The sequence below is a fragment of the Choristoneura fumiferana genome, chromosome 6 (genome assembly GCF_025370935.1).
Source record: "Choristoneura fumiferana chromosome 6, NRCan_CFum_1, whole genome shotgun sequence".
Taxonomy (NCBI): Eukaryota; Metazoa; Arthropoda; class Insecta; order Lepidoptera; family Tortricidae; genus Choristoneura; species Choristoneura fumiferana.
In genome coordinates this window covers 8,310,107-8,369,996 of record NC_133477.1, presented here as the reverse complement: position 1 = coordinate 8,369,996, position 59,890 = coordinate 8,310,107, and the positions used below count along the sequence as shown (strand labels likewise).

At 37.9% G+C, this 59,890-nt stretch overlaps 3 protein-coding genes and 1 long non-coding RNA gene across 6 annotated transcripts; 2 read left to right on the top strand and 2 right to left on the bottom strand.

The window, feature by feature from the left end:
- Window positions 1–4,120: 4,120 nt before the first annotated feature.
- LOC141428968 (uncharacterized) lies at window positions 4,121–23,774 on the bottom strand. 3 transcript variants are annotated; one of them, XM_074089055.1, is made up of 4 exons: window positions 23,759–23,774; window positions 17,048–17,250; window positions 9,028–9,182; window positions 4,121–5,169 (listed from the first exon to the last, which is right to left on the bottom strand). In XM_074089055.1, exons 2-4 carry the CDS (start codon window positions 17,126–17,128, stop codon window positions 4,944–4,946), a joined length of 462 nt encoding a protein of 153 aa, XP_073945156.1. In that variant the 5' UTR covers window positions 17,129–17,250; window positions 23,759–23,774; the 3' UTR covers window positions 4,121–4,943. The 3 variants fall into 3 exon arrangements, with proteins under 3 accessions (XP_073945156.1, XP_073945157.1, XP_073945158.1); XM_074089056.1 differs by lacking the exon at window positions 23,759–23,774 and having other exon boundaries at window positions 9,032–9,182; window positions 17,048–17,237; XM_074089057.1 differs by lacking the exons at window positions 17,048–17,250; window positions 23,759–23,774 and adding an exon at window positions 9,748–10,097.
- Window positions 17,319–20,039, top strand: LOC141428636 (uncharacterized). The gene is made up of 2 exons (XM_074088641.1): window positions 17,319–18,274; window positions 19,357–20,039. The coding sequence occupies exons 1-2, from the start codon at window positions 17,669–17,671 to the stop codon at window positions 19,702–19,704; spliced, it is 954 nt and encodes a 317-aa protein (XP_073944742.1). The 5' UTR covers window positions 17,319–17,668; the 3' UTR covers window positions 19,705–20,039.
- A 5,252-nt stretch (window positions 23,775–29,026) lies between the features above and the next one.
- LOC141428597 (ecdysone oxidase-like) lies at window positions 29,027–56,329 on the top strand. Its single transcript, XM_074088599.1, has 4 exons — window positions 29,027–29,181; window positions 38,525–38,658; window positions 46,917–47,080; window positions 53,372–56,329. The coding sequence occupies exons 1-4, from the start codon at window positions 29,037–29,039 to the stop codon at window positions 54,768–54,770; spliced, it is 1,842 nt and encodes a 613-aa protein (XP_073944700.1). The 5' UTR covers window positions 29,027–29,036; the 3' UTR covers window positions 54,771–56,329.
- On the bottom strand, window positions 49,492–50,954 carry LOC141428596 (uncharacterized). The gene is made up of 2 exons (XR_012451448.1): window positions 50,499–50,954; window positions 49,492–49,976 (listed from the first exon to the last, which is right to left on the bottom strand). It is a non-coding gene; the product is annotated as an uncharacterized lncRNA (long non-coding RNA).
- Window positions 56,330–59,890: the final 3,561 nt, after the last annotated feature.

The window sequence follows — 59,890 nt, the reverse complement described above, 5'->3', positions numbered from 1 at the left end:
CCACATGAAAAAACATAAAAACGTGATCGATCAAACAACACCAACCATATGGCCACCATGGCAAAGAGCCATTTTCTCAAAGCAATAATAAAACTAGGACCGAGTTAATCCCAAAAGTTACCCTTCAGTGCCAAAGTACCTCGACCTTACGGTCTATGGGCGAAATTTGTGTGGTAATCAATATCTGCTTCGCTTAGTTTAACAATGGGTTCAAGTTAAAACCCCAATAAAAAGCATGATAGCTATCTCAGTTGCTCTAAGAAAAATTCATTACAAATGAGAGTTTACCAGTCAAATATGGAAATGGCGGCAATTGATTGAAATCTTCAGATAATGTTGCTATATAAATACTTACTTAACTTACAAACATTTTTTCTCAAACATGACATGAAATATTGACGTTGTGTTATAAAATAATAGGCCTAGAAGTATCGCGCTGCAGGCGCTGTGGCTCAGCTGCGTGCCCGCGGTCACTCTAGCGGCCTGCAAAGAGATTTCATACAACCTTGCAGGCCGCTGGCCGGCAATGCGACAGTCTTTTGTTTCAACGCGCGCGCGCGACACGCACAGCAACACCACAGCACGCACAGCAGCACCGCCAGCAGCCAGCGCGACACGCGCGTACACAACAGGGCGACCAGACTAGCGTCCCGCCAGCTTCATTTCTTGTTTTTTTTATTTTATTTCATGTAATGTTTTTGAAAAGCACTATACAAGCCTCGGCCGGAACCTGGGGTTGCCGGCCCTCGCATCCCTATCCTGTCTATGTCTATCCCTATCCCCCTACTTCCCGGCCTCTACAGTAATGTACTATTGTTTTATGGTTTGCGACCCTTTGCGACAGTTGCGCCGTGTTTTATTTTTAATGGAAGGAAAGTGAAAATTGCCAAGCATGTTGATTGTGTTGATGAAATGAATTATGAAAGGGAGGCAAACGAGCAAGAGGGGTCATCTGATGGGAAATGATCACCACCTACCAACTTATTTGTATTAGACATGGGTAATCTCAACTCCGAGAAGTGATCTGACTCACTACATCCAGCTCCGGTGTCGGTACCGGAATCCGCTTATTGAATCCGACTCCTTTATTGACTCCGGTTCTTTCGAGCGATTATTAATTTATCTATGGCCGATCCGCCCGGCTCGGTTCGGTCGGTCGGTGTCGGTACGGTACTGCGGTGCCCCACCCGCTGACTGAACTGAAGTACAGATTCGTGAGAGAGAGAAAGATTCGTTCGTAAGTCCAAGTCCGAGTACCGAACCGAACCGACCAACCAAACATAGATAATAAGATCCAAGTCCAAGATCCGATCCGCAGGGCTACTACGAACCGAACCGAACCGAACCGACCAAACCAAACATAGATAATAAGATCCAAGTCCAAGATCCGATCCGCAGGGCTACTACGAAACTCCGAAATCGAAGTTCGTGTCGTGCGGTCCCTCTGACACTTATATATTTAATACGAGAGCGAGAGGGACGGTACGATACGAACTTCGAGTTTCGTAGTAGCCCTGCCGATCCGATCCGAGCCGAGCGAGAGCGAAAGCAGGCGGACGGAGCGAGTCAGTGTGAGTGAGCGTGACGGCGATCACGAGTGAGGCGAGCCGCTCGATCCAGTCGGAGTTAGTAACTCCGGAGTCAATAAGATTTGAAAGGAGTCATTAAGGGATTCGGATCCGCTTGAGGATCTGGACTGCTACCACGAAACTCGAAGTTGGAAACTTCGCCCGCAACGAAAGTTGAACGAAGTTCGTCTGTGAGTGCTACCACGAAGTAATTTCGTTTACGTGTCGTTTGTGTCGAAACCATAGACAACTTTCGAGTTGATCTTCGGGAGGCTTCGTGAATGGAAAGAACGAACGGATTAATAAAGCGCGTTTCACATTTTCATTTAAAAACCGGTAAAACACCGGTAAATGGATTATTAACTGAAAAAGGACCTAAAATTCCAATAAATAATTCAAATTATACATTTCCAACATTCTGCTTGCTCAAGATATGGTTTAAAGCAAGTTTTTATGCTGATTTCAAGAAAATTTTGTACTTTTCGTGTTCTCACACATTCGTCATACCTAAATGATACAAACCAAATGTCAAACTGCGTAGTTTTCTGAGGAAGTTTTGAAAACTTTTTAGCAAGAGAATTAAGTAATTTTTGTCCATATATAATAACAAGTAATGAATCGTGTGCGACGAGTATTGTTAGATGTAATGAGTTGATATGAGATTTCTCTTAAATATGTTTTATATATGGCGATTATTTATACGAAGTTTGAGGTCGATACCCAGGCGGGGCAGATATTTGTATGAAAAATATGAATGTTTACTCATAACATAAGCTTAGGTTACTTTCGGACTTGGTTAATTGGTGTGATCATCATCATCATCAGCCAGAAGACTTCCACTGCTGAACAAAGGCCTCCCTCTAGAACGCCAGAATATAAATCACAACTCGCCACAATCCACAGTTTTTTTCCCATACTATCTCACCTGATGTTAGGTACAGATGTCGCCCAAGGTATCTGTGTACTGGTTCAGTAACAGCCTATTCACTCTAGCCTGCAATTCTCACAATCTCCTCAGTCAACCTAGTGGGAGGCCTGCCAACACTTGTCTTGCGGTTTATGATTGCCACTCGAGAACTTTTCTCCCCCAGCGGCTATCTGTTCTTCTGAGTGATGTGAGCCGCCCATTGCCACTTCAACTTGGATATTTTTGACCTATGTTGGTTGGTATATTAGTAAATTTATTATTATACATGGTCGGCTGTATCATTGCCTTTGCTTAGGTAGGTACTTTATTGATGGTAATGAGCAGAGAGCGGAATTTTTCATGGCATTTTTTGACCTCTCATAGTGATTTCTCACTTATTGACTCTACCTAAATGATGTTGATATATTAGTTTAAATTAGATTGTTTTAAACTTACTTGTATCATGTTATGTAGTTCAGTTGCATTATTTTACTGCATACAAATACAAATTGATATTTGGCTGTAAAAGAAGTAGTTTAAAACTGGAAAATATGAAAAAAAAAAAACATCTATTCCTTTATAGAGACATTAATGGAACAGTTGTTAACATTACAACAGAAGAATTTCAACATAAAATTGGAAAAAAAACTGAACCTAAATTAGAAATTGTTATCCATTCATTGTTCATTGCATATGTCTATTTCACATTTTCAATTGCTCAAGAGTTAATTGGAAGAGATTGCTCTTTAACTTAAGGCTGCCTATTGGCCTATTGTTTATAGGTGTACTTTTAATCTTCTTTAGTAGGTACCTGTGTTGTGTATCGATAGATATGTATATCAGAAAACGATAAGTGAGAAGTCACTATGACAGAACCAAAAGATGCCATGAAAATTCGACTCTTTGGTAATGAGTTTATTTTACTTCACATCTTTTTATGTGGCACAGCACATTCTAGCGTCATCAGCTTCCACCAAGCAAATGGAGGTGCTAATTGTTGGCTTACCGAGTCTGTGTTGGTAGATATCTTTAAATTCATACCATCTTTTGAATGGAATCTCCAATTTGAATAATTCAAAAAGTAATCTATAGGTATTGAAACACTCTTGAATATGAAATGATTTATTTGGCTAAGGATTAATACAGAGGTATCTATTAATAACATGGTCTGATATTGGGGCATTTCTATCAACTTTTAAGAAGTAGTTATATGGACATAATTATAATTACAATGGTTGGACATTAGATATTCCTAAGTTTTTTGTAGATATTGATATATACTTTAATATTATAGAACATTTTTTTGATTTATTATTAATAGTTAGCAAATGCAATGAAAGATATTTTGTCTTGAGTTATTGCAAATTTTTTACAAGCTTTTATTTAGTTTCACCTGTCCTGTTGTCTGTAGTCAAATCTTACAAGTTAAATTTGACCAACTTCCAGTAGTTCCCGCGGGATAGCGATAAACGAATTGTACGCGGGCGGGGAGACGATCCTGGCCGGAACACCAGGATGTCACTACCAGATTATTGTATTGTCAGATTGCCAGATTATTGTTGTATCCGGATTGACTTGAATTTGAAATTTGTAAATTGCGTGACAATACAATAATCGGGCAGTGACATCCTGGTGGTCCGTGGTCCGGCCAGGATCGTCTCCCCGCCCACGTAGAATTCGTTTATCGGTATTCCGCGGGAACTATGCACTTTTGCGGGATAAAACTATCCTATGTTCTTTCCCGGGACGCCAAGACCCAACAAGGAATTTCGTCTAAATCAGTTCAGCGGTTAAAGCGTGAAAAGGTAACAGACAGACAGAGTTACTTTCACATTTAGGTATAATAATATATTTCACATTTAATGTGAAAATAACTCTGTCTGTCTGTAGATTGACTTGAAATTTGGAATACTTATGTAAATTGCGTGACAATACAATAATCTGGTAGTGACATCCTGGTGGTCCGGCCAGGGTCGTCTCCCCGCCCGCGTATAATTCGTTTATCGCTATTCCGCGGGAACTATGCAATTTTCCGGGATAAAAACTATCCTACGTTCTTTCCCGGGACCCCAAGACCCAACAAGGAATTTCGTCTTAATCAGTTCAGCGGTTGAAGCGTGAAAAGGTAACAGACAGACAGAGTTACTTTCACATTTAGGTATAATAATATCATCATCATCATCCCAGCCTATATACGTCCCACGCGGGCCCAGTGCGGATTGGATGTTTCCCCACGATGTTTTCCTTCACCGTAAACCTCGTGGTATAATAATATATTTCACATTTAATGTGAAATTAACTCTGTCTGCCTGTTACCTATTAGTAGGAATATTATAGTATATACATATTTCAGTGGTTTAAGCGTGAAGAGGTAACAGATATGCAGACAGAGCTAAGGGTAGTATGGAATACAATTAATCAATCGATCAAAACAATCAATAATTTTAATGAACACATCCGGTCATTGGCTAACGGCGCTTTAAATCGCGTATGAGTCGGTCACGGTCCTCCCTTGCGCGCTGCATAGCGTCGGCGGCGGCGGTGATGGCGGGGCCGGCGGGGGCTGATGGCGCGGCGTCGCTCTTCGGCAGCGCCTTGCCCGTGAGCGGCTCGGCCCGTGAGCCCAACACTCGCCCGGCGCCGTCTCGAGCTCGCGGAGCAGCTGCCGCGCGCCCAGCAGACACCTCCAGCGCCCTGATAGACATAAAACGATACATTATGTACACGTACGTGTATATCAGGTGGCGTGCTCACGTCGACACGCCGATCTCGTGCAGTGCTCTTATAGTTTACCTGTGTCTGTCTGTCCGTCCATTCGTTCACGGCTTAAGTATCTTAGCGACTATAAGAGCTAGAAAGTTGTAATTTTGCATGGATTAACCCAAAAAAACTTTCTTCTTATTCTTTCCTTTTGTACCCAAATAAACATTAAAACGTTTCCGACCATTCGGCCTTATGTGGACACCCATACGCGTTTCATCTCCACTTATGGTGGAGGGTGACAGCCTTTATAATAGTACATTGTGTCTTAAGGGCGGTAAATAACGAATTACGAACGACTCGAATCTTTCGGATACAGTGGCCCTTTACTGGTGTGGAGAAACAGTCGTCGCCGCTCGTCGCCCTCTCCCTCGACGCTCGCACGCCTCACCGGCGCTGCTCTGACCGACTGTTGAGTCACTAGTGCTCTCTACAGGCGGTGCCTTCTCTCTTACCCTTAACTCAACGGAGACTCCATATCCATCGGACAAGCTAAAGAATTCCGCGTTTTCCGTCTTAGTTGGTCTAAGTATATGACGATGTATTTCGTTACCACTAGCACCTGTTTTATTACAAGCCGTGCTACCTAATGTTGTTGATACTCAGTATTCAGTATTCATTTAATTGGCAAAAACATAAGACTTATAAATACTAGTACTTACAGAAATTATGCACCCTGGTAGGGTATAGCCACAATTGTTATGTATGTAATTATAATCTAATTCTATTACACAAGTATGGCACGATAATAATTTGTTTCTACCTAAATGTGTATTAATTTAATATAATATCACAACAAATTTATTTCTAAACAAACAAATAAAATATCTATATTTTTATTCATTTAAAAAGTCTGTGATAGAATAATAAAGTTTTTGTAAAAGGTCTGTTTTTAACTTAGCTATAAATAAGGTATTATTTTTGATATTTTTTGTATTTAAAGGCAATTTATTGTACACTTTTTTGTATACCTTTTCAGGTTGCCAATTTTGTCACTTTCAATAACTCCGATACCAATGTCTCCTACCCCCAGTATCAGTACCTATCCTATTTGTGCCCCCACTAGCCGCTGTATAATTTTGTTAGCTTTTAAAGACCTTAGCTTCCCTATCTGGCCTTAACACTTCCCATCGGGTCCGTAACCGCCCCATGAGCAGCACGGAAGAACTTTCTCCGGTATTGCAGTGTTATAAATATAATAAATCTGCCGTAATATAATAATAATGTGTTAAGTTATTTTAGAACACCATTTTTCTCAATGACCGCTTTTTAGCGTTCCGTAGCCAAAATGGAAAAATCGGTCCCATTATAGTTTCGCCATGTCTGTCGGTCTGTCTGTCCGTCCGCAGCTTTGCTCAGGGACTATCAATGCTAGAAAGCTGTAATTTTGGACAAATATATATGTAAACTATGCCGGCAAAATGGTACAATAAAAAATTCAAAAATATTTTTTTAGTGTACCTCCCATAGACGTAAAGTGGGGATGACTTTTTTCTCATCCAACCTCGCAGTGTGGGGTATCGTTGGATAGGCTTTTAAAACCATTAGGGGGTTGCTAAAACGATTTATCGATTAAGTGATTTGTTTGCAAAATATTCAACTTTAAAGTGCAAATTTTCATTAAAATCAAGCGAGGGGGGTCTTCTAAAATCTAAACCGGTGGGTGGAAAAATTTCAAAAATTCAGGATGGTAGTAAGTAAGTATATCAAACTTACAAGGAGAACTATAACGGTGAAGTTTTCTTGAGAATTATTAGTAGTTTGAAAGTAAATAGCAGCCTAAGGTATAAAATATACCTAAGCTTGGAATATTCCGTACAAAATACGAAATCCTTAGAAAAATATTTCTTAATTTTTTTGTAATGGCTACGGAACCCTATTTTGGGCGTGTCCGACACGCTCTTGGGCGTTTTTTTTTAATGGCTTTCTTAATAGTTTTTACATAATTTTCCGCGATCCCGTTAGAGGCGGCGGTAAATATGTATTCTACTCCATCTGCAAATTGTTTTACCGGGCCCATAATTCACTCAACGTGTCTATGGTAGCCGGTAGCGCGGCTCGTCGGCAGCCGCCCTCCTGGAGGGCGGCCCGCGGCCGGCAGCGCGGCGCGTCGGCTGCCGCGCGGGCGGGCCGCGGCCAGTTTTTTCCTCATTTTAATAGACACAGTAACAGTGTCGGTCGACGGAGCTCTTCAGTTTTTGTGTAGTTTTGGCCCTTCGGGCTGATGCAAACTTAACATAACCTTAACTTACCTATGCGTCGATTTAAATTTTAACTACATCATTTTTTTTAAAGTCAAACTTAGGTTAGATTGGTAGTTACAGATGGTGCATATCTTCCTCGATTGGTGAGTGTCTAGCTATTACGGCTCAAGAGATAGAACCCTGTGACGGACGGATAGACAGATATACAGACAGACAGACAGCGGAGTCTCAGTAATAAGGTCCCGTTGAGTACAGAACCCTAAACTGCTATTTACTCTTAAACTACTAATAATTCTCAAGCAATCTTAGCCGCTATAATTTTCCTTGTAAATTTCATATATTTACTACCATTCTGAATTTTTTCAAATTTTTTCACAACAGTTTAGATTTTAGAGGGGGCCCGGTCGATTTCAATGAAAATGTTCACTTTAAAGTTGAGTATTTCGCAAACAGACCACTGAATAGAAAAATTGTCTTAGCAACCCCCCAATGGATTTAAAAGACCTATCCAACAAGACCCCACAATATAGGGTTAGTCGAGAAAAAAAATCACTCCCACTTTACGTCGCTCTAAAAAAATTTTTTTTTTGTCTTTTTTATTGTACCACTTTGTCGGCGTGACTGATATGTATACTCATGTCAAATTACAGCTTTCTAGTACTAACGGTCTCTGAGCTTACCCGTGGACAGACAGACAGACAGACAGACAGACAAACGGACAGACACGGCAAAACTATAAGGGTTCCTAGTTGACTCATCCTCATCAAAAGACGAAAAGTCGTCCATTGCTGGACATAGGCCTCCCCAAGGCTCTCCACTCAGACCAGTCTTGTGTTTTCCGCATCCACCGCGATCCCGCGGTCTTAACCAAGTCGTCGCTCCATCTTGTTGGAGGCCTACCGACAGCTCGTCTCCCAGTCCGTGGACGCCATTCGAGAACCTTCCGACACCATCGGCCATCAGTCCTGCGAGCAATGTGCCCCGCCCACTGCCATTTTAATTTCGCAATTCTTCGGGCTATGTCGGTAACCTTAGTTCTACTGCGGATATCATCGTTTCTAATTCTATCCCGCAGAGAAACCCCGAGCATAGTCCTCTCCATAGCCCTCTGAGTGACTTTGAGTTTTCTCATGAGACCCAACGTTAGCGCCCACGTCTCAGATCCGTATGTCATCACTGGCAACACACACAGCAGTAGTAGTAGTAGTTGACTACGGATCTTTAAGAAATATCTCGAGGTGAACATTACATACATTAATAACATAATTAATAATACAATAACTTTTAATATATCGGATAATCAAACGATACTTTTCGCGTGTAATCCTGAATATTGCAATAAAAAGGTCAAGAGTATTATGGTGGCTTTCAATTCAACCCACCCATGCTTTTATATTTATCCAAACCCTGTTGGAAGGATGTCCCATGCTCAAGTTTAATCGTAAGCTTAAGTATCGACTTCGAAACTGGCTGCCAGCCGAAGATACGCTGACGCGACGTTTCAGTACCACAGGTTTGCGTACTTCTGGCTTGGTGGCTAGCCGTGGTTCCTTTACAGCTTCTAATTATTACTCTTACAATCACATACCTACCCAACAAGGCGGCCCTTTCATGTGTGCTGCAGAGATTTTCAAAGTGCTTCCTGAAGTTCCTGAGCTCCCCATTCTGCCACATAAATGAATCATGCGTCGCTCCACTATATGACGCGTCCACATTTAAAATTGAGTTCATATCATCACATATCTGAAAAGCAGAGAAAATTTTGTGTGGTTTAAATTTTATATTATACTAGCCTGTTACCCGCGAATCCATCCGCTTAGAATTCGGTTCAGCGGTTCAGACAAACAGACTTAAAAACCACTACACCTATCTTTTGGCTCTATCATCATGTATTATCCTAATCTAAGGCACTAAATTAGTGTATTGTAGCCCAGATTTGGAAAGTTTGAAATCAATATGAGTTAGAATTTAATTATTTTGACTTCTATGCTTTGTTTACACACATAGGTAGTTCAGAAAATGAGTTAAATTCAAAAGTTATTTATTCCATAACCAATACAATTTGGAATCTATGTATTTACTTACCAAAGATTACCAAAATTCTTTGCTGTACTACCTACCATCTCCCAGCGACATTAAATTACATGCTATATCAAATAATAACCTTTTTGTGACAAGGCCTAGCACCTACAATATGATACACAAATTCCATGAAGACAAAAATCATTTTAAATATTGTATGAGAGTAAAGACACTATATGGGCTACTAAAAAAAAAGAGTAAAAGTGCTTAACTACATATCACTTACCATTATTGTACACTAGCTTTTACCCGCGGCTTCGCACGCGTAAACTATTCGTTGTGATAGCTGCAATTGAAATTTTCGGGATTTTACAAAATTCCCCTGGAAATTTCCAATATTTATATCGTGGTCTTCATTGAGGTTGTGTTGTGAATAACTGTACAAAATTCAAGACTCTAAACCCAGTGCTGAAGTTTCAAAATTTTTCCCTATCCAAATTCAAATGCAAAATTCAAATTCAAATCATTTATTCAGTAAATAGGCCGCAATGGGCACTTTTACATCTCATTTTTTAAACTACCAGCGCTTTCGGAAAGACCATCATTGCCAAGAAGAATGCGCCGCAAGAAACTTGGCAGAAAGTCAATTTTCGAAAAAAAAAAAATTACAAATAAAATACTTAAAAACTACAGTATACAATAAAAAAAATTACAAAATAATAATAATAATAATACGGGGATGTATGGGGTCCCTTAGTTACAAAACTATCCCGTGGGAATATCGGGATAAAAGTAGCGTACTTATATGTTATTCCAGACATACGGCTACCTACATCCAAATTTCATGCCTCTAAGTGTAGCGGTTGTTATTTCGACATTTTATTCCTAGGTATCCCGTGGTAATATCGGGTCAAAAAGTCATCTATGTGTTTTTCTAGACATCCAGCTTCCTACATACCAAATTTCATGACTTTAAGCTCAGCGGTTAATATTTCAAGATTTTATCCCTATCCCGATGGAATATCGGGGTAAAAAATAGATTATTTGTTATTCCAGAGGTCCAGCTACCTACATACCCAATTTCATGGCTCTAAGCCCAGTGGTTGTTATTTCGAGATTTTATCCCTAGGTATCCCGTGGGAATATCGGGTCAAAAAGTCGCTTATGTGTTATTCCAGACGTCTAGCTACCTGCATACCAAATTTCATGACTCTAAGCCCAGCGGTTATTATTTCAAGATTTTGTCCCTATCCCGTGGGAATATCGGGATAAAAATTAGCCTGTGTGTTATTCCAGAGGTCCACCTACATACCAAAATTCATGGCTCTAAACCCAGTGGTTGTTATTTAGAGATTTTATCCCTAGGTATCCCGTGGGAATATCGAGTCAAAAAGTCCCTTACGTGTTATTCCAGACGTCTAGTTACCTACATACCAAATTTCGTGACTCTAAGCCCAGCGGTTATTATTTCAAGATTTAATCCCTATCCCGGGGGAATATCGGGATAAAAAGTAGCCTATGGGATGGGAACTTCACACATACCATTGAATACCTTTGCAGGGTTGTGCAGGTTTCCTCACGAACAACTGTCCAAAATTTCAAGACTAAACCCAGCGTTTAAAATTTCAACATTTTATCCCGTGGGAATATCAGGATAGAAAGTAGACTACTTATGTGTTATTCCAGAAGTCCAGCTACCTACTTACCAGATTTCATGACTATAAACCCAGCGGTTGTTATTTCGTTGTTTCCAGATTTTATCCCTATCCCGTGGGAATATCGGAATAAAAAGTAGGCTATGTTTTATTCCATAATTTCCAGCTATCTATATACCAAATTTCAGGGCTCTAAGCCCAGCGGTTATTAGTTCAAGATTTTATCCCTATCCCGTGGGATAAAAAGTAGTCTATGTGTTATTTCAAACGTCCAGCTACCTACTTATCAAATTTCATGACTCTAAGCCCAGCGGTTGTTATTTCGAGATTTTATCCCTATCCCGTGGGAATATCGGGATAAAAAGTAGCCTATGTTTTATTCCAGATGTTCAGCTATCTACATACCAAATTTCAGGGCTCTAAGCCCAGCGGTTATTAGTTCAAGATTTTTTCCCTATCCCGTGGGATAAAAAGTATAATATGTGTTATTTCAAACGTCCAGCTACCTACTTATCAAATTTCATGACTCTAAGCCCAGCGGTTGATATTTCGAGATTTTATCCCTATCCCGTGGGAATATCGGGATAAAAAGTAGCCTATGTTTTATTCCAGATGTTCAGCTATCTACATACCAAATTTCATCCAAATCCGTCCAGCCGTTTCAGCGTGAAAGAGTAACAAACATACTCACTCACTCACTCACTCACTCACTCACTCACTCACTCACTCACTCACTCACAAACTTTCGCATTTATAATATTAGTACAGTCGGCGTCATATAGTACGTAGCAGTCAAGATCACCAAATACTTGGAAACATACAAATAGTCATTAACATTGACCCAATCAAGGCGATCAAATTGCTCAGGACATCCATCGCGTACAAATAAATCGGAGCGCGCACCTCACCACTGGTAGCCTAGCGGCCATAATATACAAAAGTATGGGACACTAGAAAACTGAGCTTTATATAAAAGGTTTAAGGTTTAATCTCGTGTTGAGTGAGTGCGAATTAACACGTCAGATTCGACTTTTTGTTTTTGACAATCAACGAAAAGAGTACCAACTTGTCAATGATCGTTCCGTCTCTTTCATTTGGAGCCTGACGGCTTTTTTCACATTTTTATTTACATTGTCAGAATTCCGGATTAACGGATTTCCTTTTAATATGGTTTGAATTGGCCAGTATAATTACATTATAAAAGAGTTTTTATTTAATGAAAAAGGTAATGACATGTGCATTTTGCACCAAGAGACTGAAAATGGAACACCGTTCACATTATATTAAAGAGGACTAGCTATCTGGATCATTGGACCTTACACGGTATGTAATAAAGTAAATTTTCCTGCGGTGTCCCATACTTTTGGATACTTTGGCTGCTACGGTATAATGTCGGCTTGAATGTTATAAAGTATTTGGCGACGTGCGTGCTCCACTATATTTGTACACGATGGATGTCTCGAACAATTTGACCGCTTTGACTGATTCACTGGTAATGACTATTTTGTATGTTTCCAAGTATTTGGTGATCTTGACTGCTACGTACTATATGACGCTGACCGATAAAGGGAGCAGTAATGTTTTCTCTTGAAAAATCTCCTCATACATTGTTGGCCCGATAACTGCAATAATTTAAGTGCAATTAATGGCACCACACATCCAGGGCAAATTAAATTTATTGTAGAATCTGCAAAACATACAGAATAAGTAGTCAAAGTCAAAATATCTTTATTCAATTTAGGCTATAACAAGTAGGTACTTATGAAAGTAAATACATAAGTAGCATTTGCATGTCGTATATATGTGCTTGTGATAAGATTTACTATGGAGATAGCCTGCAGTTAATTTGCATTCCAGAAGTTGTGGCCATAAATCTACTTTGGAATATACTTACATACTTACTTTTATATATATACTTTGGAATAACTTTTTTAAAATATTTAAACTAGCAGCTCATTGAACTAATACGTTGTGGGACATTGGGACCCCCTACACATCCTTGATAATCTCCCCTACCATAAAGCTTCAAAGCTGTAAGAAATCTGGAAAAATAAACAGTTGGTTTTTAGGTTGTTATTTCATCGTGCCATATTTCACTTTTAAATATACTCGCTGGCAAATCTAACCACCCTCCTTCCTTAGGAATATGTATGAAGAATGGGCAGTAGATTTGTCGGTGAGTATGTAATGACTCTTTGCTGGGAATCTTATTAATTTCATAAAACTTCTACAGTAAGTATTGTTGTCTTGAGTGGTATGTACAGGCTGCTGACATATAATTCTCTTTGTATTTTTTTTATATTTGTAACCATTTTTCTTGCTTATTAGATAATAGTGAGTGGTCCATATTTATATAATACTACCTGGTGCCCACTGCTCGATCTGCAAAGAATTTGCTTATTGCTATCCCGCAGGAGCTATGAAATTTACATGGATTAAAAACTATCCTATGTCCTTTCCCAGGACTCAAACTACTTTTACATCAAATTTTGTTTAAATTGGTTCAGTGGTTTAAGTGTGTGCATAGAGGTAACAGAAAGACAGACACTCTTTTGCATTTATAATACTAGCCACAGCAACAGCCCGCAACTCCATCTGCATAGAACTCCATGTCCTTTATGGTATTTCATCTAAATCAGGTCAAAAGTGCCACAAAAATTCTAGGCTCTGATAATATCTGTGGCTCCAGTGAAAAGGGGTACATGTCGAAAAACCCAAGTTTACAGGAGACGCAAAAAACAGTTACGCCCGAGATGATTCAAACTTACGTTCATTACACTTGTATATTTACATATACTAATAAATGTGGTATGTTAAAGGACTAAATTAATTGCGCTCTTTCTTATGGGAATGTTATTTTTGCTCTTGATCTATTAGTTTATAAATTAAGTACTTGTATCCAAAATAGGAGTATAAAAATAAGTGTAAAAAGGTTCAAGTGGTTATATATATCGCTATTCACCAAGTTTTCGTAATTTTATACGAAGTGAAAAAGGGTACGCATCCGGAATGTTTTTTGTAGTACATGTTTAATATTATCCACAGAAGACTAGCTTACGAACGAATGGTGCAGAAAATGATTGCATTTTTCAATTTATGCAGTTCTTTGGACTTAATTACAGACATAACAGACATGTAGCCTTTTGCACGGTTTTTTTTAAATGTGTTTTTAGTTATAAGTAGACTTAAATAATAATGAAAAATTCAAAATGCTACTTGTATCCAAGTTGAGTGAATAAAACACATATGAAAGTATTTAAATATATGTTCAAAAACGCTATAAATTTTTCAAAAATCTCACATGCAAACATAAACTGTGCCATAAAAATAAAATGCAAACAAAAAACATGTTATTTATTAATAAAACTGAAAATCTCTAAGCCAAGCAGCTTGTCTTCTGTCGGTATCAGTAGATGCTTATCGACAGTTTCATCATTGCAGATTAAATCTTTGTAAAGGTTAATCAGCGGTATGAGAGACATTAAGGGGCTGTTCCTATCTTCGATCCACAGCACGCTAGATCTCGCAGGTAGAATACTTAAAGCTCCAGCGGGCATTAACTGCGAGATTGCATGCTTGAACGAGGCCACGAATGCCTGGCTAGCTGGACCGAGTCCAAATCTCTCGTCCAAACCACATAGGCAAAGGGCCTGGGATACAATAGCCTCCGTCACCACCTTATAGGCATTAATAGAACCTTTAACAGGCAGGGACCGGGCCAGACTGTTAGCTGTGTCCAAGCCAGAATCTGGTTACTGGCTCCATGTATACCCCTCGCCCAACACTAGAACTTTTATCGACCCAGACACTACGCATAGCTTCTGGTCTACGGCTGGGAGTTGGGATCTGCGAAAGTAACAACTGTGTTTCTTGTGAGGCTCCAGTGGACCGTTTCGGCCAACACGGCCTCTCCTGTTCCTCGGGCGCCGGCCGACTGTCCCGCCACGCGACTCTCAACGACATTCTCAGAAGGGCGCTCGTTAGTGCCAACGTTCCCGCCGCTCTGTAGCCCCAGATTGTACGGAGCGATGGCAAGCGCCCTGACGGAATGTCGTTGATACCCTGGAAGCGTTTAGGGGCATACATGTCCAAATGTCAGAAAGTCCAGGTGTCACATTGTCCATGGTCAAAAAGTCCGAAGGTTATAATGCCTTAATGTCGGATAGTCCATATGTCCGAGAGTCCAGGTGTCACATTGTCCATTGTCAAAAAGTTCGAAGGTTATAATGCCTTAATGTCGGATAGTCCATATGTCTGAGAGTCCAGGTGTCACATTGTCCATTGTCAAAAAGTTCAAAGGTTATAATGCCCTAATGTCGGATAGTCCATATGTCCGAGAGTCCAGGGGTCTCACTCATTCTAATTTGGTTTTGTTTACACCTATTGCAATCGAATTGTTTTCGACTCGATCGCCTTTACTGTCAAGTCAATAAGAGCTGTCACCACGTAGACAATACGATAACAATATGGAAAGAGACAATGTAGAATGAGGCTCCAGTCCATCTGCATGACTGGATCAGCTGGTCAACTCTTGTCGACTCGACATGACATGTACGAAGCATCATAGATGCATCTGGATCTTACTGAGAATGGGTCTCAGGGTGTTAGATAACAGACTGGAAATAATGCAGATGAGCAATCTAGCTCTCTAATCTATTTCAGTTATATTTATCATTTAGTTGTGTTAGTCATATTTTTATACAATGAGACATTATGGGATTCAGGCCTTCAGAACTAGGACGTTTAATCCTTCGGACTTTTTGAGTTTGGACTTTTTGACGCTAGGACTTTCAGACACTAGGATGTTTCATCCTTCGAACTTTTTGACCATGGACTTTTTGACGCTAGGATTTTCAGGCAATAGTACGTTTAATCCTTCGGACTTTTTGACCATGGACTTTTTGACGCTAGGACTTTTAGACACTAGGACGTTTCATCCTTCGGACTTTTTGACCATGGACAATGTGTAAGGGTGCGCTGGAGCTACACAGGGAGCTCAGCAATAGGTAAAGGGAGGCAACAGGCAACCCTCGCGCCGGCAGCTTTCTCGCGCAAAGAATCGCAATCGCAGTTCAACGCGGGAATGCTGCCTGCGTGATGGGCACCATGCCAAGAGGCCCACCTCTCTTTTTTTATTAAAGTTTTAGTTTTAGATATTTAAATTAAATAAAAGTTTTAGTCCTATGGATATTTTGTATTTTCTTAATCATTCTTATTAAATGATTGGTGTCAAGGGATATATCTTAATTAATACCCTTAAAATTAATGCAATGTGCAATATTAGTTTAATAATAAAATTGGTGTAAAAGGATATAACTTAATCGCGTAACCGTCGACTGCGCAGCTCGCAAGCGCGTTCTCCCTGCACAAGTCAGCGCACACGATTGTGGCTCATCCGTGAGCGCCATGGATCCCCACTCACCCGCTCATTCCCCCGCGCAAAGACTTATATCCTATTCCACGTAAACTTTTTTTATATTCGATTTGTGAAAACGGGCGCAGCTCGACTTAATCTTGTATTTTATTTTATTTTTTTGTGTAAAGAGATTGAACTTAACTGTATCAATGTAAACTAAATAAATCTGTTCTTGTTTTAGGGGTTCAAGTGTGCTTAGATTTTTTTACACCCGCCATATGAAAAAACAGCACGTACAACTAAATTTAGATCATAAATCACAAGCAAAACTTTAGTTAATAGAAATACAACTTGACAAGTACCCTCTGTTGCTAACTTTTTTAAGGCAGTTCTACCCTTGACCACCAGAAAAGTCCGTTGTTTTAAAAGATATCTTAGATCCGTTTACACCAATCGATGCGTTATTTTTTTTTGTGTTTTTTGGTCTATATAACTCAATTTGGCCAAATTCAGACTTGTACCCCTTTTCACTGGAGCCACAGATATTAGTATGATTACTATGGATAAGGGCTTACCTTTATGGTAGGGTCGATTCCACGGCTATTTAGCTTAGGAGGAAGTAATGGTACCACCTCCGCACAGAGGGCCTTAAACATCTCCTGAGTCAGCCAGAAGGGTCTTGGAAATAAATCATTCACGGTCTTCGCGTATTTGCCTTTGGCGGTCAGTTGGATATTCAGGTAAAGCTACTTCCATTAATAAAATCGTTTCATTAGTTCTAATAAAAAAAAGAAACGAATTTTCAAAAATCATTATTCGGATGTCAGTAGTGACCAGTTGTGTTCTAGCTCCATTTTAATTTTTAATTTAATTTAAAAATATAAAATATTTCGAGTAGAATCAAACAAACTACCAGGAGGACAGAAACGCAAAAAGGGGCCGCGTGAGTAAGACAACACTGGACGAAAGTGATCACAACATTTTCCACCAAACGCTACGATTACTCTCACACGCACAAGTCTACTCGCACACGCAATAGCCCAATCACCGTGTATCTGCGCCCGACAGGCTCCACCCTTTCACTGCGTAAGCGCAAGGCACCGCCCACTAACTGGCTTGTTTGCCGTCGGCAACTGCCCGTTAATTTAGGCCTACAATTTGTGTACGGTGTAATTTGTTATTTTGTACTTCAAGAAATGGAGCGTACACCTACCAAAATTGATACTTCGACATCCCAATTGCAACACTACGGTTCAGATCCAACGTTGAATATGCCTCACGACACTTCAAATTCCGATAATCTTGCCTACATAACTAAAAGGGTTAAAAGGAGGATCGATATCCTCCCTGCGGATAGTGCGGATAATGACTCAAAGATGGATGAATTAAAAGCACTTATTTTAGAGTCCAATAGACAAAGCGATGCTAAATACCAATCCCTGACTGCTGCTATTTCGACATTGATTACACAAAACACGGAAATCCAAAAGTCGGTAGAATTTATGTCGAAAAAATACGACGAAGTATTGGCACAACTGAATACGCTGGAACATGTTAATAAGCAATACAAATCCCAAATTACATCCTTGGAATCCAAACTTGAGATCTTGGAAAGAAATTCAAAGTCTTCATCATTGGAAATTCGGAACATTCCTAAATCCGAAACGGAAAAAAAAGACTCTTTATTTGGCCTGATCACCAGTCTAGGAAATGCACTTGACCTAGAAATAAATCGCTCGGACATACGTGACGTCTTTAGAATGAAGACTAAGGAGGGGTCCACTGGGGGTGCGCCAAAGTTGGCATAATTTTTCAACCCCGATTATTGGAACTCCGAAAATGTTTGTCATACAATTTTCTGTCATAATACTCACTATTAATACTTAGTCACTATTACTACCGATCATAACTCCGAAACATTTAAAACCATAATGGCAGTTGTTATAAATATCTCTTGTACTCCTTTTTTTTGTCATACTTTTTTTAAGCATATTGTTTTGTACTCATAAAACTCCATTATCATATATTTTTAAAGAAGACTTATTTGTAACTATAAACTTCACTGTCATAGTTTATAGCCTGCGTTGCTTTCGTTTAGTGAAAAAAAAATGTGATAAGTATTTCGATGTCAACGCCATCAATGGGCGAAGCAATCACATGGTTCTGTTGGATGTTATTACTACAGACATTATTTAACCACAAAAAATGTAAGTAACAAAGAAAAAACAATTCGTCAGCAAATCAATTTTATATGAATTTAACCCTCAATCGTCTTATAAGTTTTATTAGATGTCAGAAATGTAGGTTAGGTTAAGTTAAAATTGCGACTACCTCAAAACCATACTGCTACCATTAAAGTAGGTTAGGTTAGAACTGCAACTCTTACAGAACCAAACTACTGCCATTAATAAAGGTTTAGGTTAGGTTAGAACTGCGACCACTACAGAACCAAACTGCCACCAGTAAAGTAGGATACTCACAATTTAAGTAAATAATCTCCTCAATATCATCATCTGGGCCCGGCCTATTTATATTCGTTTATTTCTCCTCCATATTGATAATAATATATAAAAACTTTCACTCCAGTTCCAACATCGCATTAACGTTAAATTAACATAAAAACTGTATCGATGTTTAAATGTTATGATTAACAAGTTTATTGAAATTGATGATTAAGAATGAAAGAAATATGTAAACCAGCATTATGAGTACAAACATATCTTAGTGACAACGTTATGAATTACGATATTCTGATAAGTGACCATTATGACTTCAGTTGGTAGTAGTACAAATTTATGACAAATAAAATTATGAAGTAAAAACTTCGGAAGAGTGATGATTCTGGCTACAAATCGGTAGCAGGAAAAAAAATCGGAGGATCGATTTTATGCGAGTCAATATGGACCCGTCCACTGGACCCATCAATGTAGAATTTACCACCATAGCCAAAAAGGATGGTCTTGTAATGGCTTGCCGAAATTATAATAAGATAAACAAACTACAGCCGCTCAACACAACAAACATTAACTGTACAGGACCGCCTAGACCTATTTACATCCAAGATAGCCTAACAAGAAAAGCCAAACACCTTCATTACTTGGCCAGAGCGTTCAAGAAAACATACCAATACCACGGATGTTGGACTTCGTACGGGAAGGTTTATTTGCGTAAATACGAGGGCGCGCCTGCAATTATCATTGACTCCAAAGAAGACTTGGCTAAATTAAAATGACTACCCGTTGCTGCCGAATTGTTTACTGTCTTAACCTCTGGGACTTTAAATGTTTTTTGTCTTATACTTAGTATAATTATTAATAAGTACACACATATTTACACTCGAATCCAACACATCAATATACAATACAATATAATACAAATATCCTTTATTGCGCACCACATATCAGTACAAATATTACACATACACACACATTCACATTCTATAATCCATACTACACACGTCACCCACTCACGACAATAAATACTCAGCTTAACAGCGCCCCTCAGCTTCAATACTGTTATACAATGCTTGATTCTAGTTTTAATAACTCGAGTAATATTTATACTAACCCCGATCCCCTACCTGTAATCAATATATTGCAATCAATTTTGAAAGAATTCTCAATCCCCTATTTTTGTCAAGTTCGATAATTTAAATAAAAACATTAATAATGAATTAGATTATTTTTCCATTGCGGATACCATAGAGTGTGACATTGAAAACTGTAAAAAATTTATACCTACACACGCACCTTACCTAAAAATATTAACCCAAAATATAAGAAGTCTAACCTGTAATTTTCCCGGCCTTCAAACCCTTCTTAATCGAACTAGCGTCCCTTGGGATGTAATAATATTATCTGAATGTTGGATTAAATCGACTAGCTATATTCCGACACTAGATGGCTACAATTCTCATGCTACTCTTAACAATCGAACGCAAAATGAAGGTGTAGTAATATATTACAAAAAAAACTTGAATGTAACGATTGAGGAACCCCTTGTCCTTGGTGCCAACTGCCTGCTGTTGAAGATCGACCAGGAAACGGTTATTGTGGCTATTTATCGTCCACCTGGGCAATACAACACAGCCGACTTCATCGACTCTCTTAATATTTTGCTTGCAAAATACAACTACAAAAATTTAATAGTCGCGGGCGATATAAATATTGACATTGCACAAGGAACGAGTGATTCCAGATCTGCTGGTTACTTGGATCTAATGGCTGCCCATGGCATGCTACCGGCCCACATTCTTCCCACTCACGGTCGCACATGTCTGGACCACATGTTGTTGAAGACGAAATTACCTGCACGGTGCTGTGTCGTCAACTCTTCCTTGACGGACCATGATTGCGTAATTTTATATCTTGCATCAAAAACGCACTCGGTTCAGCCATCTAGATACATGAGACACACAAATAGAGAACGTTTGGAGAGGGAGGTGCTAAATATTGATTTCGGGCCGGTATATTTGATGAATGATGTTGATGATGCAACTTCTTTTCTTATCTCATCCCTAACGGCTGCAATTGAATCTAGCACACGGGCAGCTAATACTTCTGGTCGCAAACTAATTAGGAAGCCGTGGATTACCCAGGGTCTTTTGAAATGCATGAGAAACAGGGACCATCTTCACAAAAAATGCAAAGCATCTCCCAACAACGAAATTCTAAAAACAACGTACAAGAGATATAGAAATTATTGCAATAATATACTTAAACAAATAAAAAGGGAATATGAGAAAGACAAATTAATAAAAGCAGGAACAAATAGTAAGAAACTGTGGGAAGCCATTAAAGAAACAACGTATACTAAAAAAACTAAAGACACACCAACAGATCTTCTTTCAATAACTAATCCTACAGAATCACTAAATAAAGTCAATCACTTTTTTGCTAATATTGGCCAATCACTGGCAACTAAGCACTTGACTAGTCTTTCTCACTCTCATACACCCAATAATTCTGATAACTACCTTCCATATTCCTTTGTTATGCTCCCTACGGACGAAACTGAAGTAGAGACCTTGATCAACAACCTTAAAGCGGATTGCGCCGTAGGACTTGACAACATATCAAGTACCTTTCTAAAAAACTTCAAGACCCAATTAATACCGCCTCTAACATTTATTTGTAATCTGGCAATGGCAACTGGTAAGTTCCCAAGGCTTTTTAAAAGCTCACTTATCCATCCGATCCACAAGAATGGCGACAGGCCTATCTCCGTGCTCCCCTCTCTTTCCAAAATTCTGGAACGAATTATGAACAAACGGTTAGTTAACTATCTTGAATCCAATAAAACCATTTCCTCGGCTCAGTTTGGATTCCGCTCAGATAAGTCAACTGACGATGCAGTACACGAATTAACTGATTTCTTAGTGAACAAACTTGATAAGAAACAAAAAGCTCTCGCAATATTCTTAGACTTAGCTAAAGCCTTCGATACGGTGTCTGTCCCCATTCTTGTGTCAAAGCTGGAAAAAATTGGAGTTAGAGGTATACAATTGCGCCTTTTTGAGAACTACCTTTTAAACCGCACCCAGCGCGTTAAGATAGGGGACAAGACCAGTGAGGAGGTGGGGATCTCCTACGGTGTGCCCCAGGGAAGCATTCTAGGCCCGACCCTCTTCCTGGTCTATATCAATGACTTATGCAGATTGCAACTACTCAACGGCAGGATAATAACCTTCGCCGATGATACAGTACTTCTATTCCACGCAAATTCATGGTCAGATGTCTACCACCACGCACAAACGGGTTTTGATGCAGTATCCGAATGGCTCACTTGTAACATCCTCACTCTTAACGCGAACAAAACAAAATACATGACTTTTTCTCTTAAGACAGACAACACAAATCCTGCACTTTCCCATACAATTACCGCTCACTCCTGCTCTAACTTTGGTTACTCAAGCTGCCACTGTCATAAACTCGAACATGCAACCACCATTAAGTATCTCGGTATCCTCTTGGACAGTAAACTCAACTTCAAACCACATATTGACCTCCTTGCTGCTAGAACACGAAAATTAATCTTTATTTTTAAAAACCTCCGCCATGTCGCTGATTCCAAACTCATCAAAACCGTCTACTATGCCATGTGCCAATCCACACTCGTACTGTATCCTGTCCTGGGGTGGTGCCCATAAAACTCACCTCCTAAAACTAGAACGAGCACAGCGAGCGGTTCTCAAGGTTGGTTTTTCGCTCCCCTTTCTCTTTCCGACCGACAAGTTATATAAGCAATGTAAACTGCTAACGGTACGCCAACTGTTTATTCTCCGCATCATACTAAAAAAACACACTCTTCTTACCTATGATCCCTTACTCTTCAGTAATAAGCGTAGAAAAAACCAGGTCTGTCCATCTGTTAAGTTCAACACCCGGTTTACTCATAGATTCTGCTGCTATTTGGGTGGTATCCTCTACAATAAATTAAATGCATACCTCTCGATCTACCACTTAACAAAAAGTCAGTGTAGGCATGTTGTAACCAAATGGTTACTTGGATTGGACTATAACGCAACAGAAAGTTTTTTAATGACAATCGCATAAAATACTCAATATTTAAATATTATTAATTACATAAAAAACGATCACCGGTACATAAAACACACTCTCACACGCACACACACACACACACACACACGCACGCACACACACACACACACACACACACACACACACACACACACACACACACACACACACACACACACACACACACACTTTTGTGTTTCAACATTTTTGTAAACTGTAGCTGCAGACATCTGAGGGTCCGAGACCTGGTGACCCGACACACAGGTTCATCCTAGTTCGGGCACCAGTCTTTGCCACACGAGTCTGACTCCCTTATGTAGTAACTAAGAACCAATGTAGAAAATTGTAACGGTGGTGGTGAAGAAAATAAATAAATTATTATTATTATTATTATTAAAAAATTCTGCTACAAACATGCAACTGTTGTGGAAAATTTCATTCTTGTATATATCTACTGAGACCGTAAGTCTTCTATCAGTTATATATTATTCTTTACACAACTGCCCAAAGAAAAAAAAGAGTTTTGCCTAGTTTAACGAGACAATTTACGAAATTTACTGCTTGCGTCACACTGGCTTGCGTAGCTTTCTTTAGAAGTGTATAAACAGGTATTTTAATAATTTCTCATATATTTTCGAGTCAAAGAAACTTCATTTATCTCAAAAGAAATAAGATAACTGTTTTAACTAAGAAAATGCTGTTAAAACTGCCAAAGATTTGTATTAAATTAAATAAAAACACAATTACATTGAAAAAGCCGGATCACATCACACTGTCACTGTCACACACAAGTTCACATCAAAACATACAAAATCGTCCACAAGGTCGCTTTTCCTGCAACATTCATTGAATCGAAGCCAAAACGAGAACAATTTAGTTATCGTGTGATTTTGACATTTCTACTCGAAAATCTTTACGTCAAAACTCGAAATCGTTGGCGAAGTTTGCTTTTCATGGTAGGCCAAATCCGTAACCAATCTCGAAGTTTGAGTTTCGTAGTAGACAAAACCGCTCGAAACTAGTCGAAACGAACTTCGGATCGAAAACGAAATCGAAGTAACTTCGTGGTAGCAAATCATCGATTCGAAGCCCGTAACTTCCAACTTCGAGTTTCGTGGTAGCACTCCAGGTGTATTTATCCTCTGAAAACACCACGAGCTGTTTCACACACATTAAAAAAAGTCCGAGGTTCTACCAAAATAACTGATACCTAATGGGTAGGTATCAGTTGTTTTGTTTTGTTTTGTTATTTTGATTTGCTAGATGTTTTTTTTTGTACTGGAACCAAATTGAATTGGCTGTAGGTACAGCAGGGCTACTACGAAACTCGAAACTCGAAGTTCGTATCGTACTGTCCCTCTCGCTCTCGTATTAAATACTGTAAGTGTCAGAGGGACCGCACGACACGAACTTCAAGTTTCGAGTTTCGTAATACTTGTGCCAACCTAGATATTACCGTGACCAAGCTTGAGACTTGATAATAATAAAATTTATATGCGACATTGTTGTCGAGTATAGCGATCCTGCAATGTTTTTAACTCTTTCATTTTTTTTCGCTGGCCTTAAACTATGCACTTCGCCTATTATATAACTTAATGAGTATTGAATTGACTGACTTTTATCTCCGCTACGTAATGAACAAATTGCATAACTTTATTTTTTTGCATACTCTGAATGTAGTACCTATTCAAATAATGAAGTATGTAAATAATAGGTACATTAATTTAATTATCAAAAAGGCTGATAGTTATATATAAAAAAGGTTGCCTGGAAGCTTAGAGCAACCCGGGCGGAAGGGAGTAGCCATTCGACGCGTTCCCCTCTGTCAAAGTACAAGCCCAATTGGGCATACGAATTTTATAATCGGATTTCAAACTACAAGACCGAATCGAAAAGCGCGAGTGAACGCGGCGGTGCTAAAAATGCTGAATTGTTCAATTTCCTGCTGTAAAAAGAGATCTGGGACATCAAGCTTGCAAAATTATGGTGTTACATTTCACATGGAAGTAAATTGTTATCGTATTATTGCTATTTAATTATATTTAAACAACAAAGACGTACATTATTGTCGGATTCGTTTACCAACATCGAGTCCTAGCGGTACAAATTTCGGATCGGTCAAGCGATAAATCGCATAAGCGATAAAGCGATGACTTAATGATGTTACTGTCAATGTGTTAGTTTGGAGTCATCTGTAAACGAATTATTAGTGTATTGTTGGATTATTTATGTGTTAACGTCGTCATTACAGTCAGTTGGCAGTTTTGTTTTTGCATCTAAGTAAGCCGGACTGCACTTGTATGCACATTTCCCCCCGCAACAAACGCCAGAACTATTTTAAAGGTAATCTACCGCTAAGGCTGCTCCCTTCCGGTAGGAAGCCTGCGTTGCTCTAAGCCTGGAAGAGATCGCTCTTAAGCGATAAGGCTGCCTGTTGTTTACCCTTGTAATTTTAATTCTGTGTACCTGTTCTGTATCGCTTACTATTTTTGGTGTACAATAAAGAGTCATTGTATTGTATTGTATTTTATATAAAAATTTAGAAATGGTATGTTCATAGTATAAAACAGCAGAAAGCACCTAAATTTAGGACATTCGACAAAACTAATGTCAACTTTAACTGATTGGCATTGTTCGAAAATTCTAATGATCTAAATTTGACGTGGATCCTGCTTATGACGCTAAAGTCGGATTTGTATTTATCTGTCGTGTCGTGTCGTGTCGTGACGCATATATGTAGTTAATTTAAATCGATATCGATATCTATAAGTTAAGTATCCCAAATTTCAGCTAATGCTACCCAGCCGTTAAAGCATGATTGAGTAACAAACATCAAGATATACAAACTTTCGCATATATAATATAAGTAGGATGTGATCTAGCCTCTAAGCCCCTTCCTTCTCACTCGAACTTAAAGGAAGATGGATATCTTGTATGGTCAAGGAGTGTGCCCAGCTCAAAAACCTGGCTATCGCGTCACTGCATATCTAAAATAGCAGCGCTTAGCGTCAACAATCCTACCGGTGTGAAGTTAGCGGCCAAAAATTAGCGGCCGATTATAACCCAACCAAATTAAGAAGTTTAAGTTATTATTTGCATTTGTGTGTTCATAAGAGTGACAAAACACAATAACTAGCTTATATTCAGGGAGAAGTATTCAACCTGAACGTCTGGTGAAGCAAGAAAATTATTGCCAGCTACACCATATGAAAAAAAACACCAACATGGAAATGAGAACCTCTTCAAATCTTTCCATAAAATAACACTGGACACTAAAAGCTTTCTATAAAAGCTGCAACTGTTAACTAACCTCATCTAGTCTAGGAGCCACATCCGATTTGGAAACGGGAACTGTCCAGTTTTTTGTGGCATGTTATTACGCACGCTGAGAGCTTTCTATCAACGCTTCAAATGTCCAGTAACCTCGTTTCGTTTTGATGAAAAGGTAGAATTAAAGTTAGCGGCCGAAAAAAAAACAACTAGAATAAAAATAAACATTGATTGGAAAACGCCTTCCTCCTAGATATTATATTAATATCTGGAAAGATATTATAATTAATATGATTATGCATTTCAAAAGCTTCGATCAAATGCAAAACTACCCATAACCAACATCTAGTACGGGAGCTACGCCCGAATAAAAGTAGGGGGCCGAAAATGTATGCAGTAATATGAAAAAACGACCAACTTGGAAATGCGAACTTCTTTAAATTTTCCATATTATAATACTGAATACTAAAAGCTTTCGATACAAGCTGCAAGAGTTTAGTAACCTTATCTAGTTTAGGAGCCACACCCGATTTAAAAAAAGCGGCGTATTTCTTTTTGTAATAAAATGTGAATAACAATATGTTGGAAATGCTAACTTAAATTCTACCTTTTCTTCAAAACTAAAATGAGGTTACTGGACACTTGAAGCGTTGATCGAAAGCTCTCAACGTGCGTAATAACATGCCACAAAATACTGGAGAGGTTTGTATTTGCTATTTGCAACATGTCGTTTTTCTCATTTTATTACAAAAAAAATACACCGCTTTCATTAAATCGGGCGTGGCTCCTAGACTAGTTGAGGTTAGTTAGCAGTTGCAGCTTTAGTAGAAAGCATTTAGTATCCAGTGTTATTTTATGGAAAGACCTGAAGCGGTTCGCATTTCCATGTTGGTGTTTTTTTTTTTCATTTTAGTTTCGAAGTTTTATTGCTGCTTGTTTTAATCTGGTGTAGCTGGCAATAATTCTCTTGCTTCACCAGACGTTCAGGTTGAATACTTGTCCCTAAATATAAACTAGTTTGTGTCATACTAACTACTAAATATAAACTAGTTTAAGTATCATATATCAACTAGTGTGTGTGTGTTTTTGTCAGTCTTATGACCTCACAAATGCAAATAATAACTCAAACTTCTTAATTGGGTTGGGTTATAATCGGCCGCTAACTTTTGGCCGCTTACTTCACACCGGTATCTGGTAGTAACATCTTGGTAAAGCAGCCAGGAGCGTCTCCTCAGAAGGGAACTCCTCAGTGATTAATGACATCGATTTGAAATTTGGAGCGGAAGTGTTGTTTAGATAACAATGAAATTACAGTCAACCAAAAGTAATCAGCAAAAAAAAACTAAAACTTATTAGGTAGGTATCTCGTAAAAAATTGCCATGGGATAGGCATAAAATCTCGAAATGACAAGCGCTAGACTTAAATTCATAAAATTTTGCACAGCTGTTTTTAATACGAAGTCAATGATAACTATGATGCAATTTTTGGGATTACCCATGAGAATTCAGTAAAATCTCGGAATCAATTAAACTGTCAGATTACGCGTGCGAAGCCACGGGTAATATAAACAAACGAACGCTGCCAACCGGCGCCCAAGCACCCGATGTACTCTTCCCCGCGCTCGCCATTCGCGCGAAGTACGTTTCGTGGTAGTTTTTTTTTCAAATACTTAATGAGAATCCGTGGATGAAAATGACACAAATTATGAATAGTGTTTTTTTACACCGTTAATAATCAAAACACGTAAACTCTAACAACTTGAATTTTCTTTTGTGGGTTTTACAGGGTATTGTATTAAAAAAAAAACTATAAATATCGTGGATGAATTTGACACAAAATATTTTGGATAACAGATATCAGTATTTTAAAACGTCTGACATCTTTTTAACAAACTGTAATATTATTTTAGAGTTAGTTGGGCGACATGTTAGGTACTGGTTAAAAATCAGGATTCCCGTGGATGAATATGACACAAAATGCCTATGTACATCAGTTACTGCTCAGATATTAATAAGAAAGTAAAATTTTCGTCTTTAATTTTTTTTTCGTCCATTACTAATGGAAAACACTAATACCTAAATTTCTACTTATGCAGGCACCCAACATGACACTATTTTTTGTATTAGGTTGGGCAAATGCTCCGGAAGCTATATGCGAAAAAGAAACAACTTTAATATTTTTGAAGCCTCAAAACCTAGTCCTACGGGTCTAATAGTACATCGGGTGCCTTCGTCCGTCGTTATAAAATCAGGGTAGGTATTGTGTGAAATCTATTCTGTGAATGTAAATACTGTGATCATACATACATGCACTTTATTAGGACTTGACTTGAAATACTTGAATATCAACTCTAGATACGATGAGCATTAGATTACCAATTAATGTACTTTAACATTGTCAAATAAATTATTTTTCATTTTCATTTTATGACAAATTAATGTCATTTGACGTATATTGTTTTAAAGATATATTAGGGCGAAAAAGGTTTTGTACCGTAAATACATATAGTACAGTAGAGCGTATCTATTATAGAGGTGTAATCCTAAGCAGGTAAATAAATAGGTATTTGTTTTATAGTTAAGAACAAAAGTGAATATTCAAATGTATTTGTTTTTTCTGACAACCATACCCATTGCTACGAAAAGAGCACGTTGATAAAACAATTAATAAATTGCAGTATGCATCTGTACCTAACCTATATAAAAGCGCTCAACCTGAAAAATCAGACGAATTTCAAGTTGTTTTTGGTACGCGATGGATATCCTCTCGTCAACACTGGGCAATCCTGCCAACTTTAATCCAACGACGACGATCGATTCTGTCGTCAGCTCTTTGCAGCTTTTGGCCACAGTAGCGTCTTTTGTAAATGTCAGCTGGCCCGAAAACAGTCCAGTTCAAGGTAAGTAAAGACTTCTCTTACCCTTACGGTAAGTGCTCACTGCTATAAGAAAATTTTTAGACACTTTAAAATACTAATTCAGAAATATAATGCTTCTTATACTATGGTTTTCTCCGGCTCTTTATCCTCCACGGATAAATCCAGCCTATAGTGCTAGCTGTATTAGATAATATTAAAGAGTACGATGGTGCTGGTAGCCACGAAAGTCAGCGGTTTGGCCTCTCACCAATATTGAATAGCGTTCGCCATAGGATATCGTCTTATGCGAGTGCGTTGGCAAGCACTGTGGCGCCAGTTATGGTTCAGTCTACATTTGACGGGCCTCTCATGTGGCGAACCGTGCCATAAAATGATAAACCCATCCAAATTACGCGAGAAGTCTGTGTCTTCCTCCGTAGCCCGCTCCGAGTCCGAGGCTTGTTTCTGCGCAATTATTTATCCGTAGAATGAGGCTACTGATGCGTCTCAACACCACTTTCTACTAAACTAATCTGTCTATATTGCCCATTACAATTGACAGAGAATCAGCTTATACCGTACCGACTACGGTTTGCTGCTCAAGCTCTCGAGTCGCACACTTACCTAAATTATGGCGCTCAAGTCCTACTTTGTAATCTTGTGTAGGTACCTACCTAATATTTCCGACGAGTCCAATCGTACTAAATATCGATCGACTGGTTATATTTCTCTCGACTTTTATTAGCTTGCCCTGTTTATTTATTTGGGTCAAATCTTGGAGGCTAAATTTAACCCACTTCCAGTGGTCGGATTGACTTGAGATTTGGCACAGGGCAGAAGTACCGGTTTTGGCCACCTTAAGCGCGTTTTTGGCCAGTTGACATTTTAAGTCATATATATATATATATATATATATATATATATATAAAGTTATAGTATTAAAATAATATGTTTAGTGAGTTTTCAAAAGTATTTATACAGAAACGAATAAAGTTTGTAATGATTTATTACTATAAATTTGTTTCAAACGTATATTTAAACAATAAATGGCCACAAACGGTACAGTGGCCACAAGCGGTACTTCTGCCCTACTTATGTAAATCCGGTGACAATACAATAATTTTGTAGTGGCACCCTGGCCTGGTGGTCCAGCCAGGGTCATCTCCGCAGGAGGAAACTCCTCCATGGTTAATGGCATGAATTAGAAATTTGGTACGGAAATGTAGTTTAGATGACACTGCAAGTACAATCAACAAAAAATACAATCAGCAAAAAAGATTGTATTTAAAAATGAATGTTTCAATAAGAACTTATATTTTATTGCCATTTTTTAATTTTAAGTAATAAAATGTAATTTTGTGTCCTTTGAAAAATTTAAAAAATGTAACTATTTTTTAACTTATTCTTATTACAGATAGTTCAACTCAGTTGTGCGCGCGGCCCTTTGTGTGGGTAAAGCGATTAGAACACGTCTTGCTCGGAGGACGACTGCCGCGTCACGTGAAAGTTGTATATTTACAAGCACACGCACACATAGGGCCGCGCGCACAACTGAGTTGAACTATCTGTAGGTAACATTTGAACGGATGGTAGTCGTGGTAGCGTAGTAATCTATATATATAAAAACTAGCTTTTACCCGCGCTGCAAGCAAGCATGAAGCCATAAACATGCAAAGTGCAAACAAGCATGCATCAAGCAAGCAAGCAATCAAGCAAGAAAGCAAGGAAGCATGCAAGTGAGCATGTTAGCAAGCATTCATTCAAGACTGCATTGAAGCATGCAAGCAAGCATGCAAGCAAGCATGCAAGTAAGCATGCAAGCCAGCATTCAAGCAAGAATGCAAGCAAGCATGCAAGCAAACATGGAAGCATGCAAGCAAGCAAACAAACATGCAAGCAGTCATGCAAGTGAGCATGTAAGCAAGCATGTAATTATGCAAGGAATAGTGCAAGCAAGCATAAATTCAAGCATGCAAGCAAGCATGCAAGCAAGCATGCAAGCAAGCATGCAAGCGAGCATGCAAGCAAGCAAGCATGCAAGCAAGCATGCAAGCAAGCATGCAAGCAAGCATGCAAGCAAGCATGCAAGCAAGCATGCAAGCAAGCATGCAAGCAAGCATGCAAGCAATCATGCAAGCAAGCATGCAAGCAAGAATGCAAGCAAGCATGCAATTTTGAACATGAAACTACCGTGAGACTCACTCATATTAAATATAATGACCCGGATAACTCACGTCTTAAATCGAGTTTAGCTCGACATGTTGCGGGCTATAATCCGTAGCCCTTCGTCTTCGGAGCAACGCGACTCAACGGCTGCTGCAACACGCGCACTGCGCGCCGCCGCTCTGCTCGCGCGACGACGAAGACGAAGGGCTACGGATTAGCCCGAAACATGTCGAGCTAAACTCGATTTAAGACGTGAGTTATCCGGGTCATTATATTTAATACAAGCAAGCATGCATTCAATCATGCAAGCAAGCGTGGAAGCAATCATGTAAGCAAGCATGTAATTATGCATGAAATAGTGCAAGCAAGCAGGCATTCAAGGCTGCATTTAAGCATGCAAGCAAGCATGTAAGCAAGCATGTGATTATGCAAGAAATGGTTGGTTGTTAAGCGCAGTGACACCAGTACAAGACACACACGAGCTCAATACAGAAACCTATTGTACCAACCTCCTTGCCACACATATATCTGAGAAAAACTGTTATCATATGTGCATAGTCTTGTATAATAAATTGCCTGTAGACATTAAAATTGAAAATAGGAATCTGTTCAAAAATAAACTAACTAAATGGCTTCAAGAAAGATGTTTTTATAGTATAAGAGAATATTTGACATGATACAATTGAATTGAAAATTCAATTTCCAGTACACTTAGCACTCTCAAACATTCGACCCCGGTTTTAAAAAGGATTCCTCGAGGTGCAAGGCTCACCGTTGCTAATAGTCTTTCCAGTATAATAAATGATTGTGTCACTGAAAACTCTCCCACGAGCTGGGAAAATCTTTTTACATTCGCCTACAACATTTTACACATTGCGGATAAAGACTTTAAAAAATCTGTAACTTCGAAAATTAAATCAAATTGTTGTAATTCGCTTCATCTAGTTAATCCAAATTCTTCAGTTCGTACTCTTAACAAACAAAACAGCATTTATAAGCTCGTCGAATCAAAAATTAACGATGGAGACCTCAAAGGTGGAGCTCAACTCCTTTTTTCGAATGACACTGCCGCACCAGATTCTCCTGAAACACTGGCGGCCCTAAAAAGTAAGCATCCGCCTTCTCCAATCATTCCAGTCCTTCCAGATGCTCCCAGCCCAGCCCTTCCTTGTCTTCAAGCTTCTGAGGACGCGGTTTTGGCTGCTATTAATTCTTTTAAAAATGGCTCATCTGGTGGCTTAGATGGCTTGACTCCTCAGCATCTAAAGGACCTAACCACCGGTTTACCAAGTGGTCTTCAAAGCGGTCTTCTTTCCAGCCTTACCCGTCTCACTAATTTGATGCTTTCAGGCAAAGTGAATACTGAAATTGTTCCTATTTTATATGGCGCTAATCTTTGCGCCCTCAAGAAAAAAGATGGTGGTATCCGTCCAATTGCCATTGGCTCAACTTTTAGGCGTTTAACATCTAAAATCTGTTGTAAAAATATATTTTCTGAACTTCAGTTAAAATTTCAGCCTCTTCAGTTGGGTTTCGGGAGCAAAGGTGGCTGTGAAGCTGCTGTCCATGCATGTCGAACCTTTCTCCATACTCCAGCGAGTCAGGTATTATTAAAAGTAGACGTGAAAAACGCATTCAATTCGGTCGACCGTGGCGCCTTTTTGACAGAAATACAAAAAAATACACCCGGCATCTATCCTTACCTATGGCAGTGCTACAGCTCACCTTCAAACCTGATCTATAATGACAACCAAATTCTTTCTTCTGTTGGTTGCCAACAAGGCGACCCTCTCGGACCAGCCATCTTCAGTCTTGCCATTCATCCCATTATTTCTGATTTAAAATCAAAATTTAACGTTTGGTACCTCGACGATGGCACCCTGGGTGGTGAAGCAAGCACAGTTCTTAACGATCTACGTTCAATCATTTCTAAATTTAACTCTATTGGACTCGAGGTGAACAGTGAGAAATGCGAAATTTTTATTAATCCTGATACTTTTAACAAAGAAGAAATTCTGAGAAAATTTCAGGATATCTGTCCTGGTATCAGGCCTCTGTCGAAATGCTCGCTTAATCTCCTAGGTGCACCAGTTTTCGACGAATCATTTCCAAATTTCATTAGAAAAAAAATCGATCTTTTTTCTGAACTTTCGGATCGTATGTTGGAAATCAATTCTCATATGGCCTTTTCCATTCTCCGCTTTTGCCTTTTTGTCCCTAAATTTACATATTCTTTGCGCTGCAGCCCTCTTTGGAAATTCGGTGACCTATGTGAATTTGTAGACAAAATCATTCATATCCAGATAGAAAAAATTATCAACATAAAAATGAGTTCCAGGCTTTCCTTCAGGCCACCCTTCCCGTTAGATACGGTGGCCTCGGAGTACGACAAATTAGTAGTATTGCTCTACCCGCTTTTCTTTCATCTGTACACAGTGTGCTACCTCTGATCGGCAAAATTCTTTACCCGTCACTTTGTGATTATGATTATGAGGTAGCATGCTTGTCAGATGCGGAAAATGCTTGGAAAATGGCTTGTCCGGGAAAAGAACCCCCTCAAAATAAAAACATTCAGAAGCAATGGGACGACCCAGTTTGTCGCCAGGTTCACGCTTATCTCCTGGATACCTGCTCGTCTAACTCGGAGAAGGCTCGCTTACTCGCCTCGTCTGAGAAGGAGTCTGGTTTTTGGCTCCAAGCGTTTCCTTCTACAAATTTCTCCACCCTCCTCGACAGTAATTCTTTCAGGTTGGCTGTCGGCCTCCGTTTAGGAGCAGATATTTTAGTACCCCATTTTTGTCTTTGTGGAGCATCTGTCGATCGCTTGGGCCATCATGGACTCTCGTGCAGAAGGAGTGCCGGCCGTTTATCTCGCCACGCCTGCCTTAATGATATAATCCGCCGGGCTCTTTCCAGCATAAACGTACCTTCTGTTTTGGAACCTCCCGGGCTTGCACGCGATGATGGAAAGAGACCCGACGAATTAACCCTTATTCCCTGGCAAATGGGTCGGCCACTTATCTGGGATGCCACTTGTGTGGATACCCTCGCGCCGTCCCATTTAGCCTCTTCATCTACCAAGGCGGGCGGAGCAGCAGCGCAGGCTGAGACAGCAAAACGCCGCAAATATACAGGTCTCTCTAAAGACTACATATTTACAGCTTTTGCTGTTGAAACTTTGGGTCCATGGAGTTCGGACGCTCACAAACTTTTTGGACAAATAAAAAAAAAAATATTCGAAATTACCAATGACCATAGGGCTGGTGCATTTCTCGCCCAACGTATTGGAATCACGATCCAGCGCGGAAATGCAGCCAGCCTTATAGGCACTCTTCCTCAGGGACAAGACTTGGGCGAACTGTATATATAGTTAATTTATTTTTAGGATAGTTTAGTGTAACCTCAATTGTTCCTTTTTATTTAATAAAAAAATTACATATAGTTATGTATTATATTGATTTTAATTAAGTAGTATTTTCATTTGACATTTTAATTACCACTGACATTGTTTTATCTCATAATATTAAGAAATTTGTAAATAGGACTTTAAATATTTGTACACCTGCATGCAGGTTGAATACGCACGGAATGTTAGATATAAGACCTTTGCAACCGTATTCTGGCAAATAAATGAATTGAATTGAATTGAATTGGTGCATGCAAGCAAGCAAGCATGCCAGCAAGCCTGCGAGCAACCAAGCATGCAAGTGAGCATGTAAATTTTCAAGCCAGAATGCAAGCAAGCATGGTTTTAGTGTTCCGGAGCCAAAATGGCAAAAACGGAACCCTTATAGTTTCGCCATGTCTGTCTGTCTGTCCGTCCGTCCGCGGCATTGCTCAGGGACTAATTGATAGTCCCTAGTAGTAGTAGGTTGCTAGAAAGCTGTAATTTTGCACCAATATATATGTAAGCTATGCCGACAAAATGGTACAATAAAAATTTAAAAAAAATTTTTTTAGGTTACCTCCCATAGACGTAAAGTGGGGGTGATTTTCTTTTCTCATCCAACCCTAAAGTGTGGGGTATTGTTGGATAGGTATTTTAAAACCATTAGGGGTTTGCTAAGACCATTTTTCGATTCAGTGATTTGCTTGCGAAATATTCAACTTGAAAGTGCAAATTTTCATGAAAATCGGGCGTCCCCCCCTCTAAAATCTAAACCGGTGGGTGGAAAAATTTGAAAAAATTCAGAATGGTAGTAAGTATATCAAACCTTCAAGGAAAACTATAACGGCTAAGTTTGCTTGAGAATTATTAGTAGTTTAAGAGTAAATAGCTGCCTAAGGTATAAAATATACCTAAACTTGGAAGATTCCGTATAAAATACGAAATCCTTAGAAAAATATTACTTAATTTTTTCGTAATGGCTACGGAACCCTATTTTGGGCGTGTCCGACACGCTCTTGGCCGGTTTTTTTTTTAACGCATTAGGTATTTAAAAAACGTTTGTGTAATGTGTTCAGCTCAGCGGTTAGAATACAAAACAAACTTTTAGTCATCACTTGGGAACGGCAATTTTTTTCGGGATAAAAATATCCTATTATTTATTCTGGACTTCTAATATGACGTATGCCAAATTTCGTAGGAATCGGTGCAGTAGTTATGGCGTGAAAGCGTAACAAACAAACAAACAAACAAACTCACTTTCCCCTTTATAATTAGGTTATTAGTTCCGGGTATTTGTATGTGTTGCAGGGATAGGTTTCGTTGTTGTAATAAATGTTGAATGCTGCTATCTCTTTCTTGCGCGGCGGCTAAGTCTTGAAAATTTATGGGTGTGGGATAGCTGATCGCGTCGACGCGTGAGAGTGCGTCCGCGATGGCGTTCTCTTTCCCACTTATGTAGCGTATGTCGGTGGTGAATTCGCTAATAAAGAGTAGCTGTCGTGTTTGCCGAGGTGATTCGCTGTCGTTTGAAGTCTTGGTGAATGCATATGTTAATGGCTTGTGGTCAGTGTATACGATAAGCGGTCGTCCCTCGAACATTTTTCTGAAGTGTTTCATAGACATATATATGTGGGAACCAGTTCGTGAATGGAACGGAGCAGTAGTTTGTAGTTGTATTTATTGGCCAGCGAATTTGAAAAAATGATACAAATCGTATAAAATTACGTTAGAAAGGAAAACACAACAAACACACACGTCAGTTTACGTTCTTCGTACGTCGTCAACTGCCATAACATCTCATTTGTTATTCACTCAAACTCAGTATTCATTCTTCGTTCAAATTCAAACGTACATCATCTCATCACGCTTCAATACACGCATACCTCACTCCACACGGCCATCCTTCTCAATGCCTGACCTCAGACATTCATACACATCATTATATCATACCCGCATTATCTCATAATCATCATCCTTAAAATGAACAAAAACGTATAAACTTAGTAAAAAACTGATAAATTAAATGAAAATAAACTATTTAAATAATAAATCTGGTTTATTTAGGACTTGTACGATCGGCTCGCATTTGAAATGTGTCAGATAGGACGACAGACCATTAGAAGAAACTATGACTTGAAAGTCTTGAATTGATGGAGGTTTTACATTTCCAACATTCCCCCTAAATTCAAGCTTTCTAACATTTATAATAAAGAAAACTTAACAATATAACTCCTACATGAGCCATTAAACAAGACATACAACTTACATGTCTGACAAACATATTAAATTTGCATTTACTTTGATACAGAACTAAAGACAGACATTCCAAGTTTAGACCTCAAAAATTGAAATTTATTTTTCGACAATGCTTTGGTAAATATGTCTGCAAATTGATTGTCGCTGCTTACAGCCTTCAGATCAAATTTTTTTTGATGGAACTTCTCTTTAACAAAGTGGTACTTAATATCAATGTGCTTGCATCTTTTATGAAAGTTTACATTTTTGATAACGCTTATTGCACTTTGATTATCTAAATGTAAGCACATCGTGTCTTGTTTATAATCACCAATATCACACAACAATTGTCTTATCCACATAGCTTCCTTCGTTGCGGCACAAGCTGCCATGAATTCAGCTTCAGTAGTTGACAGAGCAACTGTTTGTTGTCTTTGACTGGACCACGTTACGGCCGCCCCATTTTTAATGAAAACGTAGCCTGTGACGGAACGTCTTGTATCGAGATCGTTGGCGTAATCAGCATCACTGTAACCAGTTACTTCTGCTGGTTGTGACGATTGTGAGTAATACAACCCGTACTCTTTTGTTTCTATCAGGTATTTGAAGATTTTCAGTATTGCGTTCCAGTGTGATTTGTTGTAACAAGTAAGAAATTTATTACAATTGGACAGGTAAGTATCGGCGCTCTGATCAACTGAGGAAGCGTGCTGGGCCCATAACCTGATAAATTAAATGAAAATAAACTATTTAAATAATAAATCTGGTTTATTTAGGACTTGTACGATCGGCTCGCTTTTGAAATGTGTCAGATAGGACGACAGACCATTAGAAGAAACTATGACTTGAAAGTCTTGAATTGATGGAGGTTTTACATTTCCAACAAAAACAATACTTAAAATAAATTGAGCATCTTAATTAAAACATAATAGAACTTTGACATCGTAAAACAAAACAAAATATCGTAACGTAATATCAGTATGACTGTACCTCGGTCATTCAACGTCATAAAATAAAACTAAATTAATTCAATTCTCAACTAAAAGAAATGAAGACGTGACGTTTTACATTGCGTGCCGTAAAAGTATATCTTATGCAATTAAATCATAAATAAAGCAAAAAAAAAATTAAACAATACATTCATCTCTTTCATACAAATTTAATAAATCGACTCTGTCGCCTTAGCAACGGCTAATAACACCTAGCAAATATAAATAAAAATATAATAATAATAATTAGTGGAGTAGACACATTAAACTTATATAACATAACATATATTATATAACATAATACAATACAATACATAAACTCTTTATTGCACACCAATACAGTAAACAGTACAGAGAACACAAGTATATACATAGAGATTTTCTAAGGTAAGCAATAGGCGGCCTTATCGCTTCAGAGCGATCTCTTCCAGTTTACACAACAACAGTTTAGTTTTGTTTAGTTTTATCAGACCACATTATCATTAAATTTTTATGGAATAATCGAGAAAAACTAACAAAAATGCAACGTTGCCAGCCCAGCAGGTATAAACGCTCTTAAGTAATTGCATTTGCAACTCAAAATTTAAAACGTATCTTATGTTTTCAGATGGTGATCACTTCGACATTATCGTCGTGGGCGCTGGTACGGCGGGATCCGTGATGGCTCGCCGGATGGCGGAGGTGTCTGAATGGCGCGTACTGGTGATCGAAGCTGGCTCCGACCCTCCTGCCTTTGGTGTGGTTAGTTTTAACTAAGATAGGATAAGATACTGAACAAGAGATGGACCAAATATAAAGGCAAGCCACTTACAGTCACCGCCGTGGACGAAAGGCGCTCACAGAAAAACTGGTCATAATATTCATGGTATACTCGCACACTTGCTCGACCGACGGTACGTCCTGACCATCAGCGCTGACCGTCGGTTGCGAAAATTCATTCAGTGATACGCTGACGGCGAACTGCGACGCGTGTGTACAGTTCACAGGTCGATCGCTCCATCAGCGAAGCACTGAACGCATCCATACAATCTCATAGCTCGACGGTCGACCGACGCCGCGCACCAAATCACGCGCGTACCGTCAGCGTAGCTGTGTGTGCATTCATAGACTCGCATAGATATAGCTACGCTGACGGACGGTCAGCGCTGACCGTCGTTCGAGCACTGTTTCCAACCTAAAGGTTCTATATTTAGGTACAATCAAGGACACAGGTTATTATATATTATAGGTATATTCTCAAGACGTCAAAAATATCCATAATAACCTTAGATGAATGATTGGTCTCGCGCGCTCGCTCGACTAGATACCGCCGGCGTACTTGCTAAATGCGGCAACAAATAGTACGCCGAATTCGGCGTACCCGAGCCCGAGTCGAGTCAGTGGCGTTGCAAACTGTGCGTAGGTGCATGTACCGAATGTTTTGTTAAATTTTGGTCATAAACCGAAGTAAAATGCCAATTTGCGCAGTGAAACTGTGTAAAAATAATACTACAAGAAATAAGAAGGACACTGGGATCACTTACCATCAGTAAATATCGTATAATTTCGAAATTACAAAATAAAATAACATGAACCCTAAACGACGTTCTGTGTTGCCGCGTACACAAGAATCAAATTCCCCGTGGTTGAGATTTTAATAAATTGAATTTTATTGTTATCATCATTAAATGATGATAAATTTTAATAACTTATTATATTTAAGTATCTAACGTAATTATTATATATACATAACCTAGTTCTATATTATTTAATGTTTATCTTTGTGATATATACACTGAAGGTGTATAAATTGTTACCCGACACTATTTAATTAAGGGGTGAATGTGTCTTAAAATTAAAAATGTTTTTCGTCTTCCCATTTAAAAAGCCCAATCAGCTGATTTACTTAGGTATTATGGGAAAAGAAAAAAATTTTTTTTCGTATTTCTACCCATTTTCCTGAAACGTTAACTTTTTCCCAACTGCCCGAAGGAGGGTTATGTTTTTCAAGCGTATGTATGTAAGTATGTATGTATGTATGTATATTTTGTAAACATTTTTTTTATTTTAGTCTTAATTAACCTGTACATTACATTAGGTTTAAATATAGGTGCAACGTGTTATCTTAACTACGCAAAACTTCTTAGTTGGTGAATCAGTCCATGAATTTTTAGTAATAATTTGTAAATATTGAATGTCCTTAAATATATTTTTTTTAAATTAAAAGTGAGGCCTGATCATTGATAAACCTACATCATACCTACCATTCTTTTAAAGAAGAAATCTACGCCTAACCTATACACAAACATATTAATACATTCACTTTTAATTACTTCTTCATTTCTAAGTATTTCCCAAGATACATTTTGTAACCAGTAACTTAATAGACCACAGAATAATTTATTTTCCCAATAACTCGAGTAACAGTGGAGCAGCTGGCAACACAATTCGTCACGCACACTAGCATCCTTGCAAATTGTCTTACACCGTTCTTACGCACACTACAATATTGAGTTGCCGCATTCACGAACCTTTTGTTTTTAGGTAGCGCGGTATCTAGTCGAGCGAGCGCGCGAGACCAATCATTCATCTAAGCCCTCAAACGAATTACAAACTCCAGACTAAATATAAAATATAATATATAAAATACGAAATCCTTAGAAAAATATTACTTAATGTTTTCGTAATGGCTACGGAACCCTATTTTGGGCGTGTCCGACACGCTCTTGGCCGGTTTTTTTTTTTATTTCAACCGCTTCACGTACCATTCTTGAGTAGAAATAGAGAAATGACGTTCCGTGGAGAGGATTTTGGGATAATGAAGCTCAATGTTTCCTGACTCCAATAAATGTTCGGCTGTGGCTGACTTATTCACTTGGTGATTTTAACAGCTGCAATATATTCCTTGACCAGCTATTGTTCTTTTCGTCTGTCCAATATAGGAAGTACCACAAGTACAATAAACCTTATAAACACCCGGTGTTTTGAATAGAAGGACATCCTTGGGTGTCCTAATATGCCTCGCGACTTTGGACAAAGGCGTGTACACCACCTTGATGGAATAGGTACTTGCCTATCAACTTTGTCCGTCACTTCTTTCACATAAGGCATATACGCAGGCTGTCGAGCTACATCAGGATGTTTGATTTTAAGTTTCCTTCTGGGCTGCCATTTATTCACCACATATCCGACACGCTTTAGTACCTCCTGAACATGTCTATCAACTCGTCCTCAACAAATTCAGGGTCACATAAATCAAATGCCCTATTTTGCAATGTGCTCGCAACTCGCAACGGATTGGAGATGTCTGGGATGCTGGTGAGACGATGCGTTTAGATACCTATCTGTGTGCGACGGCTTCCTGTAGATGTATATGTCAAAGAACCATCCGAAATGTCCCTCTTCCAACTGATAAGTAAAACTAATCTTTGTATGAATGGAATTGAGATATGCCAGAAACTTTTCCACTTCAGGTTTCCCACCTTTAATAACGCAGAAAACATCGTCGACGTACCGCTTCCACAATCTTACATTCCATACTTGTAGATCTATTAAACTCTCAAAATGTTCCATCCAGATATTGGCCATCACCGGTGCCACGGGACTGCCTATAGCAACGCCATCAATCTATAGATAGTGCTGTCCTCGAAACAAAAAGTAACTCCTTTCTAAACAGTTTCTGGGCAGTACTACGTAGGACTCTGAAATGTCATTATCACCTAACTTCCCCCGAATTATCTCATAGCATTCTTTAAGAGGAACATTTGTGAAAAGCGACGCCACATCACATATACTTATATCAGATATATTACTCGTGTGTTTTAGCTTGATAAGTCCCGTTTGTGGTATTTTGACTATGAGTGAAAATCAAGAAAGCTTAAAACGTTATACCTATAATGTAAATAGATTACAAGATTTGTTTTCACAAAAAAGAAAAACCTACTCCAAAAATAAATTGTGAAAAATGGAATTAGTCTATTATATTATGTATAAAGTTCTCGAGTCACAATGTTTGTAACCAAACTCCTCTAAAACATTTATCACAATACAATAACAATCCAAAGACTGCGTTGCTCCCGCTGATTTTAGTTTGTCTCTTGTGACAATTATTTTTTTAAGAACGAGTGCGTTCTTAGTGGCTAGTACCCAAAACCACATATTAAAAATTGGTCAAGTGCGAGTCGGACTCGTACTACATAAAGGGTTACGTAAACAGTTCAATAAAGTTTTTCATTAAATTCTTCTCATATAAGTTTTTTTTTGCTGACTGTACTTTATGCCCCTGGTTACCAAAGTACTCCTCAAGACGACAAACGAGTCCAAACTCGATGTGGTCGTGTCGTTTATCACAGAGTTCCTATGGTCACCCGCTAGCTTTATCATCAGATCAACTCCATGTTATAATAATATTGCATTGTCATCGGATTTATACATGCGTGTAAAATTTCAGCTCAATCGGTTGAAGATATCCACTTCAAATTTGAGTTGTAAGATTCCACCCGAGCAAACATAGTTACATTAGGTACACTGCAAAAAATATAATGCTTGTAATAAGTTTTTCTTAAAAATTTCATTTTTAATACAAGCTTTTTTGCCGAATGTACTTTTTGTTGACTGTACATGCACTGTCGTCTAAACTACATATCTGTACCAAATTTCAAGTCGGTACTATTAACTATTGAGGAGTTCCCTCTTGCAGAGTCGATCCTGGCAGGACCACCAAGATGTCACTACTAGATTATTGTATTTTCACCAAATTTACATAAGTATGCAAAATTTCAAGTCGATCGGACCACTGGAAGCGGGTCAAATTTAGCTTCTAAGATTTGAGCAAAACAACCAATAAATAAATAAATAAACAAACAGGGCAAGCTAAAGAAAAGCTTCTAAAAATATCGCCGAAATGTAAGCACTTGTGCAAGTATTTTGAATAAAAAACAATCTGTATTCTCATCCTCTTTGGTTCTGGCTGTTTGCTTCTGAAGCCATTGCCCGCAACTAGCCGCGCGCGGCTAAAAAAATTATCTGTCATTTTTGTACATTCGCGGGAAATTCGGCGGACTTCGAATGTTGTGTAATTAAATAATAAGAAGCTCGACTAGTGTGAATAAATTTTAAACTGTATTATAAACCTTGTAAATAGTATTAAATACTTAGTATGATTTTTTAGTGTAAAAAACAATAGGTAAACATGTGATTAAATACGGTGTGGATTTGGCCAGCGCTTTAACAAAGTTGGCTTCATTGAGGTTTGTGGTTCATAAATTGCTTTATTAATTTTGCACAAAAACGAATAAACCACACAATCAGCCACTCACTATAATAAAGTATCGAAGCTTTTATAAAACATCATTAAAATTGCAAACTTAAAGGTAAATATTCAAACGACATAGCTACCCGTTGCTAGGCGACTCGGTCGCGTTAGCAACGGCTAATAACGCCTAGCAACCAAAAACCGCTGAAAAAAACACGTCTCTTGTATGACGACCCCCTTTAATTTGTAATTTTATTTTATTTTTAGTATTTGTTGTTGTGAAATTTTCAAGTGTCTAACTTTTACGGCTTCAGAGATAGGCCCTGTAACAGACGGACAGACAGACAGACAACGGAGTCTCAGTAATAGGGTCCCGTTAGCACCCTTTGGGTACGGAACCCTAAAAAAATAAAAACAACAACCTGGCTGCGGCAGCAAGTCGAGCATGACGAGGATGTATGCTCGCGCACTGAGCAGAGCAGCCTGGCTGTTCAGCCAATACAGTGCCGTGCGCAGCAGGCTTGAAAAGTTAATGCTGTGGCGTTTTTTCATACTTAAAAAAATTAAAGCATTTTGTGCATATTATGCGTTTAAGAAAAAAAACACCTCATAACTCATAAGAGTCAAAAATGACGCATTCTCATTGGTTAATTTAATTTCACATGTAGCAGACGATTAGTTTTGATTGGTCCATTTGTCGTTGCAGCAGGCCGAGAAAATTATTCTGAAATATATTCGAAAAAGTCGAATCGTACTATGAAATTTATATTTAGCTACGAACTGTTAGCGTAACGTGTTTCATTGTTGTCGTGTTTTACGAGCCATAAATGAGTCAGCTGTTAAATGTACAAATATAAGCATTTTTGTGTACTGGGTTTAGGTTATCTATGGCCACATTTTCGAACAGTGTCGTGACAAAGCTAATTTCAAACTGATTTAATTACCGTATCAATTGACCGCTGTGCGATGAGACTACCATGCAATGAACAAAGAATTCGCTTACCGCGCTGTCCCTCGCGTAGTATCATAAGTTAATAGTAGTAGTTAGTTAGTATGTTTATTTGATGTTTGTTTGTTTGTAACCTCTTCACGTCTAAACTGCTAAGCCAATTTAGATGAAATTCGGTATACAGATTAGTTTGAGTCCCGTAAAAGGAAATAGGATAGTTTTTATCCCAGAAAATTGCATTGTTAGTTTCCAGGGTATGACGATAAACGAATTATACGCAGACGAAGGGTGTGAGTAATTAATATATTTCAGGATTTAATCACGTACCTAGGTATATTATATTTATTGCTAAAATTACCTCAATTTTTCGATTTCTATTTCTGGGATTCTTTGTCAGGAGACTCTTCTATGGGTCCCGACTGCTGAAATTTAAGTTATTGAGTTCTACTCGTATATTAGGTTTGTTTTATTTCTCATTTTATTTAAAGCGTTTCAAAGCAGTCGAGTTTTTTTTTAATTAGTTAAGTTAACGAGTAATATTCGATCAAAATGTTATATTGAATACTTATTTGCCGCATACCCTACACTGCTCAAGGCCCCGGCTCCACAGACACTTGTTTATGTTCCAACATAATTTACAGATTTACATGTCCTATTACAGGTCAGTGGGTCCTAGAATATATTATGTCATAACTAGCTTTAACCCGCCACATAGAAATAGCTCAATGCCATTTAACATAACTGAACTGTTTCATAATTATCCCGTGCAATTTTTGAAATATATCTATAACGACAACCGTTTACTTACACGATTCTTGTTACCATGGCAACGCAATAAATAAATGTCTTACCCCCTTATTCATAAACGACAATCAAACCTATTTTAGTTAAAATGCCGCTAAAATTCGTTTGTCCTTATCTGTCACTTCGACATTTGTATTTGTTAGAAAGGGACAAAGCATTTGTTAGTTAACATAGGCTTGTTAAGTTTTATGAATAAGGGGGTTAGAGTTTGGCTTGAAAAAAGGTTACGGTAACTATTTGTAAGGACAACGTTCGCTCGCACAAAATTCCGATATTAACACAACCGATATTGAAATCGTATAATACCGGTATTTCGATATTTTCGATATTAATCTCTAAATAATATTTATTTGGTTTTTTAATAGAGTATTGCACACTCAAAAAGTCACAAATTAATTACTTATTTTATTAATAGTATTATTTAAAATAAATTAAACTAGGATCTACGATTTATAAAGATTACCAACGATACCTTGATACCTATGACAAAACCGCGTGTCATCACATGCCGTGTCTTAATATCTGCACCTGACCTGGCCATATAGTAAATGCATGGGATTTATTAGTACCTACTACTGACAAGGGTCAGGTGGTGTAGCATGGCGTCGCGTTTTAGTAGTGTGTTCATACCTATCTACCGTGAACCTGCGACTTTAACCAGGTCATCCGTCCATCTCGTTGGTGGACGTCCTACGCTGCGCTTGCCGATCCGCAGTTCTACATCGAGAATCTTTCGGTCCCAACGGACATCTTTTCTCCGTACTATACGTCCTCCATTACCACTTCAAAGAGCTAATTCGCTTGGCTATGTCGGCAGGCCCCTCTTCCTCACTGGGCACACGGGGCAAGCGCCCAGGGCCCCGCGATGGTTTGGGCCCCCCTAGTCTCTCCTCCATTACCAAACGATAACCTAGCTACTCTATTTTCGCCTGAAAATCAGGCTTACCAAATGCAGCATGTTGTGCCCAGGGCCTCTAATAGGTGAAAGAGGGCCCTGTACTCAGTACAGTGTACTGTATGTCGGTGACCCTTGTTCTTCTACGTGTCTCCGCATTTCTGATTCGATCCCGTAGAGAAACCCCAAGCATAGCTCTTTCCATAGTTCTCTGAGCAACTCTGAGCCTATTTAAATATATGGCCTACTTATAGTAACTCACCACGTCTCGGCCCTGCAGTTTCGGAGATATGCCATCTCCCTGGCTTACGCCTCTTTTCAAGGGCATCGCCTTCGAAGGCTGTTCCTGTATCTACTCGGTCGGACTGACATAGTGGCGATTTTATACAGACACTTCAACACTTCGATATACCGATATTCAATACGGCATCGCTGGAGAGCCTCAAGCACCGCCAACGTTTCGACCGAATCAATAAACATTAGTTTATCGGAGTGATACATTTTTGATTGTTAAGCCTTTAACACGAATAAAGTTTAAGACATATTTGAAATAATCTTAGCTACTTAAGATTGACGGTATCGGAAAGTTTTGTTGCGGGAAAATCATTTATTTTACTTTAATAATACGAATATCGAAAAAATATCGAAATACCGGAAAACCGGTATTTGAATTTTCGGTATCGAAAAAATACCGGTATTGGAAAAAAGGTCCGATATTAGATGCTCTACGGCCGAGGTAGGTAGGTATGTCACCGTTCTTAGACAGGACAGTGCCCTCTATTCTTGTTTAAACTTAAAATATTATCACACAGTAACACATTGCCGGGATTGCAAGTATCCTATGTCTCAATACGCCAAGTATCATACGCCAAGTGTCATGGAGATCCGTTCAGCCGTTATTGCGTGATTGAGTAACAAACATTCGAAAATCCAAACATCTTCACAAACTTTTACATTTATAATATAAAGTAGGATAAACGTGTTATACCTGTGTTTTCTGTACCTATTGCTTACTGCGAGATGGGATGGAGTAGCAAATGTTGAAGCATCCAAACTTTCGCAATTATACTTTTAGATGGGATTTGAAAAAATCGACCAGTGACAATTATTTTACGCAGATACCTGGACTCTGGGTACTAGCAACCCATAGCCCTTACGACTGGGATTTCCGTTCCGAAGTGGATGAACGTACGTCGCAAGCACAACATGGGAAAAGACCGGCACACACGATGGGCAAAGTACTCGGTGGAAGCTCTACTATCAATCATTTATTGGTACAAAGGTAAATCAATGTTTGTTTAAATTTAAACGGTTGCTTAAGATTTGTAACTTAGGAGGCTGCAGCAAGGAAACCGTAAAAGAGTAATATATATTTTTGAGAGTTATGTTTTCCGTTCTAAGATTAAATTAATGTTACATGTTTTGGTTGTTAGAGGTTGCGAATATTTTATTATTTGATTGTTATACCTACTCAATGTATTTATGTCCATAGCTGATTATACATCATGAAATTGGCTAAGTAAAGTTTTTTGGAGAGGCGCTAATTATATTTTTTTCGATAGTCGACGTCTTAATAATCGAGGAACTGCAGCTCTTTTATTTTTATTTCCTCTTATTAATTAGAAATATTTTTTTAAGTGGTCGATATGACGTTTGTGAGATTGAAATTGCAGAACCGTTGAGGGCTTAGTACTTAGTAGAAACAGTTAAAAAAAAAAACGAAGTCAACTGTCACTGCTGTCACTGTCAAGTAGAATCTAACCTAAAACCGTTTTATTTACTTTGCGATTTGGTGCGATCAGTGTTTTTTGGATAATTTTTAAAGACCTCTCAGCACAAACTCAGTACTTTAAAATTTGCCGCATTTCTCCACGACCTTTGCATGATAATTGGACCACGATTGGATAGTTTCGACGACTATTTTGGCTCTGCTTCTTCGACAACGCTATCTTGCAGTCTCGACGACAATTGGCTTGATATTTGGACTGCCTTACGAGTAAATTCGAATCACAGTATCCCTACAATGGATTCAGACGACTCCGACAGTATTCGAGTTGAAATGGAGCATTACAGAAATGTTCTCTAATGCTTTGTACGTTGGTCTATGAAATACAGACGAGATTTTCAGAATTCTGCGTATTTATGCATCCTAGTCTTTACAAGCGACTTGGTGCAAGTCAGCTTCATCTTCCACTGCAAGTTGCTCATCAACAACATGATTATACGAACCCTCTAGCCCTTCAACATCAAACACAGCAAAGGAGAACATAACAGAAGGGAGAGATATCGTGTTTTTTTACCAAAACAATAAAAAGGACATGGTCTCAGTAAGAGTCATGCTATACATTAAAATATTTATGCACAAATGGGTTTATATTCTTTATTTCAAAGTGTATTGAAGGAAGAGTTTCTGCTAAATCATTTACAGAATGAAGTGGCTTTGTGTGGCTACTAAAAAGGGGGTGATTCCATATAAAGTCATAGCGACCTTGAGGTTACATGTGAAATGCGTGATTTGAAGATTAAAAGAATCCGTATTTTTGAAGCGTCTCTGTTATTAACCATAACCACATAAAATTATGTAGACAAAGCTGTCTTATTGCATGTGTTTTAGATAGTTTTAGTTAATTTGCAGAGTAATATAATAAAAATGCAATAATTTATGTTTTATTTATTTCATAAATGTACAAATTATCATAAAAACGTTTAGCATAAGCTAAACGCATTGCATGTGTTTTAGATGGTTTTAGTTAATTTGCAGAGTAATATAATAAAAATGCAATAATTTATATTGTTTTTATTTCATAAATACACAAATTATCATAAAAACGTTTAGCATAAACATATGTCTCAAAAGACCTGATTTATTGGAACATGTATATAATATTCCTGGCAAAGGGTAATTTAAAAACAAGTCGTATTTTTAATAAATTAAATATTGTGCCATCCCCATAAAGGCATTAGAAGTACTACTAAGAAATACAAGGAAATATAACACAAATATTTAGGTCACTATGTGTGTTAAACCGGGATTTTAGTTTACTTTTGCATCAAAAGATGTCACTATCTCGTCTCAAGGAAAAGCTGAATCGCGCTGTAAAGATTTTTCCGGCAGGCTATAAAAGGGCTGTCAATCATATTAAACTTTTCATTTGCTAAGCAACCATGGTTTGATTAACTTGTGTGTTATATGTGTAAACAATATGCGTACCATTGATCATAAGTTATAACAAAACCGTGATTTACTTGTATTTTTAGTACTTGTACTTGTGACAGTGACCCTAGATTGTATTGTTTGTTCTACCAGTTGAACTGGATGTGTGTATATATACTAGCTTTTGCCCGCGGTTTCGCCCGCGTGGAATTCGGTTGTTCTGCGCTGTTCCCTCGGGAACTGTTTATTTTTCCGGGATAAAAAGCAGCCTATATCACTCTGTGGCCCATAAGCAATCTCTATGCCAAAATCACGTCGATCCGTCGCTCCAATGCGACGTGAAAGACGGAGAAACATACAAACACATACACTTTCGCATTTATAATATTTATATATGGCATTCAACCGTTTTATTTTGTCTGACTCTAATACAAACATGACCGGGAATCGAACCTAATCAAAATCTCTGTGAGCAATGTTACAAATTCTGCACATTTTTCGTTATTTTTGATGATGTAAATCATAAGTGAAAAGAAACATATTTTACAAGATTTTATTCGACTTGCAATGTACGAGTATGTATGTATTATAATTATAAACCAAAATGAGAATACAAATTTAAAGTACCATTAGCTTAGCACAGCAGTACTTATACTGATTACAGATTAGATGACAATGCAAGACAAGTATAGTCAACAAAAAGTATTGTGAGGAAAAATAAAAGCTTACACAAATAAAAACCAAAAATGATATTATTAAGAAAAAAAATTTGCTGACTGTACTTTTTATCGACTGTCAACTAAAAATACATTTCTGTATTAAGAGATTGTCATGTTCAAAATTACATTTCCGTGCTAAATCTTAAATCTATTCTATTCTCTTCCATTAACCATTGAGGAGTTTCGTGGTACTTCTATGCCTTTTTTTTATGGAAAAATGCATGTCCTTGGAAAAACAGGTTATGCTCCTTCACTGGCTTTTTCTTGCAACCAAAATAAAAACACCAATGTGTGTTTACATCCACCTGAAAAAAAGATCAAAATTATTATAAATCCTTACTTATATTTAATATTATAAACGTGAAAGGAACTCTGTCTGTCTATCTGTTAACTTTTCATGCTTCAACCGCTGAACTGATTTAGCCGAAATTCATTATGTAGGTAGTTGGAGTCCCGAGGAAGAACATAGGCTACTTTTTATCTCACAGTTTTATCCCGAAAAAATACATAGTACTTGCAGGAAAGCAATAAGCGAATTCTTCGTAGACAGAGTCGCGGGCAACAGCTAGTTATAATATAATGTTTCACTAACCACAGAAATTTTACTCTATCATAATATTTACCAGCCAATGCAGAACAACATCACCTGTCGCATCAATCACATTGTCAGTTGATATCTAAGTAAATGGTCACAATATAGGTAATATGTTTTTGTTATTCTGTGCTCTCAAACAACTTTGGTCCGGCAACATATTCAACTTTTGATGCCCTAAAATGTAATGTAAAAAAATAGACAAGAAACTGTATTGATATACTTTTGTACTTACGTTCATCCATTTTACCGGTGCGGACAAGAGTGCTTTATCTCCTTTGATTTCGGCAACATTGTATACTTATCACTGGTGTCAAAATATTCTAGACTCATAGCCATGTGTGGCAAGTTCCTTGAATCTGCTCGCACAAATTCACTCATTTCGTATTGAAAGGTGAAGCCGCTAAAATAGAAAATATGGTCCAAAAGTCAAGCCAAGTGTCGTCGAGACTGCAAGATAGCGTTGTCGAAGAAGCAGAGCCAAAATAGTCGTCGAAACTATCCAATCGTGGTCCAATTATCATGCAAAGGTCGTGGAGAAATGCGGCAAATTTTAAAGTACTGAGTTTGTGCTGAGAGGTCTTTAAAAATTATCCAAAAAACACTGATCGCACCAAATCGCAAAGTAAATAAAACGGTTTTAGGTTAGATTCTACTTGACAGTGACAGCAGTGACAGTTGACTTCGTTTTTTTTTTACTGTTCTACTAAGTACTAAGCCCTCAACGGTTCTGCAATTTCAATCTCACAAACGTCATATCGACCACTTAAAAAAATATTTCTAATTAATAAGAGGAAATAAAAATAAAAGAGCTGCAGTTCCTCGATTATTAAGACGTCGACTATCGAAGAAAAATATATTTAGCACCTCTTCAAAAAACTTTACTTAGCCAATTATATATTTTATCATTATACGTTATGAGCATTATAACAAACGTAGGTAATTTTATAATTAAAAAAAATAGGAAGTGAAGTTATACGTAATGAATATTATATGTTTTGTTTTTATTGGTTCTATTACTTACCCGAGCCAAAGAGGTGCACTAAGAAGAGACTTTTCTAAATTCTCACGGAATAAGGAATAAAAGGTATTTTATAAAAATATTTAATGACTATTTTAAAAAAAAGAGACTTGATATATCTATCTATTCTATTATTATTATTACTTATATAAAATTGTCCTGACTGATTCACCATCGCCCAGCCGTAACAGACATATTTTTTGAGGGTCACAGAGATCCACTAAGAAGGGATTTGTTTAAATTCGACCTTTAAAGGGGTTTAACAGGGGTCCAATGTTTATATGTAAGTCCGTCATTTTTGAAGCTAGAACGTTGAAACTTTTTCTAAAGGGTTTAAATCTATCTATCTATTCTATCTCTTTGTATCTATTCTATACAACTTTTCACCTGAGCAGCGAGAACATTTAAATTAAAAGTTAAAATAAAACCACATATATTTAGAAGACAAAAAAATATCAAAAACTTTAAAATATAATCCGATTGTTAAGAAATAAATATAGTACCTACTTACTTAATCATATTTAAAACTTTTTCTCGAAAATGATTAATACAGTCGCCATTACATCTTTAAGAAGTCACTCAAGAAGGCCAGACAACGATCAAAAGTCTCCGGTAGGTAGACAGATTTTGATTATGGAACGAAAAAGTATCCAGTATAAAAATAAACCTTTTAAATATGATTTTATTAGGATTTCTATTGTTTGAAACATGAATACAAATAGATAGGAAGAACATATGTGATTTTCCCACTAACGTCGATAAGCCAAAGGTTACTAGAAACACAGGGAAGCTTAAAGTTCCATCTTACAGACTGGCTAAAACCAAAAAGTCTTTTCTGGGAAATTGCATACGTTTTTATAATAAAATAAAAGGGATACAAAATTCAGAGCTATTGTCAAGAAGACATTAATATCAAAGGCGTATTATAAATTTAATGATTATATCATGGACAGGGATATTTGGAAGTAATTCCGATCCGCATTAGCGATCCCTTCAAATAGCGAACCTAATGTGTTAAAAATAAAGTTGTGTTAAATGCTTGTGATGTATACATATCATTTAATAATATTGTAAATCTTATCAAAATGCGATTTTGCTCACTGATTTTTCAAGTGGCAAAACGTGCTTGTTTGAGCTGCTGAGGTGAAAAGATATTTGGTTCGGTTACTTTAAAACTGTGACCACAACAACGAGATTATACTAGATTATGTAAAATAAATGTTATTAAGACTACGATATTTTAATTTATGACATTGAAATATGTTGATATTTATAATTTACATATAATGGTTATTGACATTTTTACTATTTTTTACGATAGTTTAATTAATTTAAGGCGGACAAAGTCGCAGGCGAAAAGCTAGTATTAGATATACCTATCGGTGCAAAATATAATCCACCCTACCACAAAAACTTAGATAACTGCTGAACATTGTTAATGTATGTTGGTGTTTAGAATACGTTACTTTTAGCATGTTTAAGAGGTGTTTAAAGATATTGTGGGTGGAGGGCTCTGTTCGTATAGGTATATGAAACGTCTAGACTGGAGATAAACCCAGTATCAGCTTCATCCATTTGACCGCATTCAACGCAGAGCTGCTAGATTTGTTGGCAACCGGGCAATCTCTGACCGGCTTAATCCTCTGGCAATGCAGAGGGATGTACTCGTAGGTAGCATATCTCTGCATATTGTAGCGCATATATCATGTATTGTATTGTATTGTAACTCTTTAATGTAATGGGGAATGCTCAGTTGAATTATTCGGATTGTTGCCTGCAGCTATTTTTCACTGCCGTACCTACTTCGCGCACCCGTCAATCATTTCATCCTCACCACCTTGATGTTTGAATGCTTGATGAAACCAGTTTCCTGGGACATTGTTTCCGGAGCGGTACAGCTTAGATATCTTTTAAAAACGAGCCTATCGATCTCTCAAAGGCACGGACGGCAACGCACCTGTGACACCCCTCGTGTTGGCAGATGTCCATGGGCGGCGGTGATTGTTTCCCATCAGGTGACCCGAATGCTCGTTTTACCCCTCTTATACATATATAAATAAAAAATAAAGTAATTCTTTTTTTTTCAGAGGTTCCAAGCTAGACTTCGATGAATGGGCTGCAGCTGGCCATACCAATTGGAATTGGGAATCTGTGCTCAAGTACTTCAAGAAAGCAGAAAATATGCTTGATAAAAAACTTGTCAACGGACCAACATCAGAATATCACTGCGATAAAGGCCCATTTAGTGTTAAACCTCAAAGTAATAATGAATTATTTGTAGAAAAAAATAGAAGACTGCTTAAAGGTTACTCAGAACTAGGCATGAATATACTTGAAGATCCATTCGTACCAATGCCTAATGGTACGGGAGAATTGTATTTAAACATTAAGGGTGATAAAAAACAAAGCAGGAGAGCTAGTACTGCTGAAGAATATTTGCTTCCGATAAAAAACAATGATAATTTCTACATCCTCAAAGAAGCACAAGTCATTAAGATCCTAATAAATGACAATAAAGAGGCTATAGGGGTGAGAATAGCCACAAAGTTTGATCGAATAAATGTATATGCAGATGTTGAAGTAATACTCTGTGCTGGCGTGTTTAATTCAGCAAAATTATTATTGTTGTCTGGAATAGGCCCAAAAAAGGACTTAGAACGCCTAGACATCCCTGTAGTTCAAGATTTACCAGTTGGCGAAAATTTGCAAGACCATGTGTTTGTACCTGTTGTTTTATCTGGGCAGAGCAATGTAATATCTGCATTGGATACAGTTGTATCTCTCACTGAATTGTCATCATTTCCGGCTCCTATAGTTTCTGGCTTTTTCTCTTCATCAACAGGAACTCTAGATTTACAACATGTTACAGTATTATTTGGAACTCTATCGCCACTTTTTTTTTACATAATGACAGTCAATTTTAACTATAATTTAGAAGTTTCGACAGCCTACTACCTGACAGACCCTGAAAAAGAAAAGATTTTTTCTTTAGTTTCGCTAACTAAGCCTGAGTCTAGAGGTAGGGTGACTCTTCGCAGTGCTAATCCATTTGATCCTCCAAAGATCTTTAACAACTTCTTCGCTGCCGAAAAAGATGTAGAAAGAATGATAGATGCTGTTAAGAAGATCAAAAATTTAGAAAATACCCCGGAATACTCTGATGTTGAAGGTAGATTTATCAGACCACCGCTTCCAGAATGTGATGATTTAGAATATCAGAGTGAAGATTACTGGGCATGTTACGTTAAAAGTATGGCCACTACCATCTTCCACCCCGCCAGCACTTGTGCTATGGGTTTGGTTGTTGACAATAATTTAAAAGTTAAAGGAATAAAGAAGCTGAGTGTTGCAGATGGCAGTATAATGCCATTTATACCAAGAGGGGCAACTGCAATGGTATCAATCATGATAGCTGAGAAGGCAGCAGACATAATAAAAAAAGAACACGGCAAGACTGAAGGATTTAAAGATTTTCCTTGTGATTAATCCATAATTTTGTGTGTTCTATGATTATAAAGTTGAACACTTTCAAAATTATATTTTTTAATAGAAGGAACAACTAGCTTTGAGTGGGTAACATTGTCTTGAGAGTATAACTCGACTCGAGTTGCATAAGGTCTGATGTGAATATCCGACGAAATTGACTTATTTACACTACTTTATGACGTGGTATTTCTCTGTCTACCACACTGACCCTTATATTTTTATCTCTTTCCGTTGAAGAGATATTGAAATGCATAAGGTCGAATCTGACGTCTTCCCCAAAGTACAGAGACGCATCAGGACTAATTTTAACTTATATCTTTATGCTTGGACTTCTCAGTTTTTCGGCCAGCGTATTTGTACCTACTTAAAGATTTATGCTTCCCAATTTGTATTCCTTCATGTTTAGTTTAGTTTAGTTTATTTATTCAATCAATACATCATTACATTATAATTTACATAAATGTCAGTTATAAGAATTTGTATTGAAATCGTCAAAGGTAATATGATTAGTAATAATTATAAAAAATAAAATTCTAAGCATGTCATGTGAATGTAAACAATTAAAATTAGACTGGTTCTCCTCAAGGGATCGTCAGACTGAAAACACATTGAAATGTATATAAAGAATAAATGTCAAGGATATGTAAAGATTAATAATTGAGTAACAATTTAAATGTCAATGTAAAAACAATAAAATAAAAACAAGAAATAATAATAACAATTTAAACAATAAAATTAAAATGTCAGATTCATTATATCACTATAGACCTTCTGCTTCGCAAATGTTGATACAGCATAGGTACGTATCACTAGATACGACATAATGCGTCAAATAATTTAAAGCTGTTCAGTTTCGTTTGTTAATTTGAACCTTATGCCTATAATAAAATTAACTTTTGAGAATAATACGACTAGCTAAGTGCAAAAAGAACTTTATGCCCTCAACCAATTCAAAGTTCGTGGTACTAATAGTCTCGAGATCGGGCCTTTTGCACCGAAGCTTCGCGAATTCTCCGGCATCAACGACTAATATGACTAGGCATATAAGTCAAAGAAAAATTAACTTTATCGTTATGCCGAACATTTAATCTATAAAATATGCTCAAAGAGTTGTGCAGATTTCATTCCGCATACTTACGTTAGCTATAATAATTCAGTAGTTATAAGCAGAACTATTTATCAATTTTATTTCTGCTCTCCTGAAAAGTTGAGATCAGACCTTATGCTACTCGAGTTGAGAAAATTGTTATATTAAATTTTTATTAATTTGTGTATCTTGCGAATTTTAATTAAGCATGATATTTGCAATTGCTACATTCTACATACCTAACTACTTCGTATTTACTTAGTTACTTAACTGGAAGAAATTCTTAAATGGTCAGTTCATCGTCATGCTAATGTATAATTTTATAATTGTTGGTTTTGTGTTCTTGCGATAAAGTGTTTTATTACTTATAGATAATTTTTACTAACCTAAAATAAATTCGTGTTGTTTGGCACCCATGGAATTATAATGGTAATTTTAAATATGTTAATTATAATACAATTATATAATCTAATGCAGTCGTAGTTTCATTGTCAATTTCCATCCACAAGGTGAAATAGTAATAGCATATATACATACATAAAATCACGCCTCTTTCCCAACGAGGTAGGCAGAGACTAATCCTTCCACAAATCTCGCTTCTTCTACATTCACCAATCTTTTCATGCATGCACGTCGGTTTAGAGTACTGCTCACCCAACTTTTCTTCAGAACGTCCTCGATTTGATCGTGGTACGTTCGTCTAGGCCTTCCTCTTCCAACGTTTCCATTCACGCTCGTCTTATAGATCTGCCTAGTCAATCTGTTTTTATTCATTCTGTCAACATGCCCAAACCATCCAAGCATCCCTTTCTGAATCCGTGCGACTATACCTTCATTTACACTACAACGTTCCCTTATCGCAGTATTTCTAATTCTGTCACTCAATTCCACACCTAACATACTTCTTAACGCTCTCATTTCTACCCCATTTATTCTACTCTGATGCCTTTCCTGCCACGCCCAAATTTCACATACATACTCATGTACCAACACTCGTTGGTACTAGCACCCCTCTATGCACAGCCAGACGAGCTCTTTCGGAGATTTTCTGGCTATTCATAAAGGTGTGCTACGCTTCATTCACTGTGTTACCAAGTTTTGATCACCAATCCGGACACACACAGTTCCGTCACAGGGCGGCCACGCCATACAAAATACGCGTTCTTGAATCTACATAGGCACGACGACGTCTGTACACGCGTCAATGTGTGCGTAAGACACACAGGGCTGACTATCGCAAAACCCTAGTACTATAGGGTATGTAGGTATGGCTTAGATGTGTAAATAAATGTAATCGTTATTCATATATTTTTATTTAAACCTACTTAAAATGTGTCTGTCTATGTATTTAAGCATTATTATTTTACATTACAATATGACTACAAACTTGAACGAATTATTTGGTACCTAATTAGTTATTTCATGTATTAATCGCGATACTTTTAGACAATTTGTTATGTAATTAGTATAGTGTGTGTAGATAATATGTGGCGTTATCTGGGAAAAGGTACCTTGTTGTCGGTATTGAGTTATTGATATCCCCATAATCTACATACATTTAGCTATCGAACCATGTAAGAAACATGCATGTAGGTTTAATAGATATATTTTTTTAAATGTTGAAGCTCAAAAGCCAAAAAAAGTGATTATGAGAAAATTGAATTCAAACTTATACACCCAATAAAAGTATGTTATTGTTGGAAGTTACATAGATGACATGCTATTTGAGGAGTAAATTGTACGGGCTTTCAGGTTTCAAGAACAATTTTGTAATTGGACAACGGTTTTCCTATAGTTTACCTTGCCAAAGTGCATAAAGTAAAAAAAAAAAGGTTGATGGATTTTTTACATTTTTTTCTATTTATAGTATAAATTCCATTGGATTTTATCGAAGAAAAAATATTATGCGTAATTGGACACTAAATAAGAACTACTCCTCCGTTTTGAATTAACGATGTTTATTATATAAAAAAAATACTTTAACAAAAATAACTTTGTTGTTTACAAATGTAATTAAACAGTCAAAATCAACAAACTTTTATATTTAGTACGCTAAAACATAGCCAAATGAGACCAAATTAACTCAACAAATCTTAAAAAAGTTTTTTCAGTCTCAAAATTCAAGGTAAAGTTTAGTAAAAAGTTGGTACAATCACTATATATTTTCTAAAAGGTACCTTATCGTCGATGGTAAAATATTTAGTGATTATGAAGTGATATCATTTGAAAACGACTAATAACTTACGATTAATTTTAATAGTCTTAATTTAAGAACATTGTAGTATTAAAACTCTTACCAAAACCTATAGTTTTGTCTCAACACACTAAATGATTAACGTATTTGAAAAGGTACCTTATTGTCGGACGAAAAATGTTTAGTGACATAGTTAAGAATAAGATCTAAAAAAATGCTTTTGATTTGTAGTTGTAACTATTAATCGTTATTATTATTACTATAAATAAACCTCTAAAGACCAGCAGGTGGTAGGACCTTGTGCAAGGTCCGCCCGGATTGCTACCACCATCTTGCTCGCTAATCCTGCCGTGAATAGCAGTGCTTGCATTGTTGTGTTTCGGCGTGGAGAGTAAGACAGCCGGTGAAATTACTGGCATTTGAGGTATCCCATCTTAGGCCTCTAGGTTGGCAACGCATCTGCAATCCCCCTGGTGTTGCAGGTGTCTAAGGGCGGTGGTAATCTCTTACCATCAGGTGACCCACTTGCTCGTTTGCCATCCAGTCAATAAAATAAATAAATCGTCAATAAGGGCCTTATCACACTAGCGATTCGCGGTAGAGTTGAAAGCGAGGCAAGCGTGCAGTGAATTCGCTGCGAGCGTATAACGATTTCGCCGCAAGTGCGCAACGATGTCGCTGCTGCGACCGCATGGCGAGTTCGCTGCTTTAGCGTCAAAAACGCCATATTGTAGACTTTCGTATAATAAATAGGGCGTCTTCGGCGCTAACGCAGCGAACTCGCAGCGACATCGTTGCGCGCTCGCGGCGATATCGTTTCATGCTCGCGGTGAAATCGTTACGCGCGCTCGAAGCGAAACTCGCTGCGCGCTCACCTCGCTTTCGACTCGCCCGCAAATCGCTAGTGTAATAAGGCCTAACTGGCTACCGCCTAAGGGTGGCCAGTTATTGATGATTTACCTACTCTAATTAAACGCATTTTAATGATGATTCTTGACGTTTTTTACGCGCCGACAAGCACCGCAATGGGCCGCGTGGGAAATAAGCCCAAGCTCTCTCATTCTGAGAGGAGGCCTGTGCAGCAGTGGAAGTATAAGCTAGGATGATGATGATGATGACGATCGCGCGACCAAGTACCGACGTCGACACGTCTTCCAAACCGATACCGAGCGCACAGAAAGCATTCAAGAGCGGCACCGACAATAAGGTACCTTTCTTACTAAACTTTAAGGGATGTTTTAACCGTAATAAAAAATCGATTTTAAAAAACCTTGTGTCTCTGTCAAATTAAAATTTAGACCCTGCTTATTAATAATAGAGTAAAAAAATAAAAAATGTTTTTTTTCGACATTTTACTTCAAGCGCGATTATCTCGGAAACTAAAACCGACAACAAGGTACCTTTTACCAGATAACGCCACATATATATGTATATATTGGTCTATTGATAGGAGAGAATTAACAAATCAATTTTACAAATACCTACCTACTAATATAAGACGTCTATTTATACATTATAGGTACATAATTTTAAGTACATTGTACATGTTGCTAATTAAAGTAGGTTAGGTAGGTACTTTACTTACCTTTTTATGTCCTTCGGAAATCGAAAAAAACTCCTTTTCTTATCTTTGGCTGTTGACAAACACCCAAACAATGCACAGTATATCACCATTTCGCAAAGTTATTGCTCCCGTCCCGAACTTAGTGCCGTGCGACGGTGCGGTGCGACCGACATACATCGCGTTGCACACCCGACTGCTTTCCTGCGGTTTTCCTGCAATCTGCGCTTGAGGGGTGGGGTAACTCGAACCGGTGCGGGGCGGAGCGTGGCCATTCT

What these genes read in the sequence shown, in the direction of transcription:
- LOC141428968 (XM_074089055.1), bottom strand. Translation starts at nt 17,128, where the DNA reads ATGTTTAAGGCCCTCTGTGCGGAGGTGGTACCATTACTTCCTCCTAAG. An exon ending in GAATCGACCCTACCATAAAG is followed by an intron (nt 9,183 to 17,047) that starts GTAAGCCCTTAT and finishes TCTGCTTTTCAG; the next exon opens with ATATGTGATGATATGAACTC. An exon ending in AGGGCCGCCTTGTTGGGTAG is followed by an intron (nt 5,170 to 9,027) that starts GTATGTGATTGT and finishes TATGTCTATCAG; the next exon opens with GGCGCTGGAGGTGTCTGCTG.
- LOC141428636 (XM_074088641.1), top strand. Translation starts at nt 17,669, where the DNA reads ATGGAGCGTACACCTACCAAAATTGATACTTCGACATCCCAATTGCAA. An exon ending in CTGGGGGTGCGCCAAAGTTG is followed by an intron (nt 18,275 to 19,356) that starts GCATAATTTTTC and finishes CGGAGGATCGAT; the next exon opens with TTTATGCGAGTCAATATGGA.
- LOC141428597 (XM_074088599.1), top strand. Translation starts at nt 29,037, where the DNA reads ATGGATATCCTCTCGTCAACACTGGGCAATCCTGCCAACTTTAATCCA. An exon ending in CGAAAACAGTCCAGTTCAAG is followed by an intron (nt 29,182 to 38,524) that starts GTAAGTAAAGAC and finishes TTATGTTTTCAG; the next exon opens with ATGGTGATCACTTCGACATT. An exon ending in AATCATTTATTGGTACAAAG is followed by an intron (nt 47,081 to 53,371) that starts GTAAATCAATGT and finishes TTTTTTTTTCAG; the next exon opens with AGGTTCCAAGCTAGACTTCG.